At 39.0% G+C, this 72,089-nt stretch overlaps 3 protein-coding genes across 3 annotated transcripts; all 3 read right to left on the minus strand.

The window, feature by feature from the left end:
• Positions 1 to 25,437: 25,437 nt before the first annotated feature.
• On the minus strand, positions 25,438 to 45,952 carry LOC122362202 (polypeptide N-acetylgalactosaminyltransferase 16-like). Its single transcript, XM_043263542.1, is given in 16 exon segments — positions 25,438 to 25,620; positions 27,120 to 27,236; positions 28,688 to 28,811; positions 28,887 to 28,970; positions 29,056 to 29,148; positions 29,224 to 29,350; positions 30,292 to 30,395; positions 30,588 to 30,672; positions 31,302 to 31,389; positions 34,433 to 34,554; positions 35,365 to 35,403; positions 35,406 to 35,429; positions 40,973 to 41,040; positions 41,890 to 41,988; positions 42,088 to 42,269; positions 45,661 to 45,952. Coding segments are annotated over 16 exon segments (1,668 nt in total). The 5' UTR covers positions 45,829 to 45,952; the 3' UTR covers positions 25,438 to 25,476.
• A 4,559-nt stretch (positions 45,953 to 50,511) lies between these two features.
• LOC122362226 (vam6/Vps39-like protein) lies at positions 50,512 to 67,463 on the minus strand. Its single transcript, XM_043263573.1, has 24 exons — positions 67,004 to 67,463; positions 66,094 to 66,159; positions 65,939 to 66,003; positions 65,641 to 65,683; positions 65,201 to 65,295; positions 64,484 to 64,582; positions 64,305 to 64,397; positions 63,850 to 64,030; positions 63,076 to 63,196; positions 61,843 to 61,963; positions 61,622 to 61,751; positions 60,290 to 60,432; positions 60,065 to 60,205; positions 58,960 to 59,101; positions 58,437 to 58,523; positions 56,348 to 56,421; positions 56,061 to 56,277; positions 55,410 to 55,538; positions 55,206 to 55,308; positions 53,956 to 54,001; positions 52,827 to 52,976; positions 51,909 to 52,043; positions 51,587 to 51,678; positions 50,512 to 50,802 (listed from the first exon to the last, which is right to left on the minus strand). Exons 1-24 carry the CDS (start codon positions 67,074 to 67,076, stop codon positions 50,724 to 50,726), a joined length of 2,625 nt encoding a protein of 874 aa, XP_043119508.1. The 5' UTR covers positions 67,077 to 67,463; the 3' UTR covers positions 50,512 to 50,723.
• Positions 67,464 to 68,662: 1,199 nt separating this feature from the next.
• On the minus strand, positions 68,663 to 70,089 carry LOC122362021. The gene is made up of 2 exons (XM_043263265.1): positions 69,687 to 70,089; positions 68,663 to 69,348 (listed from the first exon to the last, which is right to left on the minus strand). Exons 1-2 carry the CDS (start codon positions 69,829 to 69,831, stop codon positions 68,663 to 68,665), a joined length of 831 nt encoding a protein of 276 aa, XP_043119200.1. The 5' UTR covers positions 69,832 to 70,089.
• Between the last annotated feature and the right edge of the window lie 2,000 nt (positions 70,090 to 72,089).

Raw genomic sequence — 72,089 nt, forward strand, 5'->3', positions numbered from 1 at the left:
CACACACACACACACACACACACACACACACACACACACACAGACACAGACACAGACACAGTACATTACACAGACACACAGACATGACACATCGTGGAGTCATGCAGCGCTGAGTCACATCAGAGCCACTGCAGTCAGTCAGTCACCTGCAGAGCCAGACAGCAGACACACAGACACAGACACAGACACAGACACACACACAGGCTGAAGATTCATTGCCTTTTACACTCCACAGAAGCTCAAATTTCAAGAGTATAACGTGACGCTCATTTGAATGAGCCATGAGAGATGCAACCACACACACACACACACACACACACACACACACACATACACACACACACACACACACACAGAGAGAGAGAGAGAAACAGCTTGTCTTGAAAGAAGGAAAAGGAAGTGACAGAAATAAAACCACACAGGCACACACAGAAACACACCAACTTGTAAATCTAAATATACTCATCCACATGCCATACATGCGTTAAGATTACAGGGACTTTTATGATTTATTTTTTATTGAGCAAGGCTGTGCATAAATTAACATTAAATATTCTATATAAAATGCTGGGAACTCTCAATCTTAAAAACAAATAAATAAATAGCCAGCACAACTGTTTTCAACATTGGCATTAATTCAGAAATGCTCTTCAGCAGAAAAATATTTCATCAGGAATGGATTTGTGAGGACTGATGTGAAACTGAAGACTGGAGTGATGATGTACTTTAAATATACCACAGTAGGGAATCGTAATATTTCACCTGAATTTGTAAATTAAATAAACGCAGAGGCAAAGTCTTTCAAAAACTGACTGCAGGCTTTTTTGAATGGTACTTCAAATAAACTCTGCAAATAAATCTCAGCAAAGCGAGAAGGTCTTCTCTATCACACGCGATATTCTTTCGTGGTCTAAAAAATGCAGAGCAGCAGAAGAAAATGCAGAGGGAAAAATGTTACAAGCAGAAAAGCTTGTGGACATCAAACGCCGACCGGTGCCAACGAGTTCATCTGCTGTCAGAGGACAGAAACAGTGAGATACAGAAGAAAGCACAGAGGAAGAGAGAGAGAGAGAGAGAGAATCTCTTCCAAAGCTTCAGCAGCTTCCTCCGCTGCTGTCTGTATTTAGGTCAGAGAGACCGAGGCCGCGGGGGCGGCCTGTCGCTGATGCTGCGGAGGAGACCGTGGAAAACACAGACTTCGCCACCGCTCGCCACTGAAATCTCCCGCCCGGTTCAGTCCGACACTGATCGTATCTCTGACCGCTGAAATCGGCGGAAAGAGTAACTGGCAGAAGGATAAATCGGTTACGGAGAAATGATATTGTTGGAAATCACTTTTTTTAAGATAAATTTTAGCTTGGCAGGCAAATCTTTTTACGCAGTTACGTTATTATTTCAGATATACTTAATCACAACAACGCACATACAATTACACGCGTGTTTATATATAAATTGTTAATTGGTTGTTTTGACGAAGTCATTATTTCATAAACGGTGATGTAATAAAACTTTATTTCATAACAACAAAAAGACGACTACTTTTGAACCTTTCTGATAAGCAGTTACGTAAAACTCCATTTCTCGTCCAGTCCGGCTAGTTTTATAGCGCGTTTTTACCTACAGCTGTCGCATTGTAACATTGGGTATGTGATAGTGTTTCTAATTTGAGGCAGTAATCGTGAATTGCGACGTTTGTTGCATTTGATTGGCCTGGACGGTGTCACCAAAATAAACAGGCCAATCAACAGAAGAGAGCTCATGAATAGTAATTAGACAGGCTAAAATCCACCTGTTTTTGACAGAGCTTTCAGAAAGAAGCTGTAAAACACACTGAGACGATTTTTCTTACTTATACCACAAATATATTTATTTATTTATTTATTTTATTTTTTTAAAGGACATCAACACCTAAAATAAAACTCAAAAAGGTGTGGCAATATAGGACCGATAAGGCTCTACGCCACGCAGTTTAATTTTCACAAAATTCATACCAAAATATTTTTTTCCACTTTTCACTTTTTTTCTGGATTCAACTCCAATTAGATAATTACATTTTCATAACTCAAAAGCAGATCTAATCAACCAACTAAAATGTATGCTTTTTTCAGCAATAGTTAGCTAGGATGCACGACATTTTTCTGGATTCATGATTTACCACAAATTCTATTATCATAATAACGCAAGGCAAAAAAATCATTACTACGATTCATCTTTTTTTTTTTTATATGTAATATTAATTTAAAAATGTTATTACTATTAGTTCAAAACGCAGCATTTTACTAAAGAGCATGAACACATTTGTAGTCATTTAAAATCCGCTTGCTTTTATTTTGGTAGGCTGTAGTGGTGAGCCTTCTGTTTTTCACGCTCTTCATTTTAACGTATTATCGCTACATGACTACCGCGGGATCTGGGGTACAATTTCTCATATCCTTTGACATTTCTTGGCCTCTTCAGGACCTGTAGTCATCGTGACTAGATAGCAAAGGCTGAAGCTGTGTCAAAACTTCCTGTTTGCTTTATTACTGCAACCGCCGCCAGTGGAACGGCCTTTTTTATACTGGTTTCCTGTCTCTCCGTGAGAGTGTTTGGGAGAGCGAGTGGTGGTGCCATGGGTGGGAAATAAAAGCTTGTACTGGTAAGAGAAAGTGAGCGCGAGAGCCGGTGGGAAACACAGCACACCGAGTCATGTGAGGAGGCTTAGCTTCACATGACACAGCCATTAACAAATATCTGGCATTTTTCAGCCCTAATTGCCTTTAAATTGATGGTTTTATTTTGTTTAGAGATTTTTCATTCGTGCACGCCTATTACTAAAAACGCTCTTACAATTGGTGGAGGCAATCTGTTCTGAAGTAACTGACGCTACCGCTCTGGAAATACATGTGGCTGTAAAAGAAAATAATAACGGTAAATGATAAAATTCATTAATTAATTGATAAAATCCAACAGCGCAATTTAACCAGGCATTTCGAAAGGCAGAAAAAGGTATTTTAAATTGGGAAAAAAGTTCTGAAACTGCCGGCAGTATCGCCATTGCCGCCAGAAACATTTTCCGCTCGCTTTGATTTCGGGCACCTTTTATAAAGTTTTGCGAATTCATTTGATCGCCACCCCATTTGGTGATGAAGTCTGTGTATAGAAAATTAAAACCGGATCCTTTTATAATGAAGCAGAAATCACAGATTTTGTGAAAAAACATAAATGAATGTCTTATGGATTTAAATGGATTAGCGCCATTTTGATTAATACATTGAACTTAATCAATCAATCCAACGCTAAGCAAAAAACTAGTAATAAAGTTTATGGGTCGTGGTTTTCTGTCTCAACATAGGCTTACTTCTGCAGAATAAAGTGGATAAAAGAGAAAAATCAAATGAGGAAATGAATGAAAGGGCTGAGAATTCATAATCGATAAATATCACAATATATAATTTTCTCCATAAAGGATATGAAGACTTTGATAAATGTTCGATATAATGTTTATGAAACTCGAAATGACTCATTTCTAAAAAGACAAAAAGTTATCTTATTATTATGGATTATATGATTCAATTGTTAACATTATCAGACAAACCACATCTGTTCGATTAAGTGTCAAAAGACATACACATGAAGGCGCCCCCGGACTAAATAAAACGCAGCAAGTGAATAAAATCAATGAATGAGTGAGAGGAAACATTGTGAGTGAACGAAAGATCTGAGTGAAGTAAAAGAAGTAAATGTGAGAGAATGAAGAGCTGGGCAGACAAGACTCTCTCATCCTGTTGTTGTGTGTGTGTGTGTGTGTGTGTGTGTGTGTGTGTGTGTGTGTGTGTGTGTGTGTGTGTGTGTGTGTGTGTGTGTGTGTGTGTGTGTGTGTGTGTACATCGGAGTCCATTAGCGCAGCAGAAGAGCGCTGAGCTGAGCTCTCACAGACACTTCAGTCACGCGGCTCACAGAGCACACACGAGCACTGGCCTCTGAGAGAACTCCTTATTTAAATCATCTCTCCAGGAACGGAAAAACACTTATTAATTCCTGCTAAAGGAACCTGGAGAGGAAGACAAAAGCCCTTTTTTAGACAATAGACAGAGGACGCTTTTGTAAAAAGCCCTCGCCTCCCTCAGAACAGCACGCGGCCCTTGCTCTGTGTGAGACGCCCATGAATGAAAAAACTCTAAGATACACATTTGCTGGAAAAGCAGTTTTTGGGCATCACTGACAGCTTATATAACGATGGGGGAAAAAAATGAATAAATACTGTGGTTTCTGTGTTGAAAACTCACTTCTGCTTTGTTTGAAGATCTTGACGCAGCAACACTGACTCAACCAAAGGTATGCTTTAGGGGCGGCCATGCTTTCCGCCAATGAGACTTATTATTTTATATATTATTAATTCTTTCGCGCATGTCCTCAAAGGTTGTAAATTTATTAATATGGTATTTAATGACCCTAACATGGACTAACAATGAAAATATATTTTTATTAATATTAACATTAACAAAGATCTAATAATAATGGATTAATAGTTAGCTAATAATAACTGTGACAATGCATTGCTCATTGTTAGATAATACATAAACCTCATTGTAAACCTAATAACAACAATAATTATAATATTAATTAAGCCATTTATAAAATGGCTTTCCAACAGTCAATGTTTTTGGCATCCTTTTTTTATCTACTGATAATAAATTTGTATCTCAGAATCATAATACAGAAGGAAAAAAACAGAATTTCTGAATCAATAAATAAATATTTCCATATATGTATCTTCTATTATTGTAAATAATAATAATAAAATAAGCTTTAGGTTAAAATTGATAAGATGCTTTTTGATTATTAATTATATTTATTATTATTTATATATATATATATATTTAAATGACACTCAAACATCATCCAGACAAACTGGAATGAAAAAAAGAGAAAAAAATGACAATATTGGGGAAAAATTGTAAAATCGTTTCTAAATTTTCTAAATATGTTACCTCTTCAAAACATTAAATAAATTCTTTTGTTGTTAAATCTCATATAACTTCCATGATTACAATTCATTTTTCTAATTACATTAAAAACAGAAAAGCAAAATAGGAAGGTGGAAATGGATTTGGGGGAAAACCTCAAATACATCACAGATTTTATAGGCCCTAAACAAGGACAATATAAAATTAAGTGATAACAAAAGTACTAAAACTTTTCATTGTTCTTACACCCCATTTTTGTTTAGTTTTTCTTTTTTAAAGCTAAGTAATGAGGTCATTAAAACTCCTTATTGTTAATAAACGCTATGAGTCAACGACTTTATACAACAGAACACAGCAAACAGGAAGTGAAAAAGGGGCCAAGGAAGGGAACCCTCTTCTGATCTAGAATGTTGTGTAACGGCTATTCCTTTTCATTCCCAGTCGTGACAAGGCAGCCGGTTTTAGAAACAGCCGATTACAGCCAAGCTGAAGCGAATCTATTGAATCGCAGAGCTGCAAGCGCAGAAGAACAGCCAGGACAGAGAACTCACTACAAGCATCACACAGCCATTTACTAAATACTGCTAAACAACAAAATGTCTCAATAAAACTGATGCTACCGCGATATTTTAACATTTTTTGCATCCATAGTGACAGCGACTAAACTAAACATCAATCGGCATTGTCCACACATCACAGCAGACGTGATGGTTTGTAATAAACAAGTGCAGCAGAGGCCTGGGTTTATCCATCAGATGACTGAACTGACAGTTTCTTTTGTTTTCTGAGTGTGTGTAGGGCATCTGGGTTACACGCAGACTACAAAACTGATGTGGATCAGCTCCGCTGTCAGACAGAGATCATATCTCAAAGCCTCTAGGATGACACGGCTGCCATATCACCATCTCTGGGAGCAAACTACAAAGCTACACACACACACACACATACACAGAGGAGACACAACACACACACACAGAGTCTCAAAACAGGTGCGATTCTAAAAATAAAGGCAATACAAATTGAGATGCGTTGTCCTCACTGTTTATACTAAGTGCTTCCAGAAAGCAGATAAAGTGTGGGCTCCCTGCTCATTAAACAGAGAACCTCAACTCTTCTGTTCTGACAGATTAGGTTAAAAGATAGAAATGCATTATAGGAAACTTTATATTTTTAGGTTATTAGTGTCAAAGATTGCAATTTCATGTTCAGTCCTCATTTTAATACGTGTGTGGATATAAGAAGCACGATAAATACAACTTATTTGATCATGAATGGGTTATATAAAATGAAATGATGCATAAGCAGAGAGCAATGTGTTTTGAGTCTGTCTATACTACACAATAAATCTCATTTACACTGTGTTTCAGAATTGAAAACAGAATTGAGACTTTGTAAACGATGGCACTGGCTGCCCACATTCGCCTCCCATGATCCTCCTGACGCATCAGATAACTAATAACATCATGCATAACATCGCTTGTTATATTACGCTAGATAAGGTAGTACGGGAAATAAAATTCTTCTTTTTTTTTTTTTAAGGTAAGCTATATTTAAAACGCCGAACTTACTTCAAAGTTAGTTAACGTATCTAAAATAAATAGCTCTGCCTGAAAAACGTAAGTCCATTCAATGAATGGCTTGTTTCAGCATGCGTCCGCCTGCCTCCGGATAATATGTTATGGATCTGGCTGAACCTGCATGTATGGTTTATGTGACATGCATTTTCAGTTTCTGAAATGCATGAAAACGCCCAGTGCAGACGAGGATGGCTTTCATTTTAAAACGAAAATTACAGTGTAAACTGGCCTGAACGCATCTAATGGACCAGTGTTTGGAACGCATAACCATGAGTAAGAAAGCTTAGAAATTCGAGAGTTTGGCCTTTAAATGATCATGATGTTAACCCCTGCTTTCAGCAGTAACACCTAGCATCATGATGCATCTCGGCCAGACATACACTGGCTCAACCACAGCTGAATATCGCTAATAAAGCGCATGATGCAGATCTAACATACCCTGAAAACCAAGGCAAACAACACACAATCGATCAAAAACCAGAATGGATAACAAAAAAGAGCAAGAGGAATGAACAAAAAGGGGGAGAGCAAGAGAGAGAGAATCAGTGGGGCTCTGAGCGCAGGTTAATTCCTCCAATGACTTGACAAATGCAAAAGAAACTGACTGACACTTCACGTTAACAAATTCAGCGTCTGTAAAGTGTCACCGCTGCATGAGACTGAATCACACAGGGACAGGTGCAGGGGCAGATCTCTCTGAGTTGCACGGCCAGTCTCGGCGCTGGAATAACGCCTGTTAGCTGTTGAAACTGATCACTGAGCTTTGGCTGGGGAACCAAAACCTACCGAGGTGCTTACTGGGACATCAATGTGTGAAAGAAAATGCTGATTACATAGGTGTTATGTTTTGAATGCTTAACACTCACTGTAATGGCAATGTCTAAATAAAAAAAAAAAAAAATACAAAAATAAATAAAAAAAAATATATATATATATATATATTTTTTTTTTTTTTTCAAAACATAACATCTTATGTAATACAGCACTTTTCTTTCACACATTGATGTCCAGTAAGTACCTCGGTGGGTTTGGTAAGCACTCGCCAGCTGGGGAGCTGACTCCACACTCCAGGACAGGTATCAACACACAGACTGGAGTAGGTTTTATGCCCCAGGCTACCTGTGGCTCCCATAATGGATATAGATCACTATATCTTCCTCTGTTCTGGGGTTACATCAACACCACCACAGACAGTGTTACTACCTCAGGAAACAGATCACCACAAACCCAAATCAGAAGCCATGGATGAACAAGGAGGAGCGCCTTCTCTATTGAAAGCACGCAACACTGCCTTCAGATCAGGTGACGACAGGCCTACAGCACTTCCAGGGCAAATCTGAAGAGGGGCATCAAAAGGCCAAGTACTGCTACAAGCTGAAGCAAGAGAAGCACTTTTCCAACTCTGATCTTCGGCTACGTGTGGCAGGACATCCAGGCCATCAGTGATTACAATCCCAACCACTCCACCCCACAGCACCCAATGTCTTCTTCCTGAAGCAGAACTTAATGACTTTTATGCTCGCTTGAGAGGGACAATAATGAAACGTCACCAAGATCACCCCCTCAAGCGACCCACCCATCACACTCCTCCTCAGAGGTGTACGCCGGCACTGAGCCGGATCAACGCGCGCAGGGCTGCCGGACCAGACGGTATCCCTGGACGTGTACTACGGCATGTGCAGAGCAGCTCGCTGGGGGTATTCACGGACATTTTCAACATGTCCCTTGCCCCAAGCAGCTGTGCCAACATGCCTCAAATCCACCTCCATTGTGCCAGTGCCGAAAATCTCAAGCCCAGTGTGCCTAAACGACTACCACCCGTAGCACTCACACCCATCGTTATGAAGTGCTTTGAGCGACTAGTCTTGTCACATCTGAAGGACTCTCTGCCTTCCACACTAGACCCCACCAGCTTGCCTATCAAGGCACATAGGAGCACTGAGGATGCAGACTCTGTACTCACACACTTGGACAATAAAACACTTACGCACGGATGCTGTTTGTTGACTTCAGCTCAGCATTCAACACTGTCATACCTCTAAGTTAATTACCAAACTCAGAGATCTTGACATCAACATCTCACTGTGTAACTGGGTTATGGACTTTCTGACCAACAGACCTCAGCATGTTAGGTCAGGCCACAACCGCCTCCACTACTGTCACTCTCAACACTGCCGGCACCGCACAAGGCTGTGTGCTGAGCCCCTTCTCTACTCCTCTTCACCCACGACTGCAGGCCTGTGTTTGGATCTAACTCCATCATCAAGTTTGCAGACGATACTGACGGTGATCGGTCTCATCAGCAACAACTTGATGAGACTGCCTACAGGGAGGAGGTCCAGCATCTGGCCACGTGGTACAAAGACAATAATCTGCCCTTCACACCACCAAAACCAAGGAGCTCATTGTGGACTTCAGGAAGGTGAGAAGAGGCACATGATCCCATCCACATTAATGGGATTGCTGTGGAGCCAGTCTCATGCATCAAGTTCCTGGGAACCCACATCTCTGAAGATCTGTCCTGGACCACCAACACCTCCAGCCTGGTCAAGAAGGCTCCTACCAGCGTCTTTTTCTTCCTGAGGAAACTTAAGAAGAATCAGCTGTCCTCAGCCATCCTGGTGAACTTCTATCGCTGCACAATAGAGAGCATCCCAACGAACTGTGTCAGTCTGGTATGGGAGCTGCTCTGTTGCTGAGCCGTAAGGGCACTGGAGCAGGTGGTGAAAACTGCCCAGCGCATCACAGGAGCTCCACTTCCATCCATTGAGGACATCCAGAAGAAACACGTTTTGGCGCTGAGCACGCAGTATCTCTTAAGGACTCCTCCTCATCCTGCCCACAAACTGTTTTCTTCACCCTGCCATCCGGCAGGCGCATCTCGGATTCCCGGACTAGAAGAAGTAGACTGAGGAACAGCTTTTTTACCAGAGCTGTCTCACTACTGAATTCTGCCCCACTGAGCCACCCGCTTGGATTTGATCGTCACATTACACGATTCCAATTCTTAGTTCTGCGTGATTATATGATGACTTGATGGTTTGTTTTTAACGGCAGGCATTAGAGCTGATCTGCGCGCGCTACATTGGAAAAGATCGCAGTGTGCATGTGTTCATTTCAGCCGTCGCGACCGCCATGCTCACACGCAGGACAGGCTGTCAGTGAAGTAGCATACTGAAGAGTTAGTATCTTTCTGCGGTTCAATAGATGGCAATGCAGTGGTGGCTCCAATCTGCTGAATGGACATTTTATGCATTTTTAGCTAGTTGGTGAGATGCAAAAATGTACAATGTCCCCATCTTTTACTCTCATAATAAGCTCATCATACTCATTTGCTACATTAGTAGGGCACTGTGATTTCGAGAAGCAGAAAATGCAAACAGAAGAATGAAAAGTATTATTATATACATAAATAAAAACAGGTCTGTACAAAGAAAAATATTATTCATTATAATTTTTAAGTTGTGTTTCCAGCAAAACGTTCCCGCTTTGATTGGCAGTAGCTTGTTGGCCTACGGTTACCTTATTTATTTTTTTATTCAAGTTATACATACAGTGTTTTAAAGCTATTTGTAATAAGTGACGTGAAGCATGTAAAGTCTACTGATGTCAGGCTCATTTTAAATAGTAAAGTTTATCATATACACATAGAAAAAACTGAAAGATTTGAACTGATTTTGGCATCAAGTACTGTAAGGATGAAAAGTGCAGCTTAAAGAACATCTCAGTACTTTGCAGATACAGTGCAGATGCTTGACCACAGTGTATCCTCCATCAATGACCACTGTAAAACTATACAGTACCACAGATAAGCCATTTATGAGAGCAGGCACCAGCGTTCGTGATATCTAAATGAAAGCGAGCACGTGTTTATGGCTCTGTCAGGGTTCAGTGCTATCTGTGAAGGGCAGGTCCGCATTCCTTCGCTTTCTGACAAAGCCTCTCTGACAGGCACCAGTACACACCAGGACACCAAATAATACAAAGTTGACTCTGATACCTAAAGTAATCAAGGATTTGCCGTTCCTGTTCTACAAGTCGATTTGAATGCAAAATGCTTTTTTACAGCACGAAACATGAGCTGGGTACAGTTTTATTAAAGCAATGCAACAAGTTCAAAGCGGACATTCCTGCTTAAGAAAGCAAAACCCTGCATGAGTTAATAAGTGACGACAGGAACGACTCCGCCTATTGTGTTTATATGAGAGAAAGAGTACAGTGAATATCATCCCTGTTACGCCATATCCAATACCGCCTTTTCGCAATGTGTGTGTAATGTAGGTGTATGTGAACGCGAACAATCGCAAAGCTGTAAAGTGCATGATAAATAAAGTTAATGTCTCAAAATAAGAAATCGACTAAATGAGTCATTAGTAATTCAATTACGCTTCTGTGACGGTACGCGATCGCTATGCGTAACACATTTGTATAATTCCCATCTATTGGCTGGCTACGAACAACTTGAATCACTTCACAAATATGTTAGTTTACTGTCGCATCTGCGGTAGACCAATCAAAAACAGAGAGGCCATCTGACCAATCGGAGTGGAGCGGCTTCACGGAAAGGAGGGGGTTTAGAGAGACTGGGCCTTAGAACTGCTCTCTGAACGAATCGCTTGAAAATCACTGGAAAATGAGGCGATATTAAACATACTTTAAGAAAAAACAAAAGCGTTTTTTTTTCTCATCTTGCATGCATTTAAACCTTTTGTAGGAGACTACCAAAACAATATTAGGGAAAGCTTAAAAACTATATATAACAGGGTCACTTATAAACGCGCATAAGCATATCCAGTCTCTGCCAGTTCCTCAATTCCGACAGGAAAGACATTCATGAAGAGAGTCAGAGAGAAGGAAACGAGGAGAGGAAGCTGCTCGGGATAGAAAGCAGACGGCCTGCAGCAATCCCAGGATGACAATGGAGATGGAGTAGACTAGAGCATTCATTCATGTACACTTCCCTGGGAGAGAGACAGAAGTCTATCACACACACTAGAAGAAGGGATTTAGCGGAGTGTGTTCTTGTGCTGGTATCTTGGCTGGTTTATGCCTGACGTGGACAGATGAGTCACAAACATTTTCAGATTCATATTCTGTGCAGCGGTCAGTTGCCCACAGTGTTTTTTTGTCATTTATTTTAATCTACCCATATCTACCCCCTTTATTCATGGCAATTTTTACTTTATAAATGCATTTTTACATGCGCCATATTTTCTTTAAATATTCTTAAATTTAATGATGAATTCTGTTTGAATTTGATCTGTTTGCATGATCCTATTTATCTCTTTGATAAATAGTATCGTGTATTTTATTTTTGCCTATTCGTTGTTCTTCTAATATTTTTTACATGCAGGCCTCTAGATTTTAATAACTTTGTTCTTTCATATTCATAGAAATTATTCCATATCACCATCTGAATAGGTGACTTTTGATATGCTCATACAATATTAAAAAAAAAATTACATTCTGTTGTCAAAATACCTTTTTATAAATATATTTTGCCGTTCTCTCTGTGTTTTCCACATCACAAAAACCATAGGGTCCTACATACTGCTATATTGCAATTAAATGATTTTGAAAATGATTTTTCTTAAACCAAAAAAAACTAACATGAAATAAGGATAATAATAAAATCTAAATGAATGACTTAATCATTCAACTGAGCGCTTTATGAAAATATACGTTGTTATGTCATATTCCCATGTTCTATGTATTCTCAAAAATATAAATCAATCACTCTGGTTATCCATATTCCTTCAGGAACACACATATAGAAAACAAAACACACACACACACACACACACACACACACACACACACACACACACACACACATTTTAAATGAAAGAAGAATACTGTTAAAAAAAGAACTGCTTTTAAGTGGCACCAATAAAAAAAATTTTAGTTTTCATGTTGCCAATCACTTTCGTATTAAAAAATGGAATATATAAATACTCAACACCTCTATTTGACCTGTGCTTTTTCACATATTGACAGTGCCACTCGCGTACAGTGCGTCTGCTGTTAACAGTACTAGTCAGAGGCGGCCATCTGACCCTTCAGCCAAAGGTTATGTTGATTATTTTAAGGGAGCTCAAGCAGGTCTTGCCAGAGTAAACTGTGTTTGGTAAATGCCCTACTGAAACCAGAGCCTCTCTGAAGGCTGTACTCATGTTTTATTCAGGCTCTGCCAGTCCAGCAACAAATACATCTGAAACCTGTGACTAAAATCACACGACCCATCCATCCCGGCTGAAAGCAGCAAACCATTACTACACCTGCAATCCTTTACATGACAAAAGACTGGAAAACCTGTCTTACCGACATTACAAAAACTGTTAGGAACATGTTTGGGTTACATTTAGCAAAATGCATTTAAGGTAATCAACAAGATATTATGTATCAGTAGGATATTAAAAAAATCATCACCTTGGGGGGTAAATGTATAAATGTATAATTTTCATAATACAATTAAATGTAAAAACAGTTGCTTTTTTTTATTTTTCTTAATTTAATTTTTTTCCCCAATTTACCTTTTTTAGGATTTTATTTCATTTCAAATGGTTAATTTTATCAATAAAAATTTAAATTGTATTAAATTTATTACATTTTAGGAATGACCTCTTTTTTCCCTTTTATTTTTTCTGGATTCTATTTAAATGATTTAATTATATTTTTTAATTAATTAATTGTATCTACATTTTCAAGTTTCAACAATGTAATTAAAGTTTTTGAATAATTGGGCTATTCATTTTTTTACATTTTAACATCTTAAAAGATTTAACCAACTGAAAAATTCAACAAAGTGCTGCTTGACAGAGGTTTGCTGTTAAAACGAAAAGATGTGAATCTTAAAAACCATATTTGATTCGTGACTGTTAATAGCAATAGCGTAAGATTGTCCCACGACAACAGCAACAGCCTCACAAAGCGCTTGTGAAAGCCTCGCTTGGTTCCTCAAAGAGCTTAGGTTATTTAAAAGTGCACAAATCAAACCAACCCAAAACAGATAAGAAATGCTCTGGGGTGAAAGAAGAAAGACAATATTGAAAGAGCAGGTAACAGGAGCCAGTGTGACTCATAGCATGCTGGTTCAAACCAGAGAGAGGATTTCATCACACCCCGTCCGACCGGGTCCGTCCACCGAGGAGGCCCGCGTGGTATTTAACGCTTCTCCTTCTGGGTGACTGCGCTGCTCCTGGAGTGACACCTGAAGCCACCAATCCAACCATCTCTCTCTCCTCCAGGCCCGCAACTTCAATTGAACAAACTCAAAGAACTCATTGTCCGGCGCCCAAAACAATGGAGACTGTATATTGTACGAGAAGCCACGGAGAGATCTCCGCCTCCACGGACAAGCGCCGCCCAGCCGGAGCAAAAGAAGTCCAAATAATGGAAAATTACCCAGCGGCACAGGCCGTAGAGGTCTGAAGGCTTTGAAGCGGCGTGCTCTGATCGGTCTCAGTGGCGTCTCGAGGAGATGAAGCTCGACACCGATCGCTGACCGAGGCCAGGGCTACTGTCCAGTCGACTGATAAACGCAGCACATGTAGGGATCGGGTCCGATACGCTATTTTCTGTGGATCCAGATCCGATATCGCAGCATACTAAAACATTATAAAAGCACCAAAAAGTTTTGGTGCGCTATAATTCAAGTGTAAAAAATACAGCTGGTATTGATTGGACTCAGTATCGCGGGTTTTCAATATCGGATCAGTTTGGTTCTGAAATAAAATATCTAAAAAAAAAGTAAAATACTAATAATACAAATAATTGTACTTGGCAATATTACCTAAAATGAAAAAATATGAATATGAAAAAGTAGTAATTTGATACTAGTATAGTAAATATTAAACCGATATAAAACAAAATGACATTTATTCCTGTGTAATCAAATGGAGTACTTTACAATGAAGCCCAACGACACATGCATTCACTAAATGTTTCTATTATTGACTGTATTTATTCCAGACATATATAAAATTATTTCAAATACCACGTGTGAATTGAATTCGTGTTTTTTCCCATTGCGCTTGGTCAGAATGGGTTTTATTTTGAGAGAAAAAAATACACTGCATTAAATTAGCTATCATGTACTAAGTCATGACCCCTTAGTCTTAATAAATAAAGATAGAAATGCTTAGAATGACGACATGAGAAATCATTGCACCATTTAAACATCTTGCATAAATTAAAAAGAAAATAAATGGCTTAAAAGCTCATAAGCGCCTTTCAGCCACTAATGTCTAATTCTTGATTACGCTGAATTTGAGGTCAAAATGTGTAGCCTCTATGCTTCATCAGAACAGGCAGCTCAGACAGAATGATTTCTCAAGGATAAACCGTTAACGATAATTATAGAGCGATATACATTTTCTCGTTTAGTGCATTTATATTGCTATATTTAGGTTTTAACTGTGATTACACTAATTGTATGCTACTATGGAAGACCAACAGTTTAAAAAACAGACAAAATAATTACATTTCACAATCTAAAAACGAGAGTGCTCAAATTTTAAAAATATTACCGATTTTTATAATGAACATAAATTTGCGTCGCATCCCAACTAAAGCTACCATTGATATTATCAGGCAACGTAAGTCTGTTTGTGATTTCAAACAATATCAGCACATGTACAGCTAAGAATTTTATTTATTTTTTTAAAGAAATAAAAAAAGAAAAACTGACGCTCATCGCGATAATTATCAAGTATCGCTAATAAAAAAAAAAATTTAAAAACGATTTTTGGCATATCGCATAGTAAAAAAAATTCTGCTTTGATCACATGAAATAATTTATACTTTAAAATACATTCCAATAGAACACGCTTATTTCAAACTGTAATATTATTTCAAATATTACAGATTTTACTATATATTTTTTAAACCAAAGTCCAGTGAGTAAAAGTGACTACCGCTTGAGATCAAAGCCAGCTGACGTCACATTCGAGTCACTGAATTGAATTCGTTTCGTTCTCAAAACTAGCTAGTGTTCTGTTTAATTTAGTAACACGGTTCATTTGAAGCCGGCTTAAACCCTGTCCGCTCCTGGGAAAGCTCTGCACCGTCTCTGTTTCAGTGGGAAGGGTGTGAGAGAAGCGATGTGACTCATCTCACAGGCCTGGATCTCTGATAAAGCCCTGAAGGCAGTCCACCGATGCGAGGCAGAGGAAACACACTCCTCTCCAGACTGCCGTCCCCTCCTCCTCCTCCTCCTCCTCAGGAAAGGAATGCACATTCTTCCCACGTTACTCTCGTCTTATCTGAGGGAGGGAGCGAGCCAGCTCTTGGAAAGCACAATATGTGCTTGTGTGTGTGTGTGTGTGTGTGTGTGTTCACATAAGAATCATCAGTGCTGAAACAAACGTCTGCATCAGCGATCCTCAGCCAACAGCGCAGAGCTGCATTTTTACAGGCTTTGCAACACGCCGCTAGCGACTACAGACGCATGACAAAACCCGTAAATAGAAACGCTCTGCCTGTAAACAAACCGCAGGAAATCCGGACTTCACCTCAGTTGCAAAAGCAGCGCTCTGCAGTAACGTCACCGGCAACGCGTCACACAACCCGTACACGGCAATCCACGATGCAACGCGCACGCACACACACAGAACAGATTTCATGACAGCGAGGAGCCTTCGGTAAGCTCTCTGGCCTCCGTCACGAATCACGACCGAGCCTGCTTCTGACACGGAGCCAAAATGTTGAGCGCGGCGTCTTCCCCGCCGCTGTCAAAGCCTGCCACAGGACGTTACGTGTGCAGGTTATTGAGAAGATATCGCGGCGTGCCACAGGTCGCCGTCCTTGAGCGGGAGGCTGGCGATAAGCGCGCTGAGAACAAAGCACCGCGCTCAACGCTGCTGATTACACTCTTCTCCTGATAATTAGCTTTACTATCAAGAGGCTTCCAGCACTGAATCATTCCTTTCGCAGCTGACGCTTTCGGCATTTATGTAAGAGATCCACACGTGAAGGCATAATTCACCCAAAAGCTAAACTTCCTTTCGCTGTGGGGCGCAGTTCAGTAGAACGTGCAGGCTGCTGTTTTCCACACAACCAAAACAGGACCAAAACAGCACATGAAATAGGGCCGATTGATATTTGATACGCCAAACGTTAACAATATTATCACAATATTTTGCTGACCATGTAAAATTAGAGATTGTGTTGAATATCGTGACGTTAACGTTAAAAGAAAGTAAGCTTATTTCGCTCAGATCTCAGCAGCTCTTACATCTGTGAGCGCTCTATGAAGAGAAAAGGTTTGTCTGTTTGTATAATTTGTCTATTTTTCTTTATATCCATTTTATTCTTCAAAAGTAAGCGTACTACTGTGTTCATAATTAAGATAATAAGCTAAAATTATATTCAATATCAAAAAGTAATTTGATCTGTTTTGATGGGCAGCAAAATCCCTAGAATTTTAGAATCATAAATGCTAAAGCTCCTTTCTTACAGTAAGTTAAAGCTGTAAACCTTTAAGTAAATATGATTTTGAAATAATGGTTGAGCGATTTTTTTGGTGTTTTTTTGACAGCCAATAACATTATTTCACTAGCATTAAACTAATTTTAAAATCATTTTGAAAATGGGTAAAAAAATAAAAATAAATAAATAATAATTATATATATATATATATATATATATATATATATATATATATATATATATATAAACAAACAAAAAAAAATATATAAAAAAATATATATATACATATACATATATATATATATATATATATATATATATATATATATATATATATATATATATATATATATATATATATATATATATATATATATATATTTTTTTTTATATATATTTTTTTTTGTTTGTTTATATATATATATATATATATATATATATATATATATATATAAAAAAAAATTATATATATATATATATAAAAAATACATGGAAAGAAGCATTTTTACATTGTAGCCCAGGATAAATTCTAAAACACATTTTTGCAACGAATCCGACAAAATTGCTTGTGACTACAGGAAGCAAAAGACACATAAAAAAGTCATTCACACGACACGGCCAGTAAACTGAAACAGTCTGCCCGTAAACAAACCACAGAAAGCATCCTGACTTCACCTCGGCTGCAAAAGCAACACTCTGCGGTAAATTTCAATAAATGCACAATAAATAAAGTAAAGGTACAGAACTGTTTTCTGCTGTGCCGCCCTAGAGGGACTCATAGACTCACATAAACCTGTGGGACATACTGTGAAAGCATCAGCAGTTGTGTAACGTCAAGAGCAGGACCGCTGAAGTTTCAGCCGTCAGGTGCAGTTTAACTAACATGAACTGTTTTGTAATGACGTCAGCGGTGACGAGCTTCACAGGAATGTCTCGATGTCCATTTCTTCCGCGTACGAGTGGATCGCTCTTTCTCTTGCGACATGCCGAAGGGTGAGGCTGGCAGCCAGATTTCAACACAATGTTAAAGTCAAGAAGTTCTCGTTAACGCCAGCACCGTGTTCCTGTTAAACCAGATCCAGGGGCTGAGCGCAGATGGCCCGCATAATACCTTAAGAAACAAATGTCTCCATTAGCATAAGCATTAAGGATGCCCGGGTCTTAATTACTATTTGCATTATTCAGCGTTTTGATGAAGGTTCATATCAAAGCTACATCGTGAGTCCTCCCAAAGGAACGGCCCGAAACCGCTTCGCAGGATTACACGTAAAAATCCTAATTGAATAATTCAATTAAACCTTGTTTTAAAGCTGCAAACATTGTCATGTTGACATATTTGTATTGTTCGCCCCAGAAGAGTTTCATTTCCGCCATTGTCATCGATATGAAAGAACACATTAAAAACTTGGCGGTTTATATTGACAGCTCTCTAAAGATGAGCGCCGAGACCAATCAGGTAAGAAAATCAAGGGGTTTTTCATTTGACAAATCTGGTCAGGATGAAATCACGTCTTAAAATTGCAATTCATGCTCTCATATCGTCAAGACTTGATTAATGTTATACAAAGTTATTAGTAAAGCTGCAGGAGGTTCAAAATGCTGCAGCAAGACTGTTAATGAATATTAAAAATACATTACTCTGTCGATGATTTCTTTACACTGATCATATATATATATATATATATATATATATATATATATATATATAAAAGGTATAGTTAAAGACATTTGTATCGTATTCTTCTAGCTAATTTTTATTAATATCGTTTTAGGTCATTTTTCATATATTATGGGATGATTTAAGGCACATTGGTCAAGGTGATGTTTGAATAGCTGTATATGAATGAAGCTGACATTGACATTGCTCATGCATTACATCAACTAAATATTATTATATTAAATATTATACAAGCATAATCTTGTTTAGGCTACAAAATAAGTTCCTCTAATTCATTGTTGGTTGAATATAATTTAATTAGAAGCTGACCGCGGTAAACCTTTGTACTTTTTTGAGCCATTGGTTTTTAGTCTGCATTAAATAGATTCTTTTTTTTTTTTTTTTTACCTCTGACCTTATTGAATGAATTATCCATGCCTCGTTGTTTTAGATCTAGTCATAAATGTTGTTACTGGACCTTCCTATGGACCAGACCTTCACCAGACTTCTCCAATCAGGCAATCAGCAACCAATGGTAACCGTCCGTCGCCATTCCAACCAAACTGAAATAACTTCTGACTACGCTGAATTAAATTACTCGAAAGTTGAAGTGAGCCGCTTCTGAAGTGGACTTGCAGATCCCCAGCCAAAGCACCAGCACCGTTTTGGTGAAAAACGGGGTATGGCCGGGTTCCCGGATAACGTTTTTATGAATGCGCTGTCATTGAAAGTGATGTCAGCACTAAGTCAGAGAGCTGGACACATACCAGGCCGAAGTCCGTGTGCAGAAACAGCAGCAATATCTTACGTCACAGCCGTTCAACCCGTGTGACCTCTCTTTACACACGGCTATAAAACAGAATCTGAAAGGGAGCAGACGCAGTTCATCCAAACTGCGGAGAAAACCATGCGCGGCCTTCTTCTGAAAAGCCTTATAAACGCACGGCAGAGTCTTGCGCATGCAAAACCGCACAACCTTGAGCACAGTCGTATCAAAAACACCACCAAATGGAGCGCGCGCTCAGGGTACAGAGTTTTGGACGTGATAATGATTAACCGCTGAGCTGGAACCAAAGGTAGCTGAGTAAACAGATAAGAGCGGCCTCCTGATTCCTATCTTGGCAAAGCCTAGCCTCTCCAAGGAAATGACAAACGACTTCATCCCCGCAAGAAAACCCTTCACAAGTGTGCGGTTCGACGGCGACTCCCGTTCTGATGACTCATCAACTGGACGCACTCGTTTCCGAAAGTCGTCACGCTTCTAAGAAAAGCCGAACCCTCTCACGGAGACCAGGAGAACGTGCACGTTACAATAAAACCTGCCCGTTTTCAATGGAATTCCAACACGGGTGGGTTGGCGCCGCGCTAGACTCGTCTTTAAAAAATGCTTAAAATGTTAACGTGGAAGTGAGGAAATAATTGCGACGTGTTAATCGGCAAATCACGCGATGAGGAAGGGGATAAGTGTGCAAAGGTTCTCTAAGCAGACGAAGACCGTCGCCAAACGTCGCCAGTGAAGTCTACTGTATCGTATCTAACAGACAATTGATCAAAACTTTGCTGCATCTACTACATGCCATCTGTAGAAACGTTCATCTTCAGCTCGTGTCTTTTTCGCTCACGAAACCTTACCTCTTTTTATATCAAGTAACCATAAAAATAACTGACTTCCTCTGTAATATTTGAAAACAAACACTTACTGGACCTAAGCACCTTGATTTATGTGATCTAGAATCGCGAAGCTCAAATATAAGGCTTTGGAGAAACATTTAATTATCTGTTTTATCGTTAAGCCACACGTTTTAATATCACACTGGGACGAGTATGATGAGAGCGAAGGCTGATATCGAAATTATTTGGTGCAAGTATCTGCTATGCTATTCAAGATCTCTCAAGATATTATAAAGCATGTGCATCTCATCATACGAGTGTGACTTATCAAATACTACATAAAAACCACATGAGCATTTTTGCTCTATTTTTCGATATAATGCTTAAATGATATAAAACACCACTAATTCATTCTCCTGACTGTTGTCTCTTCTGTCAGGGTTAATGACAGACTGACCCGTGATGCTGGTAGGAGACTAATATGTTGTCGTGTAAACCAAGATATAATCATCAGTGAGCAGCCTTTCATTCTGGAGTGTGACAGCTGTAAACACTGCTCGTTCAGAGCCACTGGGATACTGGGAGGTAGCAGCCAACTGATGATTATGAAGTCATTAAAAGACGTTAAGTTTCTGACTTACGTCGCTCCGGCATTAACATCACGAACAAGCAGCTCGCTCGGAAGACATTGCAGCTCGGTGCATGTCAGTAACCCAGCGACGAGCTCCCGCCACGAAGACGCTCCTGTAGCCCGGTGTAAATAACAACAGAACACACGACGGTGAAATGGAGCGTTTAGTGTCGTGAATCAGTGGCAGGTGAGCTGCTAACCGGCTAGCACGGCTAGCTTCAACTGGCCGAACCAACAAACCGCTTAAGCGAAGCTTAACACTGGACACGAAACACGCAGGAGAGTCGGCAAACTGTTTACCTCACACCAAACATCCGCCTGAGTCACGTTATCTCGCTAGGTTGTGGTTAGCAGCTGACTTAGCCGGATGCTACGTTACGAACTCAAAGTCAAACAGTCAGTGGCGTTAGCTCGTTAGCCGGCTAACGACAACATCGCCGACCGCCGTTAGAATCATTTTCACTGCCGCTGTTGTAAAACCGCGAACCCGATAATCATCGGCGCCTCGCTCGGACGGAGAGTAAAGGTGAACCGACTCACCTGTTCAGCGGCGGCTCAGATATCCACGGGTGAAGTGAGTGAACCCGGTCAGAGAGATGCGGAGATTTACACGACCAGGAAAATAAAATGTTATATTCCCCAAGATATGGCTGGATCCCGCCGGAGCTCTTCGGCGGGCTGTCTGCGTGCGCGTGTCCCGATCCTGGAGTGACTGTTCGCCGGGTTCGGCCAGCCGTCCGCCGCTGATCTGCGCTGGGCGGGGTCAGTCTGACACGAGCGCTCATTAATTATTCACAACATCAACACTCCGTCTGGGCGGAGCTTTCACGACACCGGCCAATTAACGCAGAGCGCGAGACAGACGGATTACTGAATATATATACGCGCGTTAATTATGTGCGCGCGCGCGTGTGTGTGAGTGAGTGCAAAAGTCACACAAGTACAGTTAAGCATATTATAAGATAACAATATGGCAATCTTAATGAACCGAAGATTCGCGACGAACATGAATGAAATAAAAAAAACAGCATGAAAAAGCATCTAAAATAATGTCGTGCCCCTATTATGGGTTATGAAAGATTCATATTTTGTCCCAGACAACAGTTTGACATGCATGCACGTTCAAAAAACACATTTTATTTAATTTTTTTTATTTTTTACCAAAGTCGTTTAACGATTTGCATTTTCTCTCAGAACCAACCGAAAAGATCAACTAATGGGCGGGTAATATGCTAATGATTAACTCTGACGTCAACACGAAACCGCTTGGGACTCGTTTAAAAAAATGACTCGTTTTAATGATTCGTAGTCGACTCTTTCTTTTGAGAGACGATAACTTTGGTGCACTTTCGGATTTAAAACTTAGCTAAATGTTTTCGCTCACTTAGAGCTGCATCAAAGGTCGTTTTCAAAAATCAATTAATTTACATTTTATTATGTGAAATAATAATAATATTAATAAACAATCTGAGTGAAAACTGAGTTTTTCAATAATAATAATAATAATAAAAGGGAAATAAAAACTGTATTTTGTAAAATCTTGATTTTATGCTGTTTTTTTTTCTATCATTTGAGTTTGAGTTAAAATGCATTTTACCATGCTACTAATAAATGATTGAATTACTTGACTTTTCCCACAAATATCCCTTATTTCAGTTTCATGACATTTTTCCTGTTTTGAAACGTTTATTGCATTTTAACAATAACGTGTTATGGCCAATAATGAGCATGCTGGCCGATGCCTCTACTTTTTTCGAGAGCGTTCACAGCAAAGCTCCAATCCAGACTAGCGTGCTTCAAAAACCAAGCAACGAAACGTCAGAGTACGCAAGAGTTGAGACGTATAATAGTTTAACACCCGGGTATGCCGACATAGAAAACATCACGTGGCCCAAGGATGAGTCTGAACGCTTCCGACACCAGCCCGAACTGTTGCTCATCCTGTGCTGTTGTTCTACCAAATGTTCTCCTGGGCCTCCGAGGAACCCTCCCGAATCGGCGAAACACGCGAGAGCATTTCCTACGGCTGCATCTCTCTTAAAAGAAGCTCTCCCGGACGTCTCTGGGCAGGGAATGCGTGGAATGCTCCACAAAGCTGTCAGGCCTGTCGTGTCGCTCCGTGCGTCTCACCTGTTCTCTGCACGCCTTCGGTTTCCTTCACGACGCGAGGAGTGCTGTCCCATGTGACCTTAGTGCTGACCTTTAAATACCAGGCCGCCGACACACTGACGGACGAGAAGCATAAACGCATCCATACATTATGTCATAGGCTATAAAAACTCTTTGTGAATATACTGGACTATTTTACTTCAGTGAAAGCGTTTACGCGATTATTAAAAGCGTTTGGTATTTATTCTATAAACGTTGTAATCTGAACGCGTTGATGTAAAGAGGTGTATTTGTGAGGAAATCCTGACACCTAGCGGCCGCCGGGAGAACCGCAGCTCACTAACTCCTGTTTAATTCAGTTATTTCTTATTAAATACGACTTATTCATGAAATAACCTCGACGTACATAACACTTAGCAGGTCTACCATGTATCAAACGTAAGCGTGCGTTATTGATTTGCGTCAGAATAAATAATGCAAATTTATGAAACGCTATTAATGGTTTTACCTGAACTCAAAAAAAAAAAAAAACTCAAACAAATAGTAACTCTACATACCTAGTTTACATGCAAATCAGAAAAACAAAAGATAATTAGTGACCCGACACGAAAAGACTGGGTTCTGCGGTAAAAGGCACACTCTTAACCTTTTTATGTAGATGGGCTTCATTGTTATTCACCGAAAGACACGTCTGCTGAATGATTAATGCAGGTTGTGGCTATTATAATTCAGTGTGCATGGGGAAAATGTCTTACTAGTTAAGAAATGTTTTTGTTTGACTACAAAAACATCCTTTTCTTCCGTTGAGTGAAGTGTTTTGACTAAATAAGTTTGATAAATTAAAAGGAATTCATTTTAGTGCCGTTTGCTCTATTTATTCTGATGCATAAAATAATGCACAGTTAGGTAATATTCCTTTTAAAAATATTGAATTATTTAGTAACATAATACATTGAATATTTAATAATAAAGTATAATGATGTTTATGACGGTTTGATTATAAATGTGTTAATTATCTGACCCTAATCATGTCCTGCAAACAAATGCAAAGTCTTCTTATTGTAGATTTTTTTTTTTTTTTTTTTTTTTTTTTTTACCACAAATACCATACTTTTACAATTTTGAAGTAAAATAGCAAAGCTTGCTCTTCGGTGTCTGTGAGCCAGTCCTTTCAGAAACCTGGGTCATGAGGGTGAATGATGAAGTTCAGTCAGCTGAAGGTTGAACCTACAAGGAAGATGAACTAAAAAGGTAGCTTTAAGTCTGCCTTTAAACGTGTTCATTCAACAAGATGCTCGGTTTTTTATATTTAAACGAATCAACGTTTGCTGGTCTAACTGAAAACACACCGGTTCAGCTCCACAAATATTAATGATAGGTTTAAGCTAAATCATTTTAACTATATATATAAGTTGTTGTTGTTGTTGTTGTTTTTTACAGTGCATACATTCAATAGTAAAATAACTAACAAGAAAAAAAAAATATATATATATATATATATATATATATATATATAAAACACACAAAGACAAACTCGATTTTTTGTATCGTTGTCTTTTTTTCTCTTCGTTTGTTGGTGGTGGTCTTTATTTTTCAATCAGCGTAACTGCTTCCTAGCATTCAAAATGAAGAAGGCTTCAAGTAAATGAGAAGTTTCAAAAGGCAGACGAACGAGACAGAGGAAAAGCAGTCTTTGGGCTTGACGTGTGTGTGTGTGTGTGTGTGTGTGTGTGTGTGTGTGTGTGTGTGTGTGTGTGTGTGTGTGTGTGTGTGTGTGTGTGTGTGTGTGTGTGTGTGTGTATGTGTGTGTGTGTGTGTGCATGTGTGTGTCTGTGTGTGTGCGTGTGTGTGCGTGTGTGTGTCTGTGTGTGTGTGTGTGTCTGTGTGTGTGTGTGTGTGTGTGTGTCTGTGTGCCGATGTACAGTACCATGCAGAATAAAAGCTCGTCGAAAGCGCTTTACACCTCATTAATGCTTTTTTGCTAAAACGTTATTTTACTGTGATGACAGCCGTGTGTGGGTTCGGTGGATCTCTCTGTCCTTCTTATCGTCATCTTCAAGTAAGCCGGTGCGCTACGGCAAATCTTCAGACACTTCTCTTCAAGGCATAGCGCTTCGTCCCAATCAAAACCACTCAGACCTTCTTCATCTCTCAGGGGGAATGAGGGAACATACAGGACATGAGTCGGAAGGGTAGTAAAAGGCATTTATATACATATGTTTTGGGTTTTTTTGGAGTCCTTAACGCAACACTCAGCAAAGCACTCCCGTCGGCCGACGAAACCGGCTCAAACGCGTTCAGGCTTGGATTTGGCAGGCTTCTCCTCTCCAGCTGTTCCGAGCGAAGGGTATGAGGTCGGATGTTGTGGACGGGTCGTGTTCGATCGGTTTGAGAGCAGCACCTTCAACTAAAACAGTGTGCAAATGTTTTCCTCTGGCTCCTACAGCACCTTCGAGCTCAGCAACCTGACTCAGACTCCTCCCCTTTCCCCGCCTTCCGCGCCAGCTCTCAGAGTCAGGTGACCAGCTGCGGCTCCCAGGATTGGCTGGCCACCTGGGGGCGGCACTGAGCGACGAGGGGCGGGCCTGAAGGAGGCTGGCTGTCCAGACACAGGCCGCTGATCATGTGCTGCAGCGCCGGACCTCGGGGCTTCCACTTCTGCAGACGGACGGAGGAACAAAAAAACGTGATGGAGGGTTAATTGCATTTATAGCAACGTATGCAGATGCTGCAGACCAGCTGTCCACAAATAAAGCACAGAACGGGCTGCGAGAATAAGCTCTGCTTCTTCTTGTTCATGACATGATCAGTAAAAAAAATAAACAGGAAGGTCGATCGAAACGAAATATTACGTTGTATGTTGTTTGGGATTTTTGCAACCCTGTTACTAGAATCCGAGGCAGAATTAATTTATTTTCAACTAGAGTTATTAAAGCAATATGCTTTAACAAAATGTTAATTTGAAAAAAAGATCTAAAATCTAGATTTCATTTCCACCAGCTGCCAAAGCATGTCTCATTTTTATTTAGCGTAACCTAAATTAAAACTAAATCTACTTCAATAAATAATAATACGACTGCAAAGCATTTTAAAGAAAAACTAAAACTAATATCAATGACAAAAAAACAACAAAATAATGCCCTTACTTGAAATAAAAATAAACAGAACTACTAAAAAAATTGTAATTTATTTTATTTTAACTGGTCGCCAAAGCAAGTCTCGTTTCTATTTAGTGTAGGCTAGTTAAGTACTAGTTAACAAACGATATAAACTAAATCCACTTAAATATTAATACAACTGCAAATGCATTTTAAAGAAAAACTAATATCGATGACAAAAAACAACAAAGTTATTAAAATGTCAACAAAAATGAAAGTGAAAAAAATTCAAATTCAAAATAAAAACAAAAACTATTATATAAATGACAGAAAAAAATAAATAAACAATGTTTGTAGCGACATAATGTCAGAATTGCTTTATAATGTCTTATTAATTCAGAAAATATGGTCTTTTGCTTTGCGTCGTACGAGCATTTTCTGTACATGCACAGACGTATATATTTCGCTCTTTTACACAAAAGGCAACATAACTGCAAAATTCCAAACATTGATAAATGCTGCAAAAATAGAAGCATGTAAAATGTCACATTTAAAGAAACATATAGAGAAACGACATTCTAAAGCCGCTGTGAAATCAATGAAACGAAGCGAGGTCAGATGAATACAGAAGGCTCGATATATAAAGTAATATCCTGTGTGTGTGTGTGTGTGTGTGTGTGTGTGTGTGTGTGCATCTCTTGTTATGGTCTTGTTACACCGACACCGATTTTTGCTCTTTGGACTCGGAGCGATAATCACAAACGCGCTGAGCTTGAATGAGTGGACAGGAGCAGAGGTCAGGCTGATGAAAGATGGATGGAGAAAAAAAAAGATAAAAGCCGGTCCAGCTAAGCCAAGCGAGCATGCGAGTGAAACCATATGCGGTAGGCTTATGAGAAGATACGCGCTTCTGTCTGCTGACTTCCAGATCGACAGCAGCTATTATGATAGAGAGAACCAGAGAGAGAGAGCACTCGGAATATCACTTTATGAAACACTTAACACACAACAAGGAGCGCTGTGGGAATAGACCTCATGGAAGCACACACACACACCCACCTGTCTGGACTCTTTGATGTTGCAGGGCTCCAGTCTGACCTTTGACCCTGCGGTGAAGGCTGTGATGGCCAGGCACAGGTCATGCTGACGGATCTGCGGTTCGATCAGAGTCCACTTCTGAGAAAAACAGGACAGACAGATGATCGAGCGAGTCACGCAGGTGCAGGGAGATGCTGGATATACAAAAAAAAGGCAACCAAACACTTGGCTTCATTTATTCGCATTTGTAGTCTAATAAATAATTCTTTCTTTTTCCAAATAAAATTCTCATCTCTCATCTCCTCCCACCAACTAGAATATATTATATTAGAATATATTAAAACATGCAAACGTGAAAATAGCGTGCACATTTTGCACGTATCAGGCATGAGGCAATTACGTAGTAATTAATTATGAAATGTGTCTCTTGACATTCACACAAGAAATAAAAAATAATAAAAGTGCTTATTGTAACAATGGCAGGAAATGACACGCAACTGACCTTAAATCAAGCTTTAAATGTATAGTAAGTACATACTACTCAGTACTTCATTATACAGTTACACTATAACTAAATCACCTTATAATAAAGTGCGACAAAAAAACCAAACAAAACCATTTAATGGGCAAAAATATTTGGGGTAAAAAAGTGCAGATGTGAAGACATTGTGAACATGGAGTATGTTGGGATTATAATGCACATTATGTATGCATCAATGAGGTAATTATGCAATGTTTTAATAATTACAATTATGCAATCACTGAAATTCTATATGCATGTTGACACGGCAACTGAATGGCAACGAAACAAAACAAAACACCGAAACAGCAGCTAGAAGTGTTATTTTGCTAAAACAGTTCGAATTTGCTTAAAAAGAAAAAAATTAAATAAAATAAAAAAGCTAAATTATTTTGAAAACCTATGTTGACGTGGTAACTGAGCAATTAACAACACAAAACAACAGCTAAAATAGTTTGCTAAAAAAAATTATAATAACAAATAAAAAAACTATTTTGAAAGCTTGTTGACATGGTAACTATGGAAGCTCGTTTCCTCCGCGGAATAAAAAATAAAAAAAGGTTATTGCGAGTTTTTAATCTCGCAATTCTAGCTTATTTTGTCAATATTGTGAGATATAAAACCGCAGTTATTGTGAGATGTAAACTTGAAATCGCGAGATATAAAGTCCGAGATAAAAAAACTGTCCTTTTTCGGTTTATATCTAACCGAGTAAAAACGAAAAAAAGGTTATTGCGACTTTTTAATCACAATTCGGCCTTTTTTTCTCAGAATCGCGTGATACAAACTAGCAATTGCAAGATATAAAGTCAGATCTGCGAGCTAAAAAGTCGCAGTAACCTTTTTTTAGTTTATATTCAGCGGCGGAATAGGTAACGATTAACAAAACAAAACGGGAAATCGGTACCTTAGTGTTGTCACTCTATATTTACTCAAACAAAAGCTAAAATTGTTAAGGAAAAAGCTAAACTATTTTGAACTGCCACACTCCTGACGTTCAGCTCAGTTACCGAGGCCAGCGAAAAGGTCACACACATACACACACACACACACACACACACACACACACCTGTGAAGCAGGGATGCTCGACGAGGTCTTACACTCCGCCAGACCCAGACTGTCCGTGCCGTGGCTCTCCAGACACAGGCCGCCCTGCTTCAGGAGACTGTACGCCGCTTCCTGCTCCGGGATCCTGACGGACGCAAGCACCAAACTCTCAGAACGCGCTCGATAGAGCCAAACGACATTATACCTGGACGTGACTCACTTGAGCTCAGGATACACGTTCTCTAGATACCAGCGGAAAGAGTTACAGTTCAGCTTCCGCCTCAATGCCAGCCGATCCGCGATGCTGTACAGAGAGACAGAGAGGCAGATTAAAGGAGCAGTTCGGCCCCGAAAGAAGAGAGACGAGAAAGAGACCGGCATTCACGGACCTCCCGAAGGCCTTGCCCTGCGCTGACGGCCTCGCCGCGTAGTAATACTGTTTATACTCATCCATCCAGACCTCAGCAGCTCTCCGCGTGTTCCTGCAACACAGCAGCCGTTCGTTCACGCACCGCGGTGCCAAACATAGCATCGCGGGTCACAGAAATCAGGTTTACTTGATGTAGGTGAGCGCGTTGCCCTCGGGGAAGTCGTACGGATGGCGTTTCCGGAAGACGTGGCCCACGCGGCTGCAGGGAAGGATCTCCAGGCTGCCGCCGCACATCCACACTCTGAACGACAGCTCTGCGGCGACACAAACAGACAGGAAGTAAACACGGACACGCTCAAAACAGCGTTACGGTCACCCTGGAGATCACCTTGTCGATAGGTTACCTCTTTTGGAAGGCCATTGCTACTGGGGCGAAATGTAGTGGACACAAGATTTGCAAAAAATGATGACGATGATAGCAATAATATACAACAAGACACTGATTTATCCAGTAGAGGGCTCTAAAAACAAACACATTACACATTTTTATTTTGACAGTCCACTTCAGACATTATACTAACCATAAGTAACTTTGTAACTACACGTCAACTAATTCTCATGAACTTGCAACCGCATGCTAACTCTCCAAGCAGACTGTTTAGGGTTAGCAGAGTAAGCTGACATACACTTGTAAAGTTTGTAGTGGTTCCATCAATATAAAGTGTTAGAAGATATTAATCAGACAGTTTACTAATACTCTGACGACTGCTAGTTGACATGTAGTTACAAAGTTACTTACCGTTAGTAGTGTCTGAAGTGGACTACAGAAATAAAGTGTTACCTCATTTTAGCATGCAGTTATAGATTTTATATAGTAATGTAACAATATTTGAGATTGTTCCCTTACATTTTTGTGTATATTTTTCATATTGTTCATATATATTTATCATAAGCCAATTACTTAATTTTAGTTAGAGTTAATTTTACGTTTTTGCCTTTTATTCGTTTTTTTTTAAACGTCTATACAGCTTTACTTAATTTAATACAATTTTTAGCTTTAGTTACTTGAGTCCATCGAGTTCAACTAAATAAAAAGAGAAGCGTTGATTTGCAAATAAAACAAGTTGAATTTGTAATTCTGTTTTGTTATTATTCATGTGTTCGACTATATCAGTAAGGGCACTTATTAAACTCTGCACAGTTTCCGATGCTAAACTGTTCACTGAACGTTCGACACAAACCATTCATCCCTTACCAAAGTTCTCACCCCCCCAGATGTCCATGCGAGTGTCGTACTGTCCCAGGTGATTAAACCAGCCTTTATCCATGACAAAGATTCCTCCTGCGATCACAGGAGTCCTGAAACAACAGCAGACACGTTATTAAACCTGTTAAAAAAACGTGTTTCCTAAAATGCTTGAATTTGTAGCTCTTATACACGTTTGACTAACTCCCTAGAATTTTTAAGTCTTTCCTTTGTGTTAATTTCGATAGCTTCTGGATTTTCAATAAGCCATTAGACTGCAGACACACAGAGAGAGAGAGAGGGACCTGATCGGCTGCGTTGGGTCGTTTCTTGCCATTTTCTGTTCTATAGGAATCTGCTCCCATTTGAAGTGCAGACTCCAGTCGAAACCTGACGTCAGGGAGGAAAAAGTGAGGAATAAACACATGCAGTCATTTTCAGTCAGACTAGCAGTCGACTGGCTTTTTTTTAAATGGCCGATACCATATGCATGATATCATTTAAACGACATGTGAAACGATTTGACTAAACTGAAAGCGAAAAACTTAAAGCTGTAAAACAATAGGAGTTATAGCGACTTTCATACTATTATGATATAATGCTGCACACATACTACAGTATGCGTGCTTTGAATGCAAAATAAGATTTTTTTAAAAAATGCATAAATGTGAGCTTTAGTGTTTTCCACAAAAAAACATCACTGTCAAAATAAAAGATGCTAGCAAAAATAACTAATATCAGCTGGCATATCACGCTTTATTTACAGATACCTTTAAATGACCAGATTGTAAAAATTTGTCAAATCAAAAAAAATGAAAAATGAAAATAAAATATATGAATGTAAAGATTAAAAATATTAGTAAATAATATTAAAGCAACACTGGTTCGTAATGAGATCTTCTGATAGCAGGTTTTGGTATCTGAGACTCCAGAGGAAAAAGGTATGAGGTCATTGGGGATTATTCAATTAATTAAAACAAATATTAAAGAGACTAAACTGACGGACTGAGATCTCTCACCTCCTCTCAGGTCTGCAGAGGCGGCCAGGTAGGCGAAATTATCCAGACTGATCACATCGATGATGGGACTGACCACGCGCGTATGATCCTGCAGGACAACACACAAACCAGAAGTGACCAGTTTCATTTTATTATTAATGCGCTTTATTTAGCCACCACTGCATTTAAGTGCAGAACAGAGCAGAAAAGACAACACGAGACGTTTGAATGTCTTGACAATCCTGCTGATAATAATAACAGAGAAGGGCCGTGGAAGTCACTGTGAGAGTAAGATGTCAAATTTACGGCCACCGCTTCAGCAGCTGTATTACAAACCCTCTCACAGCTGCTTTATTTTACGGCCGTGATCCAAAACATAGTATAGTGTTGCACATTCAGTATTTAAAGAATGGCTAGATTTAGTGCGTAAACCGTCGCAGAAACACATAGTGCGTTCTTTGCGACTTTGAAACCTTGCTTGCTGCGGTGCATACATAAAACTGTTTTACGAGCTTGTAAGCATGCGTATGTCACACACAAAAAAAAAAAAACTTGTGCCGGGGAAGTTCGTATTACAACTGCATGAGAAAATCAAGTGTTTTCAATTAGCGCTGGCGCTGTACGCAAACATGCTGAAATCTGTGCTCACTGCTGGAGTATGTGAGGGGAAGCCCAGAAAGCCATCTGCAATGTATCCCGCTTACACACTCCTACCGGAAGAAGCTGGTGGCTTTTTTCAGAAACATTTATATATACACTTTCCATAACTGATATTGTCGCAGAAAAAACAAACCTTCCGACATTTAACAAAAAGATTTGTTTTTATGGTGCATTTAATAGATTACTTTATTTTACAGTTACGCCATATTCTACAACCCTAATCCTACCCAATACCTAAACCTAAAACTACCTTACTAACTATTAATAAGCGGCAAATAAGAATTTAAAAAGTCGTAGTTAATAGTTAACAACTGTTCTAAAGTGACACAATTTGTTTTGGGGTTTTTTGTGTTCTGAATGGAACAAATTCAAATAATTATGTTCTGATAATAATCAGATTTAAAATGAATTATTATATATATATATATATATATATATATATATATATATATATATATATATATATATTTTTTTTTAAATTCAGACATGCATATCGAAAGCATTAAAAATAATAGCCTGCGAGTCAAGAATTAAAAAAACAGGCGTTTTCATTCGATTTTTACAAAAATAATGTTTTTCCGAAATGTTTTAGTATCGTAAAAAGTGCTACTTTCTGCTGCCCGAAGTGCATTGATTTTACATCCGATGCAGCTACATTTTCATATTTACATCTGAAGAAAACATGCAAAGCAAAAGTTCCTCCCTCGCGTCTTCAACAATCAGCGGATTTGAGCAATCATCCAGAATCACTGCCTGCAGCGCAAACACTAGGCTCTTGGCTCCATAGCAGAGGTCTTATGCTGCAGAAAAGTGGTTGAGGAGATGATGATGATGATGATGATGATAATCGCTCTTGATGATTTAGGACGAGAGAGGCTACATGGTGCAGCTGTGAGATGACAAACTGTGCTCTGATTCTGGGAAAATCTCCCTCTGAAGAACCAGAAGACTGGACTCGGGCCATTTATGACTCATCAGCAAGTTAAAGCAGCGATCGGCGGCCGAGCGCTAACAGATCGAGTATCTGATCAAACTCTAGGTACGAGCTAGATTCAACACGGACAGGTTGCATGGCAAGCATCGTCCTCTAAAACAAGGTAAAAGGAAACGTTAAAAGTTCAAGTAAACATCGGCACGATGGGTTTTGTGCTGCCAGAGAACGAAAATACGTCATTATTTCACATCGTCTAGATTTGAGACATTTGTGTTTCATTTTGTGAAGTAAACACTTGCTGAAGACCAATGCATTTGAGAAGCGCTGCTCAGAACGTATTCGCACACACTCCTCCTCGAAGGTTTCTTAAATCCATGAGGATAAATTGTAAATATTGGCCTTTGACTGATCGGGCTAACTTTCGCTATTTTCAGGTTTAATTGTATTCCCGATGTGATACATCACGCTACCGATCAAAACTTTTGTTGTTTAATGCTTCATGAAGATACTGAATAGGGAACACTTGTTAAATATTAACTACCAATTTTCCCTTGGTAATGTCCTAATTTGCTGCTTATTAATATTAGTAAAGTAGTTGTTAGGTTTAGGTATCGGTTAGGATTAGGGATGCAGAATAAAGCATTAATATGTGCTGAATTATTACTAATAAATGGCTAATATTTATTACAATTATTACTCCGGTCTTCAGTGTCGCATGACATTCATTGTTTTAAAAAGTTTCACAATATACTGTATTTTCGATTAAATAACGGTGAATAGATGAGGCCTCTTTCAGAAAACACTGAAAAAAATTATAATCATTGCAAACATTTGAGTGATAGTATATATGGGAAGCGTTTTTGCCTGTTTAAAACGTTACAACGCCTGTTTATTATCTAACTATGCACAATTATACGTGACCCTGGACCACAAAGAGTAGATTTTTTTAAATTGTTATTTAATATCAGCGTATAAAATAAGCTTTCCGTTGATGTATGGTTTAAGGATACACTGTTTTCATTCCTCATGCGCTCATTACTGGGGGACTGTTTTGGCTCACCATTGCCTGCCATAGTATTTTTTTTTCCCTACTATGGAAGTCAATGGAGAGCCAAAACGGCCCGCCACTAACATTCTTCAAACTATCTCGCCTGTGTTCGTCAGAAGGTTTGCTTCTACTCGAGGGGAGAATAAACGATGACACAATTTTAATTTATTGGGTGAACTGTTGCTTTAATGCCATCACCTCCCTTTATAAGTTCGATTCTGTTCAGTGTTAAATCGTCCGGTCTTGTCTATGTTTACGTGCGTTCCTGATCTTATGTGTGGATTATTAAAGACTGTTTATTGTTATCCGTCACCTCCGTGCGCTCCCTCCTGCACCACAGAGAGACAGAGAAACACTGAATACTTTGAGAAAATCTGCAATATGAGTGTGATAAAATCTGAATGTGAAAAAAAAACACATATCTCCATGGAACATGGTCTTTGTCCTACTGATTTCCGGCATGGAGGATGTTTCTATGGTGGTGTGGTGGTGTGTTGGTGTGCGACGCACCTCTTTGACTCTCTGGATCATGGGCTGCAGCCAGTCGGTGTTGACCTCGCAGTGACTGTCCAGGAAGGTGAGGATGGAGGCTGAGGCCGCAGACGCTCCTCTAACACGAGACCGGATCAGACCTGATCAACACCAGCACGATTCCACACATCACCGTCCCCAAATAATTACAACAACACCGAATCACGCGCGGACGAAGCTTGTCGCTCGTTCCTGGCGTTAAGGGCCGCATTGAATCATTTGAAGCCATGTCCGCTAGGTTTAACTTCACCTTAACGCGCTAAAGCGGATACTTAAGCAGACATATAACGGTTTTATTTGTCGTAAAACGTCTCATCTGCTCAAATTATTATTCCGATTCTGATTTAAAATAACAATATATCACTTTTGAATGTATGATAAAGCGCAGCTGATTGCTGTGATCCTTCAGAAATGATTGCTGCTCAAGAAACACTACTGATTTTTATCAGTGATGAAACCAATATTTTTGCAGGAGCCACGAAACAGCGTTCACATTTATTTGCTCTTTTGCAACATCTTTAGTGTCACTTTCGATCAATTTAAATGAATAAAGTACTGGATTTCTTCTTTCTATTTATTTATTTAAGTTTTGGCATGGAAGTGTGTATTTAAATATCCGTATTTAACACGTCCTGACAGGATTTACAGTTTCGTGTGAACTATTCCTCTTCGAATAAGTCATTTTTGTGTTTGTTTGTCACTATATAGGCTACTCTTCTAAATGAGATCTGAAGTAACCGGTATAATTCGTGTCAATGAACATAAACATTATATAGAAATATGTTACATATTTACCAGCCAAGCTGGTAAGGTAACAGAGGTGACAACTTTTAATATAAGATAGTGCAAAAGTAATGCTCTCCATTAATTGCAGGCTATAAATAAGTGGTCCTCATCTGTCCGTCACGTACCTTCCCGGCGCTCGTTTCTCAAGCAGCGCACCTTCGGATCTGAGAGAGCAGTCGACAGTCTTCAGCTGCAGACACACACACACACACACACACACACACACACACACACACACACACACACACACACACACACACACACACACACACACACACACACACACACACAAAGAGAGAGAGAGAGGGACATCACATTTCCCAGAATGCACCAACACGAGCGCGCGCGTCAACATTTCAACGTGAGCATTTCAGTCGGTGATTCATAAATAAACGGCGTTATTTTTCCACAGTAACGAATTACTGTTTCCCCATGCAACGCCGCTACCGTTACTGATAATTAAAATGCAACGTTACTATAAATTATCTTACGCTAACATCATTAGCCTATCATTTTATTTTTTCCGGTTCATCTGAATGGACGCGCAGTGTGACGTACCTGTATTTGACGCCCCGTAAACTAACTTTGTTTCACTCACAAAGTTACCGAGCGAGAGAGTCTTACACGCCACAGAAAAAAATCATATTTACTGTATTTTCCGTCAAAACTCGGAATTATTTGGAATACCTCAGCTTTTTACGAACCGCCCCTTTTTCTGGTAGTGGGCGGGGCTACCGCGCTAACCATAATCTCATTGGCTGGCGCTCACCTGTTGTCGGCCCTGCTCTGATTTGAGCGAATCAATTTGAGCGAACACAGACAACCTGATTAATATTCATGAACGCAGCAGCTCGTTGATCCTAATGTGATTTATATAGTTAATAGTAGACGTTTTTTTTTATTTTTCCTCCTTTTAATAGAAACACTAAATGACAAACAATATCTTAAACAGCACCACCAGTCCTAAACTCAGACAACATGACAAATATGCAGTCATGGTTAGTCTAATTACTAAGCCTGTTATTTTATAATGTTAAATAATAAACAAAATAATATTATAACGCTATTTAAAATTACTATGGCTAAGGTGTCCATAGAGTACATATATTTTTATAACAATATTTCATAGGTGACATAAAAACAACGTAGGTTAGCGTACAATGTTTTATAATAATAACTTATTATATTTAGTGTCCATTCCATTCATTTAACATATTTGATATTGGGGACATCCACATTATTTGATTTTTTTTAAGTAACAGAATAGTTACTTTCCCAGGTAATTAGTTACTTTTATAATAATGTAACTCAGTTACTACTGACGCCTATTTTTAAAGTAACTTGCCCAACACTGCACATAATAAAGATACACATAAACGGTCCACGAATAAACAAGCATGCATCGCACACATACATACACACACACACACACACACACACACACACACACACACACACACACACAGAGAGAAGCGTGTCCGCGGCTGACCTTTGAGGAGGAAGGATTAATTACAGCTGGATCCCGCTGATAAATCAGGTAAATCTACACCTCCTGAGGAACTAAAACCACCGACGAGCCAAGAGCCCAGAAACAGCTTCAGTTTGTAATGAATTGATTTTGCATTATATTCGGCTCAACTAAGACTCATTGAACGTCTGCATTCTGGGGCCAACGCCGTGCTAAAAAATACACTGAACATCTGCAGCAGCAGAGCACAAAAAAAAACCACGCAACTCATAACAGAATATTGTGAAATATTATTGCTATTATAAACTAAGGATATTAAGTGTGGATATGTAATTTATGTAATTATGTAAAAATGTAATTTATTCCTCCGATGCAAAGCTGAATTTTCAGCTTTGTCACATGATCCCTCTTATCAACCATTATTATAATTTTTTTAAATAATTTTTCTAACAATTTTTTTAATTTTATGTTTAGCTCTATTACACACAAAAATATTACTTACATTTTAATTTTATATTTAAATATTATATAACATGTGTTATTTCAGCATTACTATTGTATTGTAGATTTAATTGTATAACTGTTATTGTTTAAATAAATGTCAGTTAAATAAAAAAAATGTAATTAAGCTAAAATCGTTTTAGTTTTAGTTAATGATATAATATAGCACTGAGCATTTATAGCCTACCATCAAATTTCATTTTTATGGGTTAAATCAAGTAGAAATATATGCATGCAAATATAAAAATGTAAAAAGTATTACACCTATGGAGAGTCCTCGTGAACCACAAATGCCAACATGTGTGTGTATGTGTGTGTCTGTGTGTGTGTGTGTCTGTATGTGTGTGTGTGTGTGTGTCTGTATGTGTGTGTGTGACTGTATGTGTGTGTGTGTGTGTCTGTATGTGTGTGTGTGTGTGTGTCTGTATGTGTGTGTGTGTGTGTCTGTATGTGTGTGTGTGACTGTATGTGTGTGTGTGTGTCTGTATGTGTGTGTGTGTGATGTGTGTGTGTGTGTGTGTGTATGTGTGTGTGTGTGTGTGTCTGTGTGTCTGTATGTGTGTGTGTGTGTGTGTGTGTGTGTGTGTGTGTGTGTGTGTGTGTGTGTGTCTGTATGTGTGTGTGTGTATGTGTGTGTGCGTGTGTGTGTGTGTGCGTGTGTGTGTGTGTATGTGTGTGTCTGTATGTGTGTGTGAGTGTGTGTGTGTCTGTATGTGTGTGTGTGTGTATGTGTGTGTCTGTATGTGTGTGTGAGTGTGTGTGTGTCTGTATGTGTGTGTGTGTGTGTGTGTGTTAGAAAATGAAGCCGCAGAGGAAGCGTGGCAGATGGTGATGGGGAGGATAAAGCACAGATTATCATCAGGACAAAAGTCAAGTCACACTCAGTCACTCTCATGGCAGATGTCAGCGAGCATGTGTCTCACAAACGTGTGTGTGTGTGTGTGTGTGTGTGTGTGTAGTGTGCAGTGTCTGTGTGAAATGTGTATTCAGCATCACCATCGAATGGGTCCAGCTCCTCACTGTCTGGACGCCAGGATGGGATTTCCACGGGATTCTGGGCGCTGTACGTTTGCTTTTGAGCTGCTAATGTTTTCTAGATGGTTGAGAAGTGATTGCTTACTTGGGATCCTACGAAATCCATTTTCTGCATTGGTTCGATTAAAATGCATCAATTCAATTAAGAAAATTGTAACAATTTAGTAATTTGTGAAACATTTCACAACACAAAAAAAGACTTTTCGTTTTTGAGAAACAAAACTGGTATCTTCTATATAGTAAAAATGTTGTAAATGTTATACTCAGTCACTTACAACCAGCACGTTTTACAGTCCAGTTTTAAAATGCAACATTAAAAAAAAAAAACTTTTAACATATACCGATAGTTTAACATATAGGCTATTGAGTCTGACCGCACATCACACTAAAATAATTCAATGAAATTTAATTTAACAACACAAAATGTAAATCCCTAATGTACTGTACATAAGTGATAAGAAAAAAATATATATATATATATATATATATACACACACATATATATATATATATATATATATATATATATATATATATATATATATTTATTTATTTTTTTATATATATATATATTTTTTTTTTTATTTATAAAAAGCCATCATATGGAAATTCTGGGAGAACCCACTTATCTATTGCTGTTTTTATTGTAACAATTTTACAGTCTTTACCGTTATACTTTTTACTTTTTACAGCGTCATCGTGGTCTAAGATTATGAAATATGTTTTTTCCCCAGCAATTAATTTAATACATTTAATACAGATCTATTATAAAAACCTGTGGCGATCTAACGAATGCTCCTTTAAATGCAAAAGAGTGCATAACGCTCTTTAAATTAAAACGTACCGTTTAAAATGTGTGTGATATTCCTTAAGGTTAAACTTTCTTTTGGCTGGCTGAATGGAGGATCTTTGTAAAGACGCTGATGATGCCACGAGGAAAGAGAGTTTACCGCTATTAAATTAAGACGGTAAATCGTTAAATTTAAGTATAAGCATATAATACATTTTTTAAATGCAAGATGCAGTGAGAAAAAGCAATAGATCTGCCTGCCAAGTGTTTGTGAATATCTATGTGTCCAAACACCGGTCACACGGGCCTGCCGATGAAAGCAGAGATCAGGGGTGTTGATTAAGACGAGTGTTAACACGATTTAAAGCTGCAGTGGGAGTCCTGGAGAAGGCTGCAGCTCGTCTGTAGGTGAAGAAACGCTGCTGCAGGACGGCTGGCACCTCATTTGTTAGCAGTAATTAACAGACTCATTCACAAACACACACAACCACCCCATCAAACCTCCGTCTGCTGCGCGGAGCTAGCTTCGGCTTCACTCACGGCAGGCCAAAAGCTGCTTATTTTTCATTTAAACTGATCTCACGGATTCAAGGTTCGTTCCGAACGTCAGTGCAATGCTAATATGCTAACAGATGGCTAATATTCATCTCGTGTGCATGCTAATAAGCAAAAGGCCGTAAAATAAAGTGTTACCGACGATCAAAAGACAAAGAGGAAATCCTCACTGTTAGCTATTTGCTTATTAGCATGCGTATTACCAGCATAAAGCACATATTAACACGGATGATCATATTTTAGAGCACTTAATCTTTACCACACCTAAACGTAACAACTATCTCACTTACTACTGGCGAAGTGTGACTGAAAAAGCGTAAAGTCGTGATGTACGTACACAAGAATCGAAATCAGCGTGAACGGAGTTTTCTGACTTGTTAATTGCGTTGATATCAAAATCACTGTTCGATATTTTAAACTCGCATCACATGCAGCGAGGTGAACCTGAGAGCGCCTGAAGGTACACCTTACGCGAGCTAACAACGAACAAGGGTATATTTATAATCGCACCTTTTCATTGCCTTGTTTTTGCCCCCGTGCCAGGTAATTTAAGCCAGTAATTAAATCATTCGCATCGACGACCTGCTCTATAAATCAAGCGCGGTATCGCGCATAAAACCCGCCGCGGCTCATAGTTTATTCAGCAACAACTGAAAGCTCATTTAAATTATTGCAGAGCTTTCCGTTCTGCAGACAGCCCCGAATAAACCCCGAGCCGCGCTCCATCCAGATGCAAGCAGCGCCCTGATAACAAAGTGCAATATATAGCTCAAGCTACAGCAAAAGCTGCATGAAAACACAGCAGAATGAACTGTACGTGAACTATCGTTGAAGGAAACGCACAACGTCTTATCCTTAAGAGTTTAGAAGGCCTTTAAGTTTCAGTCCAGTTATATTTAAACCACGTCTTATAGTGAAAAACAGCAGCATACTGTACCTCGGTGGATTAAAAACGGCATAACAACAGATTCCAGCTGAAATGAATGAGACCCTTGAAGCATCTTTGGCAACAGCGGCGGCTTCTTATCTCATTGTGAGCGTGTGTGTGTGTGTGTGTGTGTGTTTTGTGAAGTGCATGTGTTCTCCAAGCCAAAGAACTAAGGGCGTAAAGCAGCAACACATGATCTCTGTAAAGGGAAAAATCAGGTCTCTCTCTAGCGCTCCACAGCATTAATCACACGTCTGATTGCGCCGTTTGTTTCCTCGCCGTGGCAACAGCAGGGCCGGGCTCGGTCTGGGCTCGCTGAGGTCCAGAGAATGAGCAACACTCACAAAGACCTCCACAGCTAATGTTCCTCAAAGGTCGAATATGAGCGCATATATGTGTGTGTGTGTGTGTGTGTGTGTGTGTTCTAGTACTGCAGTGACGTGAAGCTCTACTTACGGTCAGAGCTGAAGTCGTCCACAAGAATAATTTCCTGTATCAAGTGAGGAGGACTTCTCATCAGCACGCTGAAACAAAGACAACAGAGATAAATGCACTGTAATGAAGCTAAACAGCAGAACGTGTGGATATAAAAGCATAAAATTATATATATATATATATATATATATATATAAGGTTCATGTTTTGGTCCAAAGCGAGATCAAAAAACACTTTCTTTTTCTTATAAAGAGCATTTATTTTGAACCTATTCGTTCAATGACTCCCAAACGATTCATTCAGTGATTCATTTTTCCAAACCCCTCCAGTGATCGGTCGATTTCATTTAAAGCAGTGTTTGTGAGCTTTTAAAGGGATAGTTCACCTAAAAATATTAATGTTATGTTTACCACCAGGACATCCAAGATGTAGGTCACCGGAGGTGTTTAGAGAAGCGAATCATTAAATGAATCGTTCGGGAGGCGTTGAATCAATAAGGTAAACATAAACGCATATTATAAGAAAATGAAAGTGTTTTTTGACCTTGCATGCATGTAAGGCTGTTGTCGGGGACTAAATATGAACCTTTCATAACCCGTAATAGGGGTACTTTAAACACTTAATGTCAAAGATTCAGAAAAAATTGTGCAAATCCCTTAGCAAGATTTATTTGAATACTCTCCTCCCATAATTCTTGCGTCTGAACGGAAAACTCCCAGCCGCAAAAATGGCTGTGATTTTTCAACAAATGTTTTCCTGCGTGTCTTCATTTTTTAACTTAAATCGTAATTTCTGATGTATTTTTTATAAATATGCGCGCAACGTAAAAACACGCGTGCACATCGAATCGAATGATTCATTTAAATGAACGATGCCGTGAATCAGAAGCAGCTCTTTAAGCTACAGCTCCGTGTGTTCAGCGCAGTGCAGGCCGCTACCTTTTAATGGTGCGCAGCAGAGTGGAGCGAGCCTCGTTGTGAAAAGTGATGATGATGCTGGTGGTCGGCAGGTCAGGGTCAAAGGTCACGGAGGCGCATCTGTGAACGCAGCGAGCACACACACACACAGCGAGTCAGGGCTTTCTCTGGCGTGGCCGAGCGGGTCGACAGAAATGTATGTAATAGTGAGCGTGTTACCGATAGTGGCGCGTGTCTCTGATGGTGCGCTCGCTGCCGAGCCGGTCGCTCTCCTGCAGGTTGAAGGCATGCTCTCTGTACGGATCCTCACCTGCCTTTAGCTGCTTACTGGATAGAAAAGCCTTTTCATCAAACTGGCCCAAGAGCTGACCCTGCTGCTCCAGCTTGGGTGCGTGAGTTACCTGACACACACACACACACACACGCGCGCGCTGGATTATCCACTGGTGATGCTGCTAAATAAATGCCTTTAACAGAGCCTCATAATAGTCGTTTTTTAAACTTTTTTCAACCATTTATTGTGTGTGTGTGTGTGCGTGCGTGTGTGTGTGTGTGTGTGTGTGTGTGACGCACAATTATTACGTACTACACATCCTGCAAACAGCACGGTTTCATAATTGTTCAGTAACTTCTCTTTGTCTTCTTTTTCAATTGAATTCTTTTTTAAGGACAAAGTACATCATCGTGATTTAACACCGATAGCAAACAATGTACTAATAACATGCTATTCATAAATTGATCATTTGAAAATATTTCTTCCGGCAAAGTGCCATTTTAGTGTCATTCAGATATAATTACAGTTTAAATAAAAACTGGGAATGCATTCATTAAAAGCGAATACATTTGCTTTTGTTTCAGTTATGGTGATTTTATGCTTTTTAAACATTTTTCTTAATTCATTTATAGTTTCTTTTATATTTCAGTTTTAGTTTTTTTGCCGATTTAGCAGAAATAATGTAAATGCAGTTTTTATTTATCTTTTTTTCAGTAAATTATATATATATATATATATATATATATATATATATATATATATTTTTATGTGTATGTGCATAAAGTATATGTGACCAAGGACCACAAAAAGTTATAAGTTTCATTGTTTTTGATTCATGCATCATCTGTAATGTAAATAAATAATCTTTCCTTTGATGTACGCCAATATCTGTATAAACCAATATACAACTAGTTAAAAATATAGAATCTAAGGGTGGAAAAAACTTAAAATATGTAAAAAAAAAAAAAAACACCTTTAAAGTCCATATGAAGTTCGTAGCGATGAACACCACTAACTAAAAAGACTTTTTAATACATTTTTTGTACGCTGTCTTCACGGAACACGATATAGACTTGATTTTTGGCATTAAAAATCATTTTTTGACTCGTGCACTGTATTTTTTGTCCGTTCCTTCAAATATACAGCAGCGACCTAAGACTCACTGGTTTAGTTTTAGCTTGATTTTGTCATTTGCTACGCTCACTCGTCTGCTTATCATGCAACAGCGGCGAACAAACTCTGTCGCCATCCAAGCCTTCAGAGGAACATCTGCTTAGTGCCGTGTTTGCCCAAGCTGTCGGCCGTTTGCACGCATCAAACGGACAGCCGCGACCAAACCGAAGCGGGCCGCTAACACCACGCCGCTAATATCCTCAGTTTGTGCTCGGGAGCAGGGAAAACTTTGCATAAGAGGCGCATCTAATAAATCCATCTGTAGCAGATCCGAACTGAGATGCTTGCGCTGATATTTCAGCATTTGTTCCCCTGGTGAAAGGCTGATGCAGGCCTCGGTATCCGCTGTGTGCCTCGGGGCAAAGAAACAAATGCGTCGCGCAACAATGCTCCAGAGACGCCGTCCATAAAAAGCCCGTCTCTGTGATAAAGCGCCCAATTCATCCTTTTCTTTCTGGGCTTGTGAATGCGGAATGAGGACGATCATTTCATCTTGTTTTACAGACAGAACGCAGGGGCAGATCAGATATCAAAGCAGGCTAATGGACAGCGGATTACACCGGAGCTAAAGAAGAGAATTAGCATCGGTTCACCGCGGTCAGATAACGACGAGCGATCATTAGCAAAGCTTTAATGTTTGAGCACTTTAAGATGAGCAGCGTTAGCTCGTATGAGACGAAAAATCGTCTTGCAATATCTCATCATCGGAAGAAAAGTGAGGTAAAAATAAGAAAAAGACAGAAATGTTTCGATGAAAAAAAACATAATAAATATACTTCGAAGGTTAAGTGGTTGCAAAGCATTTAGCAATTTAAAAAACGCTGAAAGGTTTGTTAAACCAACATTTGTTGATTTAAATGCAGATCAAATAAACTGATTATACCATTTACCTTAAAAAAAAAAAAAGTGTCAAATATTTCAGGGTGTCCTCCGTCAAAATAAAGGTTGGTTGGTTTAATATTCAAAAATGAAGAAGTTAAAATAGCCATATAAATTCATTTTGCAACTGCAATGTACTGTAAAATGAACTAATCATTATTATTATATTTACCGCTAATAACTTTATTATTATCACAAAATTGTGGCCAATTTTTTCCGTGGTTTTTGTGTATGAAAGTATTACGTTTCAGCACATACCTGCACATCACGGCTGCTGTAATTAAACCGCTTTAGCCAATATATAAATACGTTAATATAATGCATACCGTAATATATATAGAAATACAGATCAGCCCTCTAACTCATTAAAGATGACAGAGCCCATGAACACGCTGCCAGACTTTTAAAAACTGATCCGACAGCCACAGAAGACAATCACAAAACGCATTTTTCTATGGAACCTTTCCGCTCAGATCTGCAGAGCGCCTCTATTTTTCAGCAATAGCGTCGACTTCTCCAGGCTGAAGATCTGAAACGATCACGGGCCGGCGCGTTAAGATATCCGTCTTTTGCCGCTGTACTCAGACCGATGCTCGGTTGCCATGGAGCTCAGGACACAGTTCAGGGACGCCTCCGTCCCGTTTCTGCGTCTGAACACTTCTGAGCTCCACCTGATGAATGTGGAGTCAAACTGTGAGGAGCTGAACAAACCTTCACTAGTGCTCGCGTGGTCCACCTCACTTCCTGACGTTTCAAGACACCATCAATGAATCACCCCAAGGCCTCTAAAATACTGACGCTCTCAAATCTTTGCTATATAATTCATCGTCTATATCATTCGGTGTCTCCTATCTATGCAAGCAATATCGGAATTTCTTCTGACTTTCGGTTCATATATAAAAATTGTGCACCAATAAAATTACATATTTTTGCTTCGTTTGTACTTTTTGTCTCTCTGTCCATATTTCCTATATCATACTAGATGAAACTACAGATTGAACAAACTAGATTTTTGACTCTTGTTTCACGCGTCAGGCCACACGGGGTTAAGTTTTTAACATCTTATGTTTGATTATATCATCTAAAATCTATAATAAGAACATAGCCATTAGAATACATTAGAAGTAGCTTCAGGCTCTAACTGTAGCAAATCCAGAACATTTCTACATTACATTTCTATTGGATTAGAACTGATAAGGGACAATGGTTTATAGCAGGTTAAATCCAAACAAAGGAAACATGGATCTCATGCACACACACACACACACACGAGCGCGCGCGCGCACACACCTGCATCTGGATTAAGGAAAAGCTTCTTACATGCACCTGACATCACGCTGACACACACACACACACACACACACACGCTCGCGCGCGCGTATCATATCTCAGGACATATAAACGCACGCGTTACAGCAGCGAGCATGCAGCCCTTCACCATCACCATCATCATCATCATCACTCACGATCAGAGGAAGAGTGCGCTCCTCCGGTCTCCCGTGGCTCTTCAGCTGGGATCCCGAGGAGGAGGAGGAGGAGGAGGAAGGCTTGCTGTCCTGCCACAGGTAATAGAAGGTGCCGAGGATCCAGGCCACGGTGAGGATGAGGATGGCGTTGGCCCGAATCCTGCGCATGATGAGCGGCTCCGAGCTCCGTGTGTCACGCGCTGTCGGGGATGATGAGGATGATGATGATGATGAAGCCGTGCGCAGTGGCTCGCTCTCGCTCTCTCTCTCTCTCTCTCGGCTGCACTCATCTGAGAGCGGATCTGTGGCTGGTTTCACTCAGGTCCTAGAGCCCGCCTCTCCTCGCATCACCGCACTGAAGTGTTTTTGCCATATGTAAAACCTATCATTATCATATTATCATTCAAACTCGTAAACAGAATTTTTTTTTCATCAAATGAACATTTAAATATATATAGTTATTGATACAATTATATTCGTCCCGTGTTAAATGATTTTGTCCTATGTCGTGCAAATTTTATGTTAAAATATACGGATATACTGTACACTATCCTGTATAAAATGCATATTAATTACATCAATGAACAAATGCGCACTAAAATTGAAGATTTGATAAACGTCGTAATGAACTTTTCACCAAGACTGCATTTAAGTGGTGAAAAATACGACAACATATTTTTTTTTAAAAGCTGAATTTTAACATTATAATATCATCATAAGAAACATTTGTGCTTATTAGCAATGCAGAAAATATTTTTGTAAGATTTTTTTTTTCCTCGTGAACAGGAAAAAACCGCCTTTACTCGAAGCATTATAAATGTCTTTCCGGTCACTTCTGATTCACTTCACGCGTCCTCGCTAAAATAAAAGCACTAATTTCCTTCAAACGCGTAAACGCGCGAGGTTTCGTGGCATTCGCACCGACACGACAAATGCCATCATTTCAACCCAAACTGCAAAACCCTTACAAAACCCAGTCACGTGACCCTCCCCCTTCTTTCCTCGCGCAGCTCGTTAGTGATTAGCTCACGCGCCTGAATAAAAGCGTGCAGAGATGCTCTACATCTGATACAGAAGAAGAGAGGCGCGGGAACCTTTTAAAGAGGGGCGTGCAGATGACACAAATCAGTTAAATAGAAGAAAGTTCAATGCTTTTTTGATTTCAAGACTAGGGGCTTTTCCACGCCAGCTGCACGAGCTGATACTGATCAACATCCGCTAAATCCTGTCCGTTTGAAACGACTTTCTCCTCGAGGAGCTGAAAGGATGAAGGAGACCCCTCCTTTTCTCTGTCGCTTTCTCTTCCTCCTGCTCAAGCGTCTAGTTTGAGTGGCATTTACTGTAAAAACATCAAATAATGACAATATGCTAAAAGGCGTTATTTACCTTCGCAGCATTCAGACAATGGCCATAAAACACAAAGAGAAAGAATCGAAGCTCATCACAAAAACAGCTGGAGTAAATCACAATATATGGAAGGCGGTTGGCAACAAAATAATGCAATAAATATGATTTCATACTAAAACTCAAATGTACATTGCCGATTTTTTTATTCATTTATTATGTCTTTTCAATTCAATATTTTAATTAAATAAAAAAAATGTGTTCCAAGCAAAAAATTCTGCAAGTGCATTTTTGCTTAAATAAAGATTAAATTATTTTAATTATTTTCCTTTTACTTTCTCGTCTGTTTACTTTTTTTTTTTTTATCAGTTATTTCAGTGAAAGGCCATAAAACAAGCGAATCATTAAGCGGTTTTTATATAGTACTTTTAACAGTATTTTTACTGTAAAAAATTACTTTTTTTTTTTTTTTTTAAGGCGCCCTTTATTGTGTCTGCATTAAAAAAAGTGACATACTCTCATTGAAAATACACAGTTCAAACCTATTAGCATATTTACAGACACAACATTTTTTTTTTAATGTTACTACTGATGAGGACTGTACGGTCTTTTAATAACATTGGTGTTTAAATGGACTTCAGAGCTGCTTTCACCCAATTAAAAAAAGTGCATTAAAGACAAACATTATAGTGCAGCACCGATTTTTATTAAGTCCATAAATACGCAAATGTATTTGTAGTGCGCTCGGCATGAAGTAAATGTTTTTATGCATTTTAGTATATTAAAGTCAGCTCCTAATATCCCAGTATTATACTCTTTTTTTTTTTGTCTGAGCAGCCTCCAAACGCAACAAACACGGAGAGAGGATTTGTTGATGCAATCCACGAGCAGGATTTCAAATAAGCGAGATTTAGCAGCTACCCACCGAGGTTTGATCAGGATCTTGGAAGGAGCAGAGGCCCAGTATCTCGTGGCATGCGCCGGTTCTGCCGTTGATTTGATCGCTTGTTGCACTTGGCTTTTGAGCTCAGCGCGTGACCTGGTCATCGCCAGTTACACAACATATACTCTTCCTGCTCCAGAATTACAATTGTTCACAGAATTGAGGTTATTACAGGATAATAAACTAGCAGTTTTGGGAATGTAATAGATAACAGATTACAAGTGACTCTATCTGACAATGTAATAAGTAGTGCAACTATTACACACACACACACACACACACACACACACACACACACAGGGAAGAAATTAATCAAATCTGTGTTTGTGTGTGTGAAAATATTCAGATGTAACCCACTTTTGTAATCATTAACATTTTCATTACTTATTTTTTTTCTCAGTAACAGATTATATATTTATTTAGTAATTTAATTACATAAATCTGTCACACTTTACTAATCACGCCCAAACACGGCAAAGCATAGCGTTCCTTTGTATTTAACAAATATTTAATTAACTAAAAAAAAAAATTAAAACTGCATATCATTTAAAAATAAAATGACAAAAACTGACGGCCAGAGTAAAACGATAACAGTAAAAGGAAAACTGAAAATATATTTAAAATATTATTTGAAATAAAACATAAAACCGCTTATAAAAAATAAATAAAAGAGCAAATTTTTAAGTTGACATATTAAACGGCTAAAATGTACTTAAAAATAACCATGTAAATATTATAATTACAACAAATAAATAAATAACTAAACCTTTAATTAAAAAAAAAAAAAAAAAAAAATTATAAATATATATATATATATATATATATATATATATATATATATATATATATATATATATATATATATATTAATAAAAACTAACAAGATCTTAATGTTGCTGAAATAATGAAATCGGAGAGAAATGTGGTTTGGCTACTATATTTTCTTGGCAGTTTTTCCCACGATTCTGTGTGTTTGTTAGCGGCTTTCATGACATCCTGACACCTGAAGCCTTTCTCCTCTATAGCTCAAACAAATCCCGCCGCACGTAAGAGAAGATGCATGTTTATTAGATCAGTTATAATGTACAATCTATACAATCACATCCATCGCTAGCGACACATTTCAGGCCTGTTTCCAGGTTTCATGTAAGTGCCTTTGTTCGAGCAGCAGTTCAGCTCGTGGTTTACAGTTAACTGAAAGCGCTAAAATCTGACAGCGGTGTTAATTGGACAGATGTAGCCAGAAAAATACCGGTGTGAGTTCGGGGCGACGCGCGGGTGAAACATTCCTGACAGTAAAGACGGCGTGTTAGTAATAAATTAAAGCCACTCAAGTAACCAGAAGAGAAAAAGTGGCATGCTACAGCTCTCCGAAACCTCTCACAACCCAAACCTATGCCTTCGTAATAAAAAAACACACACATTCAGACTTCTAGATGTAAACAAGCCATCTCTGAAACTAGCGGAAGCGTTCGTCCTTTCATTTGACAGCCCACAGCAGAAAAACACTGAAAACACCGGCAAGCCGGTTCCTGTAACTGTATTTCAGTATACAGAAAAATACTGTATCTTTAATAATACAGCAATTTACCAGAATTTAGCGGCTTGGTAAATGACCCCATTGCTAAAAAATACAGCATTTGTAATATAACTTGTAATTAAATGCAACGCATCGCTGCGAAATGAAAGCGCCTCGGGATCGGGGGGGTAAACGATCCGGTTGTTTTCCTGCAGAGTGTGTGCCAGAGCTGGCCTTTCTGTAGAGGGCCCCACATTAAGGGTTTTATCCGGAGTCTGATTTCACCCGAAGCTAGCTCGGAGTAACAGTCCCGGGCACCCGAAGGTGCACACAGACGCATGCCTTTACTCTCTGCTGAAGGCGTCGAATCAAAAGCTGCACTGTAAGTGAAGAAGTCAAGGTGGGATGTGAGGGGATAAGCGCTTCTCGGGGGACTGTGCTGCGCATTTAGGTGAAGCTTTCAAAGCAACGCACTTTATACATCTGAATTGAGTCCAGCGGGTTTGTTTTTTTTTTAGCTGATTAGCATCTTCAGACAGGCGGCTAGGCTTTGCCATTCCACTGGAAAGAGCGAGAGAGAGAGAGAGAGAGAGAGAGAGAGAGAGAGAGAGAGAGAGAGAGAGAGAGAGAGAGACAGAGAGAGAGACAGAGAGAGAGTGAGAGAGAGAGAGAGAGAGAGAGAGAGAGAGAGACAGAGAGAGAGAGAGAGAGACAGAGAGACAGAGAGAGAGAGAGAGAGAGAGAGAGAGAGAGAGAGAGAGAGAGAGAGAGAGAGAGAGAGAGAGAGAGAGAGAGAGAGAGAGAGAGAGAGAGAGAGAGAGAGAGAGAGAGAGAGAGAGAGAGAGAGAGAGAGAGACAGAGAGAGAGAGAGAGAGAGAGAGAGACAGAGAGAGAGAGAGAGAGAGAGACAGAGAGAGAGAGAGAGAGAGAGAGAGAGAGAGAGAGAGAGAGAGAGAGAGAGAGAGAGAGAGAGAGAGAGAGAGAGAGAGACAGAGAGAGAGAGAGAGAGAGAGAGAGACAGAGAGACAGAGAGAGAGAGAGAGAGAGACAGAGACAGAGAGAGAGAGAGAGAGAGAGAGAGAGAGACAGAGAGAGAGAGAGAGAGAGAGAGAGAGAGAGAGACAGAGAGAGACAGAGAGAGAGACAGAGAGAGAGAGAGAGAGAGAGACTGGCGTTTGGTCTCGGGCTGCCGTTTTCAGGTCTTCAGGGCCGTCTTGTGCTCGGGGTGCTTCCAGAGTCTCCGGTCTGCAGCTTTGACTACTCCGCTGGACACACGCTGCGATCTTTACAGCAGAAGTAGTGAACCACAACGCCGTTAGGATACCTGGCAAAGGCACTGGACGCAAACACACGGGAACATTAGCACTCATGCAGTAAATCCCCCGCATCACAGGAAGCACTAACGGAGTGAAACTGCACCACAAAACCCTTACAGAGGTGTATACATCATCATCTTTGAGCCGAATAAAGGACAGTAATTGGCTGAGATGCAACTGTTTGAAAATCTGGAATCGGAGGGTGCAAAAAAAATAAATCGAAATATTCAGAAATGTTCAAAAATGGTGCAAATTTAGCTCTTAGCATCGGATATTACTAATCCAAAAATTAAGTTCTGATATATTTACAGTAGCTTCTTCAGGATATAGTGGACGTCTAAATGTTGCCAATTCAAATACTATTCGATGGAGGATTTTCTAGAATAAAAGTTGTGTTTTTTTACCTTTCGAATGCGACTTATGTCATGCATCGAGTTTAAAAATACGGAAAAGAAATATTTTTTCACCACAGTTGAAGATTTATGAAGCTTCGAAATGAAGGCCACTATCCACGAGCATTGGAAGAGCCAGGATATATATTTTAACTAACGGCTTCAGATTTTTGGGATGAATTATTCCTTTAAACCTGCTGCAAATTCTATTCCAAAGCAACTCATATATGCAATTTATGTCGATGCAATTTATCGGATCTCTATCAGAATGTATTTTACTCTTGCTACGTCTTTACGCCACACACAAAAGTACGCACTTTTGCATTTCAAAAACTAAAAGGTTCGAATAAAGGCGTATGCTTTGCGTGAAAAAGAATACTGCAATAACGTGAGACATTAGCACGAAGCACACCTGTTTCCAATCTTCTTCTTGCACACCCTGCAGGTTTTCTCGTCTGTGACGACACACTTCACCTGCTGGTGAAAGATACGCTCCTCCTGCACCTGCACACATTAAAACTTTATTCAGTTACATTAAACATACGGACAATTCTGCAGAGCAACTTGGTTAGAATTTGTGATTTTTCTTACTCGACATTTAACAACTTAGCGGTTTTTGAGTATTGCATCTTCTAGTAACAAAGTAATTGTTTAATCTGACCAAAAGTATGCCTCAAAACACTCACTCAATACAGATATAAAAGAAAGTGAAAACGGTTCCCGAGTAAACGTACCCGAAGGAACTCGGCCTGTAGGAGGCTCTTCAGGACCTGGTCAAAGCGCTTCCTCCCAGCCTTCTCCTCCAGCACGCTCTCCAGAAAGACCTGGATCTCTCGGATCTGCGTGTTGGCTGGCAGCAGGTTTATGGCCTTATGAAAGACAGAGAGAAACGCGTGAAGACAGCATGCCACGGACTCTGGAGGCGATTTGGAAATGCATCCTTCGGCTTTTTCGACATCCTTAAAAGCAGGAACTTCGACACTAGGAAGGAGGAACTAAATTCAACAGGAACACGAACGGCAGGTTTTCACAGACGCTTCTCACGCAATAATCTGTAAGTTCAGAGCTCAGTGATGACATCTGACAACTTGTCTCATTTCCTCTGCTGGCATCTTAAACGATGAGCTGGAATCACCAGGACTGACTTGTGAATGACATGCCGACACGCTCACTGTTCTCTCCATCTAAGACGCCAGGTGGTGTTTTTAAACAGTTAAAACCGGTGAAAGTCTGTTACATTTGGTTTCTTCGAATTGAGTAAAATCACACACAGAAGTGGGAATTAAAACTGAGATGCACCACATAATGGCACCTTTACATCCCATAAATGTTTTTGAAACGGACATATTTCGGATTAAAATTGTTTTCTCATATGGTGACTTATGGGCACTGTTTGTATTTTTAGGTGAAAGCAACCATGAACAGACCCAACCTTGAGATTACATGCTTCACCTACATGCTTTTAATCTCTAAAAACCTCATAGATAACGTCTTTAATTCCAGAATCAGTTGTATATTTTTCCTGCGTTCAAGCCCATGCAGAAGATGCCTGAGTGTGTTCTGGGTGCGCTTCAGAAGCTTTCTATGCGGATGCTATGATGTTCTGGGTGCTTGACAGCCTATGACATTATTAGTATTCGGTGGACGCTCACTTTGGTGGTGTTCAGTTTGCTGTGGTGAAGCTGAAGGACATTCAGGGCCGCCTGGAGGTTTGCCTGTGGCTCACATAGCTCCATCTTAATGGGCCCGAGGAAGTGCACGTCCGGAGGAGACAGATACATGCGCAGCAGGGACAGATACACCTACAGACAGGAGAGACACGCATTTTACCAGCTGGCCACATTCACAGTGTTTGGGACTGACAGTCGTATTTACAAACCCTCAGACTTCAAGCCATAGTGACTAAACTAAATATTAAAAGATGTTTTAATTGTCTTTTTTAATTGACTAGCCTTAATGTTTTGCATTCAGTCTCTCTAAACAGCTTGCATGTTTGCATTTTTTTATATAATATCATATTTGTTTGAACGATATAATAATATTTAACATCATATCCTGACTGTATGGGATGAAATCAACTTTTCTAGTAGCTTAATGATAGTATTAAAGTAATATTGCATGTTGGGGCAATTTATGCTAGTCCTTATACTGTATAATTTCACTAGTAGATTACATGTACAGTACATAAATACAGTTTAAATTAATTTCTTAATTTTGAGAGAATGCAATGTACTATTATAATTTATTATTATTATAATACAATATATTTTATTTATATTATTCTACATTATATGTGTGTGTGTATATATGTATGGGCAGTTGATGTATCAGTGTTTCCTATGGTGTGAGAGCAAAAATGTTACTAAAAAAAAAAAAAACCTGACATTGAAGATAAAGCCATCTCATGCTATTTTGTAACTCTAAAAATAAAGATACATATGTTTAATGTTTTAGATCATTAAATATTAATCAAAGATAACACAAGTTAATACAACATGCAGTTTTAATGCAGGATTTTCCCTTCATAAAAAAAACCTTAATTTAAAAACGGCATGTTGTGTTTACTTGTGTTATCTTTGATTAATATTTAAGTTTGTCTGATGATCTGAAAGTGTGACAAACATGCAAAAAAAAAAATTTAAATCAGGAACTGGTGCATTGTAAAATATACAGTACAAGCCAGACTGCATTGACTATAAAACAACTCACACTGTAAAGTTGCAATGTGACAGTGGAAACAATTCAAACAAGATTGGTGAAAAGTCACTGAGCGGCACTCACATCTTTATTGCCGTTTGTTGATGGATCATAATGACCGTGACAGTACCTGAGAAAAATCAGAACAAAGAGAATAAGAGTCTTAACATGTTACACGAGAAAAGACAAAAGGGTATAAGTGATGGTGTAAAAAAAGTCAGCTTTGCTTTCATGGAACTGTAAACATGAAATATTCATGAGAGTTTGCAGTGGATTGCAGAGGTCTTTTGAAGAGGCTTTCTGACAGAAACATGGAGGCTGATGGTCAAATGCCATCCAAGGCTTCCAAGGCTATTGGTTAACATATACAACAGTGCAGCTCAAAAGTAATTCTTTGTAAGTTGAACAGAAATTTAAACTTACCTCAAGACAAATGAAACAAAAATAAAATCTAAATGAGCCAGATAAACTGGTCAAGCCACTCTCGAAATTTATACACTTTCTCCCTATTAATTTCAGTGGGCTCTGTGTGGCGCTTCTAGAAGTTCATCTTTAGGGGAAAACAGTAAAATATGCTGGTGGTAGTCTGGGGCTGTTTTGCTGCTTCAGGACCTGGAAGACTTGCTGCGATAAATGGAAACAAGTTTTTATTGTTTCTTGTTTCCTATTCCAAGCGTTATCATTGCAGTGGCTGTGTGCTTTTGTTAAGTATGTGCATCTATAATAAAACCTGCCTCATAAAAATAAAGGCCTGTAACGAATCTATGCGTTTTGTTCTTCGAGTGCATCCCTCTGAGATATGCTAGATATGAATTTGTTTACAGGAGCAAAGGAAGCCAAGTTTCCTTACTTAAGCAAAGAAAAGCCTCCTCTTTGCTTATATCGACATTTTTCTTTACAAATCCTCGAATTCTATTGATTCATGACCAATTCTAATCGCCTCTCTACAATACGTCCTCCATTATCCAACACAACGGCTTTTGCGAACCACAGTTAGATAAGGTGCTTATTACGCTTAAAATATGGATATTTTATTTCAAAAACAATAAAGTTGCTACAGAAGGCCTTAATTTGCCCTCCGGAGCCATGTGACAAAAGGTTTATTACAAATGTCCGTGCTTTACTTGATTGAAATGATAATGCTTGGAAAAAACAGGACAATTTTTAATATACCTCAGATCGGATTTGCGTAAAAGTCATATACACCTAGGACTTCTCGAGGGTGAGTAAAAAACATGGCAATTTTCATATTTGGGTGAACTAACCATTTTAATTTCACATTGACTTTTTTGATGCAGAACAGGTCTAGGGGATTAGCGCTGAGCGATACTCACTCTTCAGCCATACGCGTGTCTTTGAGAATGTGAACGTAGATGAAGAGAGCCTGCTCATGTTTCCCCATACGACCCAGAAGAAGAGCCCTCTCCTCCAACAGACCTGAGAGAACCAGAGCGACGAGGAAGCAACACAAGAACAGCATCCACTTTTATGTACAGTATCTAGATGTTCTATTGTACGCCTCCGACCTGTTCACTCACCATCAAATGGGAAATCACTGATGAGTCGCTCGGGCTCGTAGCTGCTGGACACTTCCAGAAACGACACAAGCTTGTTCCTGTACTCTCCCAGCTCTCCCTCCTCCTTTCCTGCAGCTACAGCTGGAACACCTGGACGCAGTCAACACGACGCGCTTGGCCTTGAATTCATCTAGAAGTCTTTTAGACACGTTTATGGACACTTTGCATCCCGTTTTTTTTGTTATCCATTATTCTGCTTCTTCTTTTTTTGAAAAACCCCATCTAGCCCACATTTGTTTACACAAATTATGACTTTCTTTCAGCGGTGTCAATTTTTTTATCATTAGCACTGTGTTGCTAATAAAGGGTTTATTCAACACTAGATTACTGCTATAAGTACCACAAGCTCTCAGAAAAATGTCCTTTTGTTTACTTTCCTTTTAAATTAAATGAATGTTTTGGTTGCTTAAAAAAAAGTATCACAATCCGAAGCACTTCTGTCTGAGAACTTAAAGTTTCAGAATGACACTTTTAATTTGAAATAGTTTCAAGTCTATGTTTTTCTGTTGCATCATGATTGCATTACTTGAGGAGATATTGCGTTATTGTTACCAGCAGCACCCCTCAGAGCAGCTCTAATAAAGCGGTGTGAGTGACAGCTGCGTGTCTGACCTTCAGGCAGTGAGTTGAGATACACTTTCATGAGGCCTTGCACCTTCTCCAGGTAGAGCTGGATCAGAACATTGTGGAACTCGGGCCGAGTCTCGTCCCACAGGTGAATGATGTGCTCCAGGTATGGGATGGCCAGCTCTTTGAAGCCTTCTTTCAAAAAGTTCAACACCTTATCCCTGGGAAGAGTCTCCACCTCCGTAAGGTCCTCAGTGAAGATCTGAAAACGGAGCAAAAAACATTATTAAAACAGAGTGCACATAAATAAAACCAGATCAACTTTATCTCACCTTCAGTCCATCTTCTGGACAAATCTTCAGAACCCACGGTGAAAACTCAAATATGATGCCCAGGTTCTCCACACCTGAACAGAAATCAATGCTGGTGAGGTGGATCATGTCTGACACATCAACATATTGAACGCATTTAGTCTGAAAGGACAAATGTTACTGATCAATCACCCCAGTGTTACTAAAACTAGCTTCTACACTGTATTAGTAGGAAATGGATTTTAACTTTAAAAAGAGTTTAATGGAGCTGAGAGTGCTACACTTACTGAATTTTATTTTAAAGGTGTCGTATGATGCAATTTCTTCTTTTCCTTTTCTCAAAGCGAAAATGTGTCATTTCTGACTTGGCTCTGACAATCTGGTGCTTCTGAAAAAGTGCATGTAAGTAACTAATATCTTGTTATTAGTTTAAGTATTTTCTACTAGTTTAAGTTTTGCACTTGCGCTACACAAGCCCTTGAAATGAATAGGCATGCCCCCGTCCTGTGTGAAAGGGCCTTTAAAATGCACTGTGTCTTTGTGTGTGTGTGTGTGTGTGTGTGTGTGTGTGTGTGTGTGTGAGAGAGAGAGAGAGACAGGGTCACTCACATCACAGTGAGTCAATTATGGCTTGTGCAAATACAAATAAGCACTGTGTCTGTCTCACGAATCTTTCAGAACAGATACTGATTGTAAAACTACATTTGCCTTTTTTTTGAAAGCTGACCTTGTGATTATGGTAAGGGGTGTTACGACGCATGCTTGTGATGTTTGTCCAATCACAGAGCGCTGGGTCAGCTGGCCAATCAGAGCAGCCTGTGCTTGTCAGAACGTGTTTGAGAGAGGCGGGGCATAGAGTAGCTACAAACTTTTTCTTTTTCAGTGCAGAGGAAACAGAAGCTGCATATTTAGCGGCATTAAATGTATTTACACAGACTGTGCTCTGAAGCTAAGGTGCCATAAATGCATTTACACCGCAGAATTTTAAACGCCATATAAAAATTATTTTATATTATATTATAAAAATTATATTTTTATTACATTACATTAATGCTTTTTAAATATTTTTGAACAAACAGGGTAAAAATGTTGAAAAAAAATTCACCAGCATTTGGCGTTAAATGACTGTTTTAATGAGCGAGTCATTAGTCAATCAAACGGCTGATTCGTTAAAAAAAAGGAGGCAAGTGAATCATTGACACACTTGATTCATTCAGTTTCAGTACCAAAACACCAGAGACGCAAAACAGTTCTGCTGTATCTTTCAATTGAAACTTTGTCAGCGAACTTGAGGAAAAACAGTTAATATTGTATTAACTTACAAATAGCGAAATTTGTGTCCAAGGACCGGCACTGAGATGAGATGAGATGAGTCGTGTTCGGTTTGAAGCTGCTGCGTGCAAAGTGATCGACGTTTAATATCAAAGCACCACGAGAGAGTTTTGAAGCATGAAGTGCTCTAATATCATACAGCGATCGGTTTGCGCAGCGCTGCTTCAGATCGAACACAACTTGTCTCAATGACCGTCTGTTTTGTACACCGATCAGACATTTTCTCACGCCGAAAAAAAAAAAAAAAAAAAAAAAAAAGCTCATGATGTCTCAATCACGTTCACATCACTGTCTACTGGCTTGCAATTTTTCTCTCTCCACACTCATAAAATTATATAATAAATTAAATAAACTCTTTAGATCTAGACGATTGACACAAATGAACAAACATTTTAATTCAAAACTTTTTTCTCCAAAAAGTAACTAGTTTGTAGGTATGTACACCAAACACTCAAAATAATAATCAATAAAGTAGCATCATATGACTCGTTTAATTCGATTTAAGAACAAATAATCGATCTGCTTCAGAGAACATGTGTTAACCCCCCCAAGGCTTAACTGTTATAGGTTAGTTTCACGGCGGTTATATCCCATTTATGGAGCTTCAAAATAATCCACAAACATTTTTTTTTAAATTCTGTGTTCGTCTGAAAGAAGAAAGTCATATACACCTAGGATGGCTTGGAGGTGAGTAAAATGTGTCGTAATTTTCATTTTCGAGTGAAATATTCCTTTAATTAAGTAGTATATGTGCAGTGAACGAGTGTGGTCACCTTACCCAGTCTCTGAAGATACTGTACAGTCCTCTCATGGCCCTTCAGAGGAGAATTGGCTTTAGTGGACTGATCCAGCAGAACCTGCAGAGCTGGACAAACACACTTCTTTAAGTCTACTGAACTGAATGAGGAAGATGACACGAGGCTATTCAGAATACGCAGCATACTGTTTACTAATAAAGCAAGAGAACACAGCGGGGTCAGTGCTGCAATACAAACAGAGATCTGTGTATATTCATGAATGCGCCGTTTATATTAGTACGTCTGGCAGCAGTGAGAGTTCATTAGGCACTATGGATCTACACGGCCTGCTCCTCATCAACTCTTCTGTGAAGCATGACATCAACAAAACAGCTCAGGACCTGATTAGAGCATCTCTGTAAACAAGAGCCGCTCTAAGCCCTGCAAATCATTTTCAGATGCTCGAGGACACCCACAGAGATTACGCTCCTAATGGAGATTACCGGAGGTCACATTAACATATAGATGTTCTCAGTAAGAGGAAGCTGAGAAGACCGAGCACACCTTTCTGATGAAGGCCTTTTTTCTCATAGAGGATGATGAGTTCGCTGTACTTGTGGGCTTTCTTCAGCACATACTCGCTCTCCTCTATGTGACAGTGGTTGTTCTCCAGCCGCAGAAGAGGCGATACTAAGGCTACATTGGTCTGTGGATAAAAAAAACAAAAAAAAAAAACATACTGAATGCTTTTAAGTGAGATGAGATGAACTGGCTATAACTGGTATGATCCGTCTACTGGCAAGAGCTTCAGGCAAGTATTTATACATTCATACACTCTATACTATCTTGTTGAAGTAAATGACTGATTGACATGTTAAAAAAAGTTAATAGCTAGCATTGTTTTAATGAGATTTTTTCTGGATTATTTATTGTACAACAAAGCCAGCCTACATGGCTTACAATAATACAAACCAGGGTTTGGCTCTGTTAATTCTTGCTGTTGAACGCTCTAAGATCACAATATGTTTGAGTTTATTTTTTAGCTTTGGTCAGGGTGACCATACGTGACATTTTTTCCAGATACAGGGTCTACAAATCTCTTATGCTCACCAAAGACTGCATTTATTTGATCAAAAATACAGCAATATTGTGAGATAATACTATAGTTGTGCTGCATTTTGTTGAACCCATGGTGTGTGTGTGTGTATATATATATATATATATATATATATATATATATATATATATATACACATATATATATATATATATACATATATATATACATATATATATATACACATATATATATATATATATATATATATAAATTGTGTGCATATATATATATATATATTGTATATATATATATATATATATATATATATATATATATATATATATATATATATATATATAGTATTGTTATAAATGTATCCTTGCTGAATGAATTTGAAAAAAATCGTACCAACCTGAAAGTGTAAAGTAAAAACTTATTTAATCTATATTTGCATGTGTAGTTCATTTTTGTGTTTATGTGAATACCTTTGCAAAGTGCTTAAGCTTACTGATTCTATCATCAGTCTTAACTGTATTTTCAATATCAGTCTGAACCAACAGTGGTTGTTAAATCAGAACAGATCTACTGAGAACAACCCGGAGGCCTTACGTGGAGGTAACATTTAAGCAGAGTGGTGTCGATGATCTGAAGGAGCTTTTTGCGGCTCTTGATGGTGGGGGTCCCTTCCATGAGAGGGGAGGTGGTGAAGGGGTCCGTGTCGTTCAGCTGCTTCACTAAATGACTGCGTTTCTATCACGAAACACACAGAGGAAGCTGTGACAAGATGAAAAGAAGTTTAAGAACGATCAGTATGAACGGATGAACCGTGAATACCTGTGTCAGGTAGTCTATGAGGGCCAGGTGGGCTTTCTCCAGCTCGGCTCCAGACAGAGAGGGCAGAGGGTTCGGGTAGTGCAGCTGTTTGCGGTAGTCAGAGGGGAGCAGGTCTGGATACAGTCCGATAACATGAGTGGGGTCTATATGAGAGAAGGGCAAACGCTAAAGTCAATGGGATTTTGGATTAAATGTCTAAAATTAGATCTGCGGTGAATGAGCTGAGGATATTTCACATTTTATTCCACCACATAAAATATATTAAAAAAAAATTCTTAAAAAAATGAATTGTTTTAGTCACATTTTAGAGGTGGTGGAACAGATAAACCCATGTCCTCATAGTATTGTAACTCAAACTTTCAGTCAATTATTTTTTTTCTAAATAAAGACGTTATGGTGGTGATTTGTGTATAGCCTGTTTAGCCTTTTACTTTTGGAGATAGCATTTACGCTCTTTGTGTGAGCTGTGCTCATTTGTGAAGACTATTACGTGTAAAAATCATGCATTTTTATTGACCACAACATAAACTCATTTTTAAAGCCAATACAAAAAATTCTATACTTTAGGGTTTCCAAGGTTGGCCTACAAAAACACGTTATCACTACAGAACTCTATTATGCATACATCTATATTTCCTGGTCCAGTGGCACTCTCTAGTGGACTAAATTAAATAACAAGCAAGCACCAGGCAAAAACTACATACCATCTGATGTATAGCGCACACAAAAAAAGACCTTTCCAAAACACCATTCTGATTGGTATTTAAACCAGTTGGTATTAAACTGTTAATAGCCCACAAGAAAGTTTCTCTTAAATACTTGTTAAACAATGAAAAATTAAGGTTGAAGTATTTTAAATAGCACATCCCATCTACACAGTTTTAACATAAAATAAGTTTAAGTAAAACATGCATATTTGTTAATCATACATAAAGAAAAAGGTAAAATTATAACTATAGAAATCTATTTGATTTTATTTAATCATATTTTCAACATCCATTCAAATTGTTCTGGATGTATTTCGTTAATTTTATTTAGTTTAAAATATCATCTGTGGATCAAGCAATACCTTTTATTTATATAAAAAAAAAAAAATCATGTATGCCATTAAAATAAATTGGATTTATTGATGTAAAACAGACTAATTTAAAAGGTTTATAACAGAAATCTTGCATTTTATGTTAAAGCTGTAAAAATTCATATGTAGATACATTTTATATGCCTTTCAAGTATATGAATACTCAATTTACGTGTTTTTTTTCACACACTGGACATACTTACATGCTATTCTGTGCTCGTTTATGGTGCATCATCACTGCTGCGTGAACTCACCTGTGCCTAGCTTAGCAAACACCTGCATGGAGTCATCAAAGCGTTTCTGACAGAACAAGTTGAAGGCAAACAGGTTCTGAATGTGATGGATCTGTTGTCTCTTGTCTGCATCCGCATCATCCTTCATTTTCTGAGGAAAGAGGGGACAAAAGCAAGCTCAAACTATGATAACACCGTGTGCTCTGAATTGACTATTTACTGGATGATAAATAGTATCTCACCGCCAGCTGAAGCGCCAGTTCAAACTGTTTGTCCTGCAGCAGCTGTCGTATCTGGCTGGCTATAGAGATGGGCACCAGACGCCACACAAAGTGATTGCTAGCGACATACACAACATTGGATCTGTGAAATTACAGAGGAAAACAGAGTCAGACTTTTCACTTTTCACAGCAGTTCAATGAAAACATGCCTTAAACACTTTAAAGTTGGGGTGATCAATCATGAGAAAAAAATTCTTTACACTTTATTTTAAGGTGTCCTTGTTACAGTGTAACTACACATTTAAGTACTGAGTAATATTAAAAACCTACACGTACTTACTATATGGTTAGGGTCAGGATTAGACTGTGGCTTAAAGTTACTTGCATGTAATTATGCATAACTCATTGTTATTATAACAGTAAGCAGTTGTAACGTGTAAAAAGGACATCTGAGAAATCATGCGTTACCGAAACCTGCGCCTTAAAGAATTTGATCTTTCGATCAGAATATAACTTTAACTTTACCATTCACAAGCTGCATATTGAAATGTCAAATTAAAAGGGATAGTTCAACCAAAAATTACATTTCTATAATCATGTTTTCTGCGTCGTTCCAAACACACAAGGGTTTTTCTTTCTTATGTGGAAAGCAAAAAAAGATATTGCTTTTTGTCCATACAATGAAAGTTTAAAGATAGATTTGCATCCAAACTGAAGTGGGAACTGGTTTTTGTTTTATATTATTTTATATTATTTTGTTTTAATTTTATAAAATGATCTTTCATGCAATGTGTAACACATCTCTAAGTGAATTAATACATCCTACAAAGTTTTAAATCTGACAGTGCACCGTGTATAAAGTTATTGTGTCTCAAAAGAAAGAGTCGACTCTGAATCATTGAAACATTGAGTCGTTTTTTAAATCCCAAGCAGTGTCATGTTGACGTCAACACAAAACATTAGCATATTGTGTTGGTATGAACGAAAATGCAAATGTATTCTTTGCCACTAGGAGCCCTAAAATGATCAGTTTTCCCGGTAACACCAAACACAAATCAGCATGCGCTCACCAACGCTGCTTTATCAGGCATTACAGGCATGATTTTTTGACTTTGAATGCATTTCAACCCGTTGTTTGGGACTCCCAAAACCAAAACGTGAACCTTTCAAAACCCGTAATAGAGGCACTTTATACAAATGACAGAAAATATGGGAAAACATGAAAACGAGGAAAAGGCTTGAGACGGCTCTCACCCAGCGGAGGTGATGAACCGAGGTCTCTGCAGCTCTACGCTCTGCACCAGAAGTCTGGGCTCAAGGTGCGGATCTCCACATAGCGAGGGTAGCACTGCGATGATGTACGGCGGCTGGTGCTCTGATCAACACACATGTGAAAATAGAAATTAACTGACAGTACCATACTCTATAACTGTTAACTGAAAGCTCAATAAATGTCCGGAAACACTTAAAAAGCAGCCATGCAAAGAGCAGAGGATCTGATGAACTCTGCATGTCGGGTGCTCGTAGTCTGTGGAAATCTGTGGATGAGTTCTGCAGGTATAGATTCAGTTTTGGCCTGGTCATAAATCAACATTAACCATTCTAATGAATCTATGAATTTTACATCACGATAACAATACATTTCATAATATGGTTATTTTTGCTGGATTTTACTTCCTTATTGTTATGTACTTCTGAGAGAAACAGAATACTGAATGAGTAAAATAAAGAGTGCGGCTTGGTTTCTCGACTGCAAATTGATTGGATGTTCATTTATAGAAGTATTTTTTTTGTCATCAGATGTGCATATGACAATGAAATTAATATTAGACAAGATTTTTTACTTTTTACTGATCATTGTGTTTCTTTTAATTACAAACTAAAAATAGCCACGTTTATTTTCAAGACCAGTTTCCTTGATGGCCTGACAAGAGGTTCAACAGTGAATAAAGTCGTGATCAGACGTGTTTGGTAAGTTGCTAATGAGCACCTGTGAAACACGCTTGTTCAGACTGACATCACACATACCCATGGCGACGGGAATGTCCGTCCAGTTAAGGGCGCATTTCTGAGTGCAGACGCCTTCTTCGTTCAAAACAACCGTGAGGTCATCCTGACCCACTGCGACCTTCCCATCAGCCAATGGGGCCACCAACGGTTCCAGCTGTTTCCTGTGGGAACAGCTCTTTGACTGAGCGCGTCCGTCCATCTAAAGATGAAAAGCCACATAATTGACCCCAAAAGCATTACGTGTATGAACATACGTGCTGTGATACAGTTAGCTGCAGCATTTGAGAGAGAATCTCAGACGGCCACCTGATACACACTGCAACTAAAACTGAGAGCAGCAAGCTTGCATAAACAAAATGGTTTACGATTTAATTTTTCCCCACTGGGCCGCTGTTGTATTTTTGCTGGCTAACATAGACATTTTTCTGACAAAACTGCAAACTACACATTCATGAGCATTTTAATTTACTTGCCCGGATCAGATAGTAGTCTCGTTTGAAACCCACGCAAATGGAGTTCTCGCACCAAGCCATGGACTTGGGAATGTCTGGAGCGGCAACATCTCCCTGCAATGGTGACCGAACATGATTCAGGCTACCGTTACGGTTTACCAGCAATATTTCGTTCCCGTGTTTCCAAGCTTCAAGCCAACCTGCAGTTCGTGGAACTCCCTGTCCTTCCAGTAATACAGCTGAATTTTCCTCTTGACTGCGACGCACATGCGCAGCTTGGCTTCACCTGAGCTAGACTGCTGAAGAAAGAGAAAGAGAGAAACGAGAATAAAAACCAGATGCAATCACTGGGTCAAAGTATCAACCAACAAACGCATTCACGACCTCGGCGCACATTTCAGTCGTTTCTTCTGTTCGGTTTGTGGAAGTCAAACTCATAGCAACACACTGGAACACTGCTTTATAACGCAAACTGAACTTGTACAACTAATCGAAAGCGACAGTACCACTGCTTTTCCTGTTTACTACTTTAAAGCTGCTTTCTACAAATGAAACAATTGCACGAAGTGCTACTATATAAAATTGAAAGTGAACTGACTTCGTGAATCGCAGAGCAGGTGCCACAAGTCTTAAATCAATTAATATCCACTTTCTTAACTCCTCTTTTCACACCGCTGTGCTTTTTGTTAAGAAGAAGAAAGCATTCAGTTTATATAAACTCCACTCATCGCAGCATCAGCGTTTTTTGCAATGACCTTTAAGCAAATGTGCCGTCCGATTGATACTGAAGTTAACGCATTCATGCAGGTATTCAGCAGAGCAACTTGATCCATCAACACGTTCCATTAACGTTTCTCAAACACAACTCTGGGGCCACTGCATGCTAATATACAGGCCATGATGCTTCTTTAACCTACCTGCAGGTCACAGGCAAACAGTGTGGCTCCTTTGGCTTTGGAAACAACAGTTATCTGCTGGAACGTGAGCAGGTCGTGAACGTGGATGTTATTTTCTGAAACAAAAGAAGGCATTGGTACTCAACCGCAAGCCTTAAATAAAGCGATATGAGAACACGTCACATACTTTTACGTGCATAATGCGATTATGAAGCGACTTATTATATGGCGATAAACAATTGCCTCATGAAACCCAATACTTTGCAAATGAATCCCTTCGAGGTCATAATCTCTGCATAAATTGGTCAAATGCCCACACTCTTGTGAGAATACCCAGTATGATGAAAATTACATGTAAACGGGAGATTTGTGTGACGCAAACCTTTTACTGTGATTCGTTATTCGTATTACTGGAATAAATCACTCCGAGTCGTTGAATAAACAAATCTGGAAACACTTACCCAACAAACTAACCAAAATCTTGTACTGTGACACCACAAAAAGCTGAGAAAGGAAACAGAAAACATTAGAAGCAGCCGTTCACCGCAGCCATTCTGTCGTTATTATTCCACCCTCATGACGTCTCGTTTCATTCATCTATATCAATAAAATCAGTTTAAAGTGACAAACTCAAAAAAGGACCAAAGAACACCAAAATCATATAACAGGTATAAAACATAATGGTGTGTAAATAGTGACAACATTTGGGTGTAAAATAAAAAAATTTAACTAAACTAAACTAAGCAGTTTCTCTCTCACCTGCTGAATCTTCTTTGAGAAGTTCTTATTGGATTTCTCTAACGTAACTTCAAACCTGTTAGTACCTGTAAATTTAAAATTATTATTATTAAAATACATTGTCGACTTAAAAATTAAAACTGTTTGATGCTATACAAAAAAAAACAACTATGCACCTGCATCTTTCTTGATCCTGTACAGAAGGAGATGACCGGGTTTGGTCCCCACAAGGAGCCAATCATCTGCAAAATCATTATGATTATCACACATACACGACGTATTAAAAATACGTTCATGGAACTAGCTCTGTAGCACAAACCGAATGAATAGGGTCGGCTCTAGTGCTCCAAAAATAATAGAATTGCTTGACCAATTTTATTCGTTCATTTAGTTTTACCTTTATATTTGTCGGTTTTGTGCCATGTTATTCATTTCTTTTTATTTACTTATATAGTGTGAGTGCATCTTGGGAAAAAATGACCTCTAAAGCACATTTTAAGCTACGTGTGTGTAATATTTAGAGCATTTAAATGTCATGCAATGACTGCTCAAACCAAACAACCAACCTCATAAGCCCACATATGTGAAATTTCACCGAGCTTTCATTTCCCTTATACTTGCTTGATGAAATCTAATCTAAACACGTACAAGACGCAACACCTTTAAGCTGCCTAACTATAAAATACGTTCTTCTTCCAAATAGTTGTCTTTTTCCTCCGGCTATGACTCAAAACCTGGTGACCTGTCAGATTATACAGCTCTTTTGGAGATCACAGCCCAGTTGACCAAGTCAGCTGACCGGCTGCTACTTCTTTTTTTTCTTGACAGTCAGCTCACAAGGTTTCGATGCATAACCAGAAAAGATAATTCGATCAAACCACACTGCTCAGTAAAATCCGTCCCAAGCAGAAATGCCCATACGCACCCGGCTGAACAGATTCTGACACGCGGCCAAAGAGAAAAGCTTTTGGAAACAACTCGAGCTCGTTTCGCGAGGTTTTAACGCGCAGTTATTATCCGCGAATGAAAAGGTGAGCGTTGAAATGCAGACAGGAGGGAGCTGAAGGAAAAGGACGCAGAACTCACCCCAGGCCGCCAGACAGTCGATCTGCAGGGGCAGTTTCTCCAGGATAGGAACGGGCTCGTACGCGTCGTGCATGGCGACCAAGCACACGTAAACAAACGTTAAGATAGGACACAAAAACACTTACGACCTCCTGGCAGGTGTCAACAAAACAGAGTGAAACAAAACCGCAGTTACTTGACAGTTATAAAGATCACTAGCGAGCTCGAACCGTCCCGCTCCATCCCTCTTGAGTCCAAAAATAAACGAAAAACTTGTTTTGTTATTGTGTCATGAGCAGTTGGCTAGCATGTAGCCTTCGCGTTTTGCCCTTTCATCTCGCTGAAACACAGACGCTCGACGCTCAAATTACAAATGTATTTCATCCCATTGTCCCGCGCGATAATGTGGTAAGTTTCGGCTTTTGCTGTCGGTTGTCCTGAGCTGATTCGGTGTTTGACAGCTAGCAGAGAGCTATCTGAGCTGAGGAACTTCCTGGAGCCGTGACGACCACGTGACTGCGCGAGCTCACAAGAGTTCCATTAAAAACAGACACGTGATCCCGCGGATGATTGACATTCCACACATAAACCCACAGGAAAGTCTTTGATGACTTGTTTGTTGACTAAAATCTTTTCAGTGCCATTTTAAACAGACATTTATTCAGTTATTAATAGATGTCACATTACTTTAGCTATTTGTGTGAAATTTTTTTGAACAACGTAGCGTTTTTAGAATGGAAAGATTTTTGGTTGAAGTCTCAAAATGATCCAGTTGCTACAGGGAAATTATAAACTTCCTGAATTTAATAATATATATATATTTAATAAACACACACACACACATATATATATATAACTTTGCTATTTTCTTGCCAAATGTTACATTCATGAATGTAAATTCTCAAAGAATTCCTTCCTTTTTTGTTTTAAATAATATTTTGTGTATATTGCAAAAGAAAAAACTAATATTTTATTGCATGTAATATTGAATAGTCATAAAAAAAATAAAAATAAGTGCAAAATTCAGTTCATGGTGAGGATAGATTTTGTCCTACTATGAAACATAATGTAATGAATTAGGATTATGATATAGCCAGAGAGTCAGTGAACCAGTACATGGTTCATGAGTGATATAGTATATGAACTTTTCTTGCAAGATTGATTGAATGATTGATTTAGCATTGCTCCTATCATAGACTCCACAGTGACATAAATTCTCTTCCTTTAAAAAAAGTGAAGAAAATAAGAATGAAATGTAGAAGAAGAAGTTATATATATGCTTTTTATTTCACCAAATACAGAATAGGACAGGCTTTAAAACTTTAAAAGGGGCACAGGTCTTCAGGGAGCGTCGGCCTCAGAGACAGTGGATGTCTGAGAAGCAGGAGCTGGATCAGATCCATCGGCAGTTGAGAAGCAGTGGCCATCTGATATTTCCAGTCCGAATCAGAGACACCGGAAGCTTCAGAGGTCAAGTCAGACTCTGAGATAGTGTTTGTGTCGGCCTCAAAGCCCCGGCATCCTCATATTCAAGGGCAGTCTCGAGGTAGGGTCAGTCTCAGAGGCAGTTGTAGGCTCAGATGAAGTTAAGAGGCAGTGTTGTCTTTGAGGCAGCGTCAGTCTGAGACGTCCTGTCATTGTGAAACGTGCTTTCAGTCTGAGACGTGTAGTGGCGGTCTATCAGGCAGACTCAATCTGAGACGCAGACTTAATCTGAGAGGAAGTGTTAGTTTGACAGATGTCCCCTTCAGTGGAAGTGTCTTTCTCAGACGCAGGGGCCAGTCTCACGGGGAGGTCAGTCTCAGAGGTAGTTTCGGGCTCAGAGGCAGTTTGAGGCTGAAGAGACAGTGAAAGTCTCAGAGACAGATTCAGTCTCAAGGGCAGTGTTATCTCTGAGGCAGTTTCAGTCTCAAGGACAAAGTCAGGGATGATGGCCTTCTCACTGTCCATCTCAGAGACAATAACAGTTTCAGGTGAACTGTCTATCTCAGGGACAGTGTTAGTGTCAAGTGCTCCGTCCATCTCAGGGATGATGGCGGTCTCGGTCACAATAACCGTCTCAGGGACGAGGACAGACTCAGCGACACTGTCTACTTCAGGGACAGTGTCAGCCTCAGGTACACGGTCCATTTTAGGGACGTTGATGGTCTCAGGACCACCGTTTGTCTCTGGGACAGTGTCAGCCTCAGGAGCACTCTCCATCTCAGGGGCGATGACGATCTCAGTAGCACTATCAGTCTCAGGTGCACTGTCCTTCTGAGGGATGATGACGGTCTCAGGTGCATCCTCCGTCTCATGGACAATGACGGTCTCAGGAGCACTGTTCACCTCAGAGTCACCTGCAGAGGTAGTACTAGATTCAGATCCTGTGTCAAAAGTAGAAGAGGGCAGAAATAGCTTTGGATCTACTTTATTGTTATCAGAATAATGGTTACTGTGATTAAGAATTGTAGAAATATATACTTAAATATAGAACAATATTCTATAATAAAACATGGAATAGTTAAAGAACGCATTGATCACTAAATCCATTAAATGCTAATAATTCAGTATCAATACAAATTTTAATGGTATAGAAAGCCAGCAAAAATGTTGCTTATACAATTTTATCAATGAAATGTCACATTTTTAATTTCCCATTTCAGACTGGGCACCAAACACCTGGAATAACGTGTATGTACAGAAGATACAATAATGCTCTTACCTTCTGTGAAATGCCACTCCAGTTGTTCCTCGGTTTTCTTTCTGGTGATCTGTTCGGTGTCCTCCTGATTCACTGTATTCGGTGATTTACCTTTCACCCAGGTGGAGTACCACCATAACATCACCAGACTGGCAGTGAACAGCATGGTTTTGTTTTGGGGAACCAGCTGAATCTTCTGGAGCCGGGATAATCGCGCAGTCTTGCAGACAGACTTGCAATCTTAATATATCGGACTCTTAGATCAACTGAGTTAAGAGTGCAGCGGAGCAGAGGAAATATTTTGGTACTTGCAGTAGAGCAGAATGCAAACGAGCAGAGTTGCAAAAGCGATCAAAAAGAATGAGTTTAGAAAGATTCTGTTCATTCTAATTTCAAACGTCATTGACAGCACGCGCAGGATTTATGCGAAGCATTCTAGTCACGTGACTAAATTCCCAAGAAGAGATGTATTTTTTTATTTTTTTTTATGTATTTATTATTTGTTTCTTCTTATTATTATTATTAATATACTACAGGCTACTAGTAAAATAACTAAAACATCAAAAGACACGGAATATGCTAAATAATAACCGGAAAAAAAAAATCACACTATTTTCAATGGGTGTTTCTTAGTATTATTTATTTATATATCTCCAAGGAAAGTTTTTAGTTTTTATTCGGATGGAAAGCGTGCTCTCACTCACGTGCACGCGGAGCATGGACGCGCACAACCGAAGCCCCGTGACTTTATGAAGAAAACCGAATCTCAGCTGAAAAACTACATGACATTTCCCGGTGTGAAAAAATAAATATAAAAGTAAAAGCACAACACAAATGTTTGGTTGCTCTCTTGAAGCAAAACACACACAGGGTTCACGAGTGATCTACAGTATAGTCTAACGCTATCTCAAACTTTGATACAATGTCTTTTCTTTGTTTGAATTTAACTTAATTTGCATTTAAAACAAAAATACAGTGAAAGCTAAAACACGGTAAACTAACCCAATAAATAACCACATATTCTCTCACACACACGCTGAAGACACACACTTGTTCTGTCGAGACAAACATGCTGCTCGTTAATGCTGAGTAAAGCTTTTGTTACTCCCCTCGAGTTGAATCAAAGGCTCAGGTCGTTCTTAGTTTCAACAGACATTTATTTGGACACGAGTCTGTAGTATGTCTTGTACATTATAGTCTTGTATCCCTTTTATGTCCCGACAATGCCGTCAGAACTACGAAAGGCAAAACATAAAACTTATATTAACCCTCTAAAAGTGGTGCTTGTGGAACCCGTTTACCGGAATTATATAAATAAAAGGAGGAAAAATATCTACAAGGTCTGAGCTCACCAAATATATGTTTATATTATTTATATTTATATTTATATTAACCACTAGTATTTGGAGTCTCGGGTTCGGGGTCTTACACTAAACACAGAATTATATAAAAAAATAATTGTGCTTAAGAAATGTGTCTGCACTCATGATTCAAATGTCAATTCAGTCACCAACTGCTTGAATAAAAACATACACAGAAATACGTTTCAACAGGTGTTATTTGTATTCAGTGTGCCCTCTTTTTGTTTCTCTTTTGTTATAACACTATGCAGTGTAATTGTCACTTGTTTGACAAAAATATATCAAATATATCACAATTGAATTGAATAAAATAAAATAAAATAAAATGAAATAGACAGTCCAAACTAACTCCAACTAACTTCAGTAACTCCTGAATCAGGTCGAAATGTGTTTGCTTCAGTTCAAATCAGTGTAAGTGTATGAACGAATGCCTACAGAATCCTCGCCGAAACCAACGATGAAGAACCGTTCACTCCTCACGAACGAGTCCTTGAATCGTGCGATTCACTCGAGTGAACTCCAATTCGTCTCTTCTGGCACGAATCCAAAAGATCGCAACGTGATGAAATCGTCCACTCCCACCAAGCACACACAGCACACTCCAAATCGCTAATGCAATAAAAGAGTTCAGGCATACAATTAAAGAAGAATATGCAAGGATGGCTATGAATAAGCCAGAGCAGAAGTACAGCTCGTATCTCCCGCCACGAGCTGGCGCATGAGTGACGTCAGCAACCATCGACGCACCTCTCTAATTAGTAATTCAAATTGACAACAAATCAAATAAAATATATTTATATATTTACTTTGCTTGCCTGAATATTACTATACATTAGAAAGAAAAAAAAATACATATTCAATAATATATATAAAGAAATATTACTGACACCTTTACTAATTGCATAACTCCATTATTTGAGTGGGTTACACTTGCACATAATAATAAACTAAAAAATGCATACAAAAGGAATGAATGAAGTGCACATTCAATAAGTAAGAAAATACACTTAACTGGATAATTATACACTAACACGTGATCAAGTATCACGGCAAAGCAGTTAAC

Source organism: Puntigrus tetrazona, chromosome 17 (genome assembly GCF_018831695.1).
Source record: "Puntigrus tetrazona isolate hp1 chromosome 17, ASM1883169v1, whole genome shotgun sequence".
NCBI classification, from domain to species: domain Eukaryota; kingdom Metazoa; phylum Chordata; class Actinopteri; order Cypriniformes; family Cyprinidae; genus Puntigrus; species Puntigrus tetrazona.

Bases quoted from the DNA above. Each gene is read 5' to 3' on its own strand.
- LOC122362021 (XM_043263265.1), bottom strand. From the start codon at position 69,831: ATGCTGTTCACTGCCAGTCTGGTGATGTTATGGTGGTACTCCACCTGG. The intron at 69,349-69,686 runs GTAAGAGCATTA...CTTTTGACACAG, and splicing joins GGAGTGGCATTTCACAGAAG to GATCTGAATCTAGTACTACC.
- LOC122362226 (XM_043263573.1), bottom strand. From the start codon at position 67,076: ATGCACGACGCGTACGAGCCCGTTCCTATCCTGGAGAAACTGCCCCTG. The intron at 65,684-65,938 runs GTGAGAGAGAAA...TTCCTTTCTCAG, and splicing joins TCTCAAAGAAGATTCAGCAG to CTTTTTGTGGTGTCACAGTA. The intron at 56,422-58,436 runs GTAAGGTGACCA...ATTTCTGTTCAG, and splicing joins ACAGTATCTTCAGAGACTGG to GTGTGGAGAACCTGGGCATC.